At 37.0% G+C, this 72089-nt stretch overlaps 1 protein-coding gene across 1 annotated transcript; it reads left to right on the top strand.

Annotated features, from left to right (window-relative positions):
• The first annotated feature begins 17919 nt into the window (after positions 1-17919).
• LOC122194495 (uncharacterized) lies at positions 17920-26405 on the top strand. The gene is made up of 3 exons (XM_052764335.1): positions 17920-18061; positions 24687-26111; positions 26258-26405. The coding sequence occupies exons 2-3, from the start codon at positions 24702-24704 to the stop codon at positions 26273-26275; spliced, it is 1428 nt and encodes a 475-aa protein (XP_052620295.1). The 5' UTR covers positions 17920-18061; positions 24687-24701; the 3' UTR covers positions 26276-26405.
• The last annotated feature ends 45684 nt before the right edge of the window (positions 26406-72089 follow it).

The raw sequence follows: 72089 nt of genomic DNA on the forward strand, positions 1-72089 counted from the left end.
GAGTTTGTAAGCTACGGGGCCGATTCTGGCGAGAATCTCGAAAGGCCCTATGTACCTTGGATTCAGCTTTCCACGCTTTCCAAAGCGTATCGTGCCTTTCCAGGGTGAGACTTTCAAAAGGACTCGATCTCCCACCTGGAACTCCAAAGGTTTTCTTCGTTTGTCTGCGTAGCTTTTCTGTTGATCTCTAGCGGCTTTTTATCGTTCGTGAATTTGTACGATCTTCTCGGTCGTCTCTCGAATGATTTCCAGACCTGTGAGAGCGCTGTCAGGAACTCGCCCTTTAGCTAACTGTGTGTCACCCACCTTAGCCCAGCATAGAGGGGATCTGCACTTTCGCCCGTAGAGGTCTTCGAACGAAGCTGCCTTGATGCTCGTGTGATAACTGTTATTGTAGGAAAACTCGACAAGGGGTAAGTGGGTATCCCATGCCTTACCAAAGTCGATCACACAGTCTCGCAGCATATCCTCCAGGGTTTGGATAGTCCGCTCACTTTGTCCGTCGGTCTGCGAATGGTAGGTTGTACTCATGTCCAGCCTTGTCCCTAAGGCGCTTTGTAGTGATTGCCAAAATCTAGAAGTGAACCTACTATCTCTATTAGATATAGGGACACCATGCAGTCGTACGATCTCCTTAATGTATGTTCTTGTGAGTTTCTCCATCTTATCTGTCTCTTTGATGGGTAGGAAGTACGCGGACTTGGTCAATCTGTCGACGATGACCCATATGGTATCAAGCCTACCTGTTGTCTTGGGTAGCTTGGTTATGAAATCCATAGTGATCCGCTCCCACTTCCATTTAGGTATCTCCGGTTGCTATAATAACCGTGATGGCTTTTGGTATTCGACCTTGACCTTGGTGCAAGTAAGGCATTTACTCACGAAGGTAGCAATCTCTGCTTTCATCTTAGGTCGCCAGTATGACTTTTTAAGATCCAGATACATCTTATCTGAACCTGGGTGAATGGAATATTGAGTGTTATGGGCTTCCTTCATGACCAAGTCTCTGAAGCCACCGTGTCTCGGTGTCCAGATTCGGTCCATGAGATATAAGGCTCCGTCACCCTTGACCTCTAAGTTCTTATCCATTCCACGTAGGGATTCTCCCGCCACATTCTCAGGCTTCAAAGCTTCAAGCTAAGCCTCCTTAATCTGTGCGGATAGATGCGAATGGATAGTCATTGTTAATGACTTGACTCTTCGACCAGAATATTCTTTTCGACTTAGGGCGTCTGCTACTACATTGGCTTTTCCCGGGTGATAACGAATCTCGCAGTCGTAATCATTAAGTAGCTCGACCGATCGTCGTTGTCTCATATTGAGTTCCTTCTGGTTCAGTATGTGTTGGAGGCTTTTGTGGTCAGTGTATATCGTGCTCTTCGCACCATAGAGGTAATGTCCCCAGATCTTTAGAGCGAATACAACCTCTCCTAATTCGAGGTCGTGCGTTCATATATGTTCAATTATGTGTATTTATCTGTGTCTTTTTATGTTCGTTCATTTATGTTCATTTAGCATGTTCACGAACATAAACGAACGCACATGAACAAAATAATTTGTTAAACGAACGAACATGAAAAAGAAAACTCGTTTGTTTATCCATTCGTGTTCATTCATTTGTTCGGCTAACTTAAACGAACGAACATGAACACGCCTCCATTCATGTTCGTTCGGTTCGTTTACAACCCTATGTATATGTGGTGAATGGGTTATAATTGCGTTGGTTAGTGGTACGGGTTAATTACTTGTGAACGTAGCTGATGTAGGTTCGTGGATGTATGAATTAGTTGTAAACACTAATATTGGAAAGTATATGGGTGATTTGTGAATGTAATTGAGGTAGTCGTAGGGATTGGGGATCATAATAGGTGTATATGTGGTGAATAGGTTATAGTTATGTATGTCAGTGGTACAGGTTAATTACGTGTAAATGTAGCTAAGTTAGGGGTGTGGATGTATGAATTAGTTTTGAAAACAGATATTGGAAAGTATATGCGTGAGTTTTGAATGTAGTTGAGGTAGTGGTAAGGGTTTGGGACCATAATCGGTGTAATATGAGCTGTATGGGTAATATCTAGGTAGGTTAGTGGTACGGGTTAAATACTTGTGAATGTTACTAAGGTAGGGGTGTGAATGTATGGATTATCTATAAACAATGATATTAGAAAGTATATGGGTGAGTTGTGAATGTAGTTGAGGTAGTGGTAGGTGTTTGGGACCATAATGGGTGTATATCGGGTGTGTATGTGTTATAGTAGGGTAGGTTAGTGGTATAGGTGAATTACTTTTGAATGTAGTTGGGGTAGGGGTGTGGATGTATGAATTCTTTGTAAAAGCAGATATTGGAACGTATATGGGTGAGTTGTGAATGTAGTTGAGGTATTGGTAGGGGTTTTGGACCATAGTAGGTGTATATGGGGTGTTTTGGTTATAACTGGGTAGGTTGGTGGTACGAGTTAATTACTTGTGAATATACTTGAGGTAGAGGTGTGGATGTATGAATTAGTTTTAAACACTAATATTGGAAATTATATGGGTGAGTTGTGAATGTAGTTGAGGTACTAGTAGGGGTTTCAGATAACAATCGGTGTATATGGGGTCTATGGATTATAACTGGGTAGGTAAGTGGTATGGTTTAATTACTTGTGAATATACTGATGGGTTTTGAGCATTCTAACACAACTAAGGTGTACATGCAACCCTAGAAACCTTGGATCTATGTTTTACTAAGATACATGTAAATTTGATTTCCAAGGTTCTTAACCTATCTTGCATAGCATGGGGAACTTTTAAACATAAATTCTAGATGAAGAACATACCTTTTGTTGTTTGGATTCCTTGAGAACCTTGTGAGCCTAGCACCTCAAGTGTGATGCCTCAAATGTCTCACACAACACCACAATACTTGGAATAAACTTGAGAGAAGTTCACTAACACCTCAAAATCGACTTGCCCTCTTTACTTGTTTGTAGTAGTGCCAATTTTGCTAGACTAGGGGTCTTTATATAGTTGTGACACAAGTAGGGTTACACCATGTAAACCCTAATTGTCATGGCTTTCCATATTCCATGATCCATGGGTTTGTAACCTTCATGGACTATCCATGGAGAACCTGATGGGTTTAGCCCAATCCATACAGACCATGGATCATTAGCCCACTATACAAGAATAGATGATTTACACAATCAACCCCATATATTTAATTAGTCTGTTTTTGACCACTTAATTAATTCCAAATTAATTCTTTGATCAATAGTAATTAAATAATATTATTAATATATTAGAACTTATAATATATTAATAATCCATAAGTGTCCTTTCTCTCATTTAGTCTATCCAAGTGTTGTAATGCCATGCAACCCAAATGGACCATGCCAACCAGGTCAAGTACATACCAGAAATAGTTATGGACTTAGACACCTTATCCAACATATGCATGAGGTAGGGGTGTGGATGTATGAGTTATTTGTAACCAATGATATTTGAAAGTATATGGGTGAGTTGTGAATGTATTTGAGGTATTGGTATGGGTTTCAGACCATAATGACTGTATATGGGGTGTAACAGGTTATAGCCGGGTTGGTTAGTGGTACGAGTTAATATCTTGTGAATGCAGCTGACGTAGGCGTGTGAATGTATGAATTATTTGTAAGCACTAATATTGGAAATTATATGGATGAGTTGTGAATGTAGTTGAGGTAGTAGTGGGGGTTTAGGACCGGAATGGGTATATATGGGGTGCATGTGTTATAATTGGGTATGTTAGTGGTATGGGTTAATTACTTGTGAATGTAGCTAAGGTAGGGGCGTGGATGTATGAATTAGTTGTAAACACTGATATTGGAAAGTATTTGGGTGAGTTGTGAATATAGTTGAGGTAGTGGTAAGGTTTGGGAGCATAATTAGTGTATATGGGGTGTACATGTTGTAGTTGGGTACTTTGTATGTTTAAATCCTTTCAGGATGTGTCACATACCCCTTGAAAGTTTCCTGATAGGGAAAGTCATTTAAACATCCACTTTACCATATCTTATATTAAGAAGGTAACAATGGTAACAAATAACTAAATAGATCTTTCTTAGTTACTGGTGAGAATGTTTCCTCATAATCAATTTCTTGATTTTGAGCAAAACCCATTTTGATCATACTTTCTTTGAATATGTGTATATTCCTATCCATGTTAGTCTTCACAATGAAGATCTAATTACATCCCATTTTCACAAGACTAAGCATTGGATAAACCAATTCAAACTTGTTTATCGTTCATGGATTGAATTTCTCTATCTTGAGACGCTTCTAATGGTAGCCATGGGGCCTAATACTGCTTCTCGGTAGCTATTAGGCTTATCCAAATTTAATCAATTTTTTATCACTAATCATTGTATCTCCTTCCACAGTTAGATAAAACTCTTCAAACTTGGGAGGTGCTCCAACTTTACTATATCTTATGAAGAGGTAAGGAAATGTCATTTGGCTCAACTAGGTTATCAACCTCAAGTTGAGAGCTAGTGCCAATCTATAGTTTCATTGTCGGGCATCCCAAATTTCTTCAAGATCGATATGATCATGTACCGTAAGTATGATCATGACCTAATACTAATGTGTTACTGCATAATGACATAAAGATTAATATATATATATATATATATATATATATATATATATATATATATATATATATATATAATTATTATTAACATTGACATACTCTGAGATTAGGACCTTGTAACTCGGGGTATCGAAATAAACCAAAACCGAATGAATTATTTAATTTTTTTTTGTTAATTTAACCGAAAAAACAAAATGAATTATTTAATTAAATTTTATTTTTATATTTTATTTCTAAAAATCTATATTCTATATTTCACTATACTTCATTTTATCTAATTAAATAAACACTTCTTTTCATCACTAAATGTTATATATTAGTTGTCATTTATTAATCTACGAGGACCAAATATGTAATATTTCTATCAATATCGAATGAACTTAGGGGTCGTTTGGTTCGTTGAAATCTGTTGGAATCAGAAGGAAATGAAATTTAATTTCATCACTTTCCTATGTTTGGTTCAAGTTTTGAGAAGAAATTAGATTCCTAAATGTTTCCAACTTTCCTTCCATTGTGGGAAAATAAATTCCATCTAAAAGATGAGGAAATTCAAATTCCTTCAAATGGGAATGTTGAAGATTACCATATTACCGTTTTCATTTTTAACATTAAATATGAAAAACCTCTGTCACTACTCGCGACCACCTCCACCACAACCTTCGCCACCACTACCTACCACCTCCACTACCACCCACCATCACCTCCTCCGCCACCCACCCACCCACCCACCCACCACCACCACCACTAACCATCACTACTGATGTCATCGCTACTGCCACCACCTTTGCCACTACCATCCACCTCTACCATCGCTTCTGTTGCCATCCACCACCACCTCCATCACCATCACCGACACCACTACCACCACCAACATCACCACCACCACCACCCATAACCTCCATTACCACATAGACCACCACCCTACCACTACCATTGTTACTACTAACTCTATCATCATCACCACCACCTCTATTGCCACCACCACCACCGTCGCCGCCACCCGCACCTACTACCACCACCAAAATCCTCCATCACCACCACCTTCACCGCCACTAACACCCACCCCCACAACCAACACTGCCTCTACCAGCAACTACTAGTGATGCCACTACTACAACTACCTTCACCTTCGTCAACACTACATAGTGCCGCCATCACCACCACCATCGCTTCTGCCACCATCGACGCTGCCACCACCACCTTTTACTATTTTTATAATTTTATAATATATCTTTACATGTAAATATAAAACAAACTAAAAGTAAAAAAACCACGAAGGTAGTTCTGCATTTTACACTATTCCAATTCCATTTTCCGCCAACCAAACAAAATATAAAATTGGATTCAAATTCTATTTACTGCTAACCAAACAGAATATTGAATTCGATTCCAATTCAGGAAATATTTCAATTCCTTAACAAATTCCAATTCCTTCAAAAACATTCTGTGAACCAAACGCCGCCTTGTATAAGGTTTCAAATGCCAGAAATCAATGTTTCAAAACTCGTTTGATGCTTCTGATGGTATAGGATCAGATCAAAATTTGGAAAAGATTTGAATTTGTCAACGAAATTTGTAACATTCGGACTTTGAGGTATATTTTAATTAAGTAAATTATGATTTTTGGGGGTTCCATGACGTGGTGGAGGCATCACCATGATGTTTCCAAGTGACATTAAACGTGTGTCATGTTTTGGTTCCCACGATGTGGCAGTATTCTAGCCACGATGTGGCGATCGTATGGCGACTAAAACCCTAATTTTTTCGGGTTTGAGCCTTATTTAAAGGAAAGTGAGTGCTATGGTTTTCTCAACCCCAACATCCATCACTTTCTGAACTCATAAACCCTAACCCTAGCCTTTTTTTGGTGATTCCTGGTCCATTTTTGTGCTCTTGGTATCTTGGAGAAGAAGAAGAAAGTGATTTAATGTGTGGATTCAAAAAGAAAGCCTCGTCATCTTTCCTTTGTGCATTCTTTGGGCCTTTTTAAGTGTCCAAGATCCAATCTACTTGTTACTTGCTTCTAGAGCTAGGCCTTTTATCCCTTAATCTTCATGATTTTGAAGTTTGGAAGGTCAGATTCCATAAAGATGACAACTTTATGGATCCTTGTGGTCATTTTAGTGTTATATATTCTAGATTTGAGGATCCTTGGAGTTTTGGTCCCATGCACAAGCTTGAGTACATATTTGCCATATTTTTGACCAAAAATAGGAGGGACATGCATTGGACATGCATGTCTAAAACGCTTCGACTTTTTATGGTCCATTACGTGTAGGAAACCCTTCTGGAAACTTTAGAGGAGTAACTCTAACAATTAAGTGCTTAATGGGTGTTTGCATGGCTTGAGTTGCCTGTAAGGATTTAGGGTTTGAGATCTTGACTTATTGAGATGTATTAATGGATACATTTGGAAACTTTATCCATCAAGAGCGTGAGAAGGACCAAATCTGAGCTTTGGAGCTCTTGGAATTGTTGGAAAACAACTTAATATGTTAAGCTGTTTAGAAAAAGCCCACATCATAACCTTTAAGCTGCCACAACGTGATGACTAGCTAAGGGCCCGACCATTTTGTCCTTACGCTTCCACGATGTAGCGGATGGATGGCTACGACATGGCGACTCATTGATTAGGGTTTTTGGGGCTGTTGACTTGACTGTTGGCCATGGGGGTTGACTTGTTGACTCTCTAAATTAGTTGACTTTTATTGAACTTGTGAGTTTGGACTTTTGACTGAGGATGAGTTCCTACTATCTTATGGGTGATTCGTGGTGTCGGATTTGATCTCGGGAAAAAGCAACTGTGTTATCTGCTTGATTTTGAGGTGATTTTCTTATTATGCCTATGGATCTAAGGCACCAAGATCGGTCCACTTGATTATGTTATGTATCCTTGGGTATAGGATGTTGTTATGTTATAGAAATGTGATAGGCAGGTAGATTTGTTATGATTACCTGTGTTTGCTTGATATTGTTTATATATATATATATATATATATATATATATATATATATATATATATATATATCGACGTGTTGGGGTTGGGTTGAGGCGGTCCAGCTGTATGATGAAGGCCAAGAGGCCGGGGTGGTGTATCTTTATACTATAGGCCGAAGGTGAACGGTCCAGCTACTGTAGGCCTTGCGAGGTGGGCCAATAGACTGTAGACTCAATAGAGCGGTCCAGGCATACTATAGGCCTTGCGAGGTGGTCCAGGTAGACTGAAGGCTCATGCATGCATGCATTATAATTGTATTTGTTGTGTGTGATATTTTAGGGAACTTACTAAAAGTTAGCTTAAAGTTGTGGATTTCAATGTTTCACGTACTTCAGGGGATCGGGGGAAAAGCAAAGGCATGGTCATGCACATCTTTCCATGGAATTTTATGGTTTGCAAGATGTATTAATACTCTGATTTGACTTGATGTTTTGGAAAACAATTTCTGATTGACTCATGGTTTTATGAAGATGTTTTTGAAAAAGCAAAATTTTTAGTATGATTTTTGGGACATTACAAGTTGGTACCAGAGCCTTGGTTTAAGATAAATTGATGAACATTCGTGTGATTTCAGACTCAGACTAAGGATCTACAAAATATTTTCAAATAACCAAAAAGGGAGAATGTGATGTGTACGATCAGCTGGAGCTCTAGAGAAAGTTCCCCCATAATACCCACACCTGAGCTATATATATATATATATATATATATATATATATATATATATATATATATATATATGTGTGTGTGTGTGTGTGTGTGTGTGTGTGTGATCGGTTATATGATAGGATCGCATGCTAGTATGTAGGCTAAGGAGTCTTCAGAAATTATATGATTGCTTGATAGCCTAGGGGTTGCTTTGCGGGACAAACATTATAGCTATGATAACTGAGTGTATGCATTATAGTTGTACATGATTAGGGTTTTATTGCCTTATAATGTGTTATTTTGCCTTACTTCCTCTTCCTTTTTTGGTTGTGAGCTTAGGGTAAGATCATCTATTCGACTTTCTTTCAAATCCATCATTAAGTATGATTCGTATACACATGGCGATCATAGTTATAATGAAGGATTCGTGGGGATGAGTATGTTGATGGAGTCCTAGTAGGATCTAGGAGTTAGCGGTCACTCTTAGGAGTGGATAGGGGTGTGTGCATACCTAGTTATAGTGCCCCTAGTGGTCTGAGGATCTTGTGTCGCTCTTGAGGAAAATTCGGGTAGGTATGCAAGGTAGTATAGGTCCGTACTACTGAAAACATGGTTTTATGAAGATGTTTTTGAAAAAGCAAAATTTTTAGTATGATTTTTGGGACATTACAAGTTGGTACCAGAGCCTTGGTTTAAGATAAATTGATGAACATTCGTGTGATTTCAGACTCAGACTAAGGATCTACAAAATATTTTCAAATAACCAAAAAGGGAGAATGTGATGTGTACGATCAGCTGGAGCTCTAGAGAAAGTTCCCCCATAATACCCACACCTGAGCTATATATATATATATATATATATATATATATGTGTGTGTGTGTGTGTGTGTGTGTGTGTGTGTGATCGGTTATATGATAGGATCGCATGCTAGTATGTAGGCTAAGGAGTCTTCAGAAATTATATGATTGCTTGATAGCCTAGGGGTTGCTTTGCGGGACAAACATTATAGCTATGATAACTGAGTGTATGCATTATAGTTGTACATGATTAGGGTTTTATTGCCTTATAATGTGTTATTTTGCCTTACTTCCTCTTCCTTTTTTGGTTGTGAGCTTAGGGTAAGATCATCTATTCGACTTTCTTTCAAATCCATCATTAAGTATGATTCGTATACACATGGCGATCATAGTTATAATGAAGGATTCGTGGGGATGAGTATGTTGATGGAGTCCTAGTAGGATCTAGGAGTTAGCGGTCACTCTTAGGAGTGGATAGGGGTGTGTGCATACCTAGTTATAGTGCCCCTAGTGGTCTGAGGATCTTGTGTCGCTCTTGAGGAAAATTCGGGTAGGTATGCAAGGTAGTATAGGTCCGTACTACTGAAAACACAGGACCCGTACGTGTGTAAAGGAAGCCATGAGTTATGTATTGAGTATGGTTGACTTTTTTGAGTTGCTTTGTTTATGATTATGACTTGTCCCTTGTTTATTTTTAGTATGGTGATGACAAGAGGTTCTGGTTTAGTCGCTGGGGATCCTGAGAGATTTAAATTGAGCGATGATGAGATTCAGGGGTTGATCTCCACTTAAGTGACAATGGTAGTCAGGGAGGCGATTCCAAAGTTGTTCGGGTCTATCAAGACCACCATGATTGAGCTGTTTGATGCACACTATGCCACCGTCGCTAAGAGTGTTGCCGCTGCAATTGTTGTTGCAGTTGGACATTAAGAAAGAGGGTCGATGTAGTACCGGGAGTTAAGTAACACGAAGCCCCTAAATTTTGATGGGGTATAGGACCCGATTGTGGCTATGGGGTGGATCCTTGATGTTGAGGGTTGTTTCTTTTCTTGTTCATGCCCTGAGAATTTGAAGGTCAAGCTTTCATTGAACCTTCTTTGCATAGGAGCCAAGGATTGGTGGAAGTTAGAAACTCAGGCTTAGTCTCCTACAGAGAAAGTCGCTGTGACATGGGAACATTTTATGGAGATGTTTCGATCTGAGTATGTTCCTAATGGTAATATAAAAACTCATTTTATTCAATCATTTTCAAAACATGGTTCTAGATTTTCAAATCAGAGTATAAAATAAACATGTGAAATTCTCAAACATTATGTTGATGCGCATGTACAATCGGGCCTTTGTAACATACGCGTTCGGTTATCGTGTTTTGTAATTTTTTTAAAAGTGAATAATATAATGAAATATTATATGAATTTGAGCGTTAAGTTCTAACATATATTTTTTACTAGAAATGAAGTAAAACTATGTTTAGAATTGCTCGGAAAATATTGGAAGTCTTATGAGATTCCAATCAAAAGTCAAATATTGAAATTTAACGAAAATATAAACTTGAAAATAAGTAAAATTATATTATTGAAAGTTGTAAAGAATCTCATTAGAAACGTTTAGGCAAAAACATCATCGAAATCCGAGTTATAACGAAGAAGTTATGACCAATCGAAGATTCGCGACAGAACCGGCACGACGACGTATGATGTAAAAAGTGAGTTTTCGATAAACTACTTTTTGGATTTAGTGATCTAAATGAAAGTTGTAGTATTCGTTACACCAAGAATTTTCATAAAAAGAACGTCCAAATCTGACTTCGTATGAGGAAGTTATGATTTTTCTAAGTTTCGGAATAGCAATAGACAATTAAAAACTCGAAATAAAGATCAAGTGATTTTTAGCCAACGCAACCTAAACGAGAATCGAATGCCTCATTAATAGTAGTACAATGTTAAAAAGACAGACGAAGACGGACATTGGATGAAGAAGTTATGAGTTTTTAACGGACTTTTCCTATCCCTGGCCGTTAAAAATATAACTTTAAAAATAAAATCAAAATTAGCAGACGGAGTCTAAAAGAAAGTTGTAGATTATCATCTCGCCTACGCGTGGATATAAAGAACGTAAAAAACGGAGCTCGTATGCAAAAGATACGACTTTTTGAAGTTTAGAATTTCGGAGTACGCCCAACGTACAGGAGTACGTCCAACGTACTCGTGTTTACGGTCCAAGATTGGCCACGTCGCCCAAACTCTCGCATACGACATGTATCATGCAGGTTCAACACGTCTGATGCCACACATCAGGGTACGCCCAACGTATAGAGCCGCATTGCGTACGCCCCACGTATTGGAATTATGCCCAGCGTACGGAGTGTTTTTAGCCACTATAAATAGAAACCGAAGACTTCCGAATTTGGTTTACAATTTCACTCTCTCTCACCCTTTTACTCTCTCTCAAAATCTCCTAACACCCTATGAAGTCCCGGTATCATTCCCGACACCCGAAGCAAGTCCCGACGCCCCGAAGACCCGAGAAAATAATATTTTCAAGTTGAAACTCTGCCCGCACAAGGCCCGATTTTCAACTAAAATCCCCGGTTTCGTCACAGAAAGTCATATTTAAAGTCGAAGTGCTACCCAAATTAATACTTTAACCCCCGGTTATATCAAGGTGAGTTCAATATATAGGAACAATTGTATGTTATGTGTTATATGTGCTATGTGCTTTTCTGTGTTATTATTTCCGGTATTTTGATAGCAAAGTTGTACCTTTGGCCATGTGATTAGTGAAAGGACTTAGATTCACAATGGTATTGGTATGTAGCCTCTGTCCGTGTAGAGCATTTCTCGTAAGAGAATGACTTCTACCACTATGGCATTGGCAGAAGGTTAGATAGGGCTAAAAGCCTGAAATCTACCAAAATGTTTAAATCAGAAATTGTATGTCTTTTTTGTCATTTGGGCCGAAGCGTTATTGATGTATATCAAGTATTGAAATTGTTATGTCTCATTGATTGTTATGGAAAGCATGTCGTATGATTCACATATGCCTTTATTGTTCCTTGTTCCCTTTGTTTCTGCCATATAGAAGTATATATATGGCATAACATTATATTGTATCTATTATTGAACTCACTAAGCGTTACTGCTTACCCCTCTCAATGTTTAACAATTGCAGGTAATGAGAATCCAGTATAGTCATATACTATTGGAAGATTTAGAATATTTTATACTATTACTTTTGTATTGGGTTTACATATGTATAAAACTATAATATTGTAACATCCCAAGTTTAGAAGCAAGAGTTCGAGGGTGTAAAGTGTAAATGGGAGGATGAACTCGACGAGTTGGAGCTATAACTCGTCGAGTCAGAGCATGCGAGGAGCACGTGTGAAGTGGTGTTGATTATGATGGCATGTGCGGAATTAGGAAAGATCTAGTGATTCATCATACAAATTCAAGAACACATGGAGTAAATAAATCTTTGTAAGCTCTTATTAGATCTAGAAAGATTATACAAATGGGTCTTGTATACATATTCTCTCTCTAGTCTAACACTCAAAAATGGACTCTTACATAATGGGAGTCACTCACTTCCTATTTATAGGAAAGACTCAACCCATTTACCCATACAAAGAGGAAAGCCTAAAACACTACATCCAAGCATGACTTTGCACCCTAACAGCGTGTTAAGTGACCTGACTCGCCGAGTCGGCGGCGGGACTCGATGAGTCAGTGCTGTGAAGAGAAAACTCTAAATCTTAGTGTTTGCACCCTATTTAAAGGATCTATTGTCCACCCCTCGGCCTCCTTACTACCCTTTGAGATCCAGAAACCCTAAAATCATGAGCGAGAGCCTTGGGAGCATTTTGGAGCTTGGATAAGTGATTTTGTGAAGAGATCTTATGGGTCAAGAAGCTTGTATCAAAGGGAATTATGGAGATCCGGATTATTCATCAGTTGGAGGTCGTCTTGAGGTAATGAATCGCCTCCTTGGCCCTTCTCCTTTCTAGATCCATCTTTCATGGAGTTTTAGGGCTTGTTTGGGGATGATATGATGAGATTTTGGTGCATAAGTTATATCCGGAGTTGAAACTCCAGATCTGAGTTCTACTTGGATCCTAAATGCAGAAAGCCTTTAGTATTGTTATGAAAAAGCTATCCCTCATGAGTTAAGTTCCTTTCTAGCTTGGTTTTCGGATTTTGGGTCACGAAAGCACGTAAAGGTAGCAACTTTATGTTGCTAATGCGCTCTAAGGACCTAGATCTACTATTTGGATCAAAGGAGTAGCTCATTCGATTATGGGAATACCCGTATGAATTCGGCGAGTCTGGGAGATGACTCGGCGAGTCGAGTAGGGTTTTAGTTCGATGTAGTCCCAAGTGGACTCGGTGAGTCTGGGAGATGACTCGGCGAGTAGGTTTGAGGTTTCAGACACTAAGTCGCGTAGTGACTCGGCGAGTCTGTTAGGAACTCGGCGAGTCGGGTCGTGCATGGTGGGTTTCTAAGTTCATAAACTCGACGAGTTGATAGGTTGACTCGGCGAGTAGGATCAACCAGGAAGGTTGAGTTTGACTAGGAATGAGACTTTGACCAAGGGTTGATATGTTGATTTCCAGGGGTATGCTGGTAATTTGGGTTCTTATAGTTGTGGTTTCTTTGGAGTGATAGGTGGTGGTGTTCGTAGAGGTGATCGAGGGTTTTGATTTTATCTCTCCAGCTCAACAAGTGCAAGGTGAGTTATCCTCACTATATCAGCAGGGTCTAAGGTACCAAGGACGGCCCTTTATCGGATTAGAATCTGGGTAACTGTTTGATATGTTTTTGATTTGTTAGATCTGCATTCGGGAAATTAGGATGGTATTATGTTAGTGACCTGGTTTAGGTCGATATCTTGGTATATAGGTTGATGCTATGCTAGTGACCGGTTAGGTCGGTATCCGGGTTAAAATGTTGCTATGCTATATGATCTGCTGGATCGATTTGTGTGGTTGTGGATAGTTATTTGATTACCTGTTTATGTGCACATGGTTGTTTGATTAGGTTTGGGTTGAGGCAGGCCTTGGTTTGTGCTGTAGGCCAACATACCCAGGGCGGATCGGATAGACCGACGGCCCAGCGAGCGGTCCGGATAGGCTGAAGGCCCCAAGAGGGCGGTACAGATGTGCCGAGGCTTGGAGAGTGGACCAGACAGACTGAAGGCCCGGTACGGGCGGACCAATCATACTTTAGACTCAGAGGGTGGACAGGGTGGACTGAAGGCCCGTTATGGGCGGACCAGTCACATTGTAGACTCGATATGCATAGCTGCTCTGTATTGTGATATGATATGATTATGGTTGTATGTGGTTGGTATTTTTGGGGTAACTCACTAAGCTTTCGGGCTTACAGTTTCAGTTTATTATTTCAGGTACCTCAGGGGATCGTGGCAAGGCAAATGCGTGATCGTACTGCTCCTCATTTTTATGCTGATGTTTCTGGGATACTCTGATAATAAACTAATTGAAAACCTTTTTGTAATAATTAATGGATTTGGATTGTTTTCGAAAAGTTTAAATTGGTTGGAAATTTATGAGTGTTACAAATATCCTGGGTAGTTATGTAATAAATATAACACTCTGTAATATACTAAAACTTAGTCGGCTTGTATCCAGTCTTTTGTAATCACACTATCAGTGTAAAAACATATTTATAAATATACATATAGCATGTTTTGTAGTAACAATATTGTGAAGTATGAAAGTTTGGGTCTTTCAGAAATACGAAAGTTTAGAAAGAGGTTCTTTCAACCTTGCTCTTCTCTTGATCTGAAGAAGTTCATGTAATCGTTTGTAATCAACTGGGTAAGCACAAAGCTTAGTGAGTTCCTCAAAATACCATATACCACAATACATATTCATGCCTACAAATAATGGTTACGACCTTTTGCCATTCTACTAATAAAGTGTATATCTAGACTCACGGTCTGTCATCATTATATCGTCAACATGAGTTTATAGGCTCACGACCTGTCATCGTTCCACTGTTAATTCCATACATACTTGTGAACGAATCACTTAACCAAACAACCAATCATACATAGACTATATCCGTCCATACATATAAAGCTATTCTAGCAAATCTTATATCCTATCATACATGGATATATACTACTACAGTATATAAAGATAACTCACCCAATCAGTCTCGAAATAGATTACTAGATTGCTTCGCAGACAACATGACCAACATATCAACCTATAATAAACTATACTAGTTATTAACTATTTGAGTTTAATGACTAATATTCTTCACTAATCCCAAAGAATACCGAGTTCTATCAAATACGGAATGATTAGGTAAGATCATATTCGAGGTAGGATCCGTTTGGTATAAATATGTATTGTTTGGAAAATCCACTTTAAACACATCACAAATCTAGCCTAGACATCACTCCAGTAACTAGATCTATCGGAATTTCAGTTGAAATTACTGATAAATCTTATTTATTGGTTCGTAATAATGACTATAAATAGAAATATAAGTTACACTTAAAGTGTAGTAAGCATAACCCAACTTACATGTTCTCTAGTGAAAGTTCAAGAAGTCGCGGGCAACACTTCGACTCTGAATATATCTTTTTATCGATCTCACTGATACTGCAACACTTCGCTAAAGTGGTTGAAAACTCGGAAATCTCGGGCTCGAGGTCAGAGAAAGTTAGAAAGAGAGAGAGAGAGTTGGGGAGAAAAGTATGAAAAATAAGTATGAATCTGGACATATATATATATATATATATATATATATATATATATATATATATATATGCATTTGAAGGGGTCGCATCACGACTTTGTGTAGGCGGCAAGGGTCGTCTCCGGGCGTGACACATGGTGCAATATGGGTGGAGCTGCGCTACATAAACATCTAAATTTTTTCTTTCTTCGAAAAATCATATCTTTCGCATACGAGATCTGTTTTCAACGTTCTTTATATCCTTGGTATCATATCGACGAGTACTGCAACTTTCCTTTAGATTTCAATAGCTAATTCACATTTTTTTTTAATTTGCAGTGAATAAATGTTACATTGTAAAATACTTTGCGAAAATTTTAACTTATTCATAAGAACTCAATTCTTAACTTTATTTATATTGACGGATTCGTAATTACGTAGACATCAACTTTCATTTACATTGTTTTGGCTAACAAGTAACCGATTTTCATTTCATATTTTACAATGAATACCGATGCACTATGTCCAACATGAAACTTTGAAAAATCATAACTTCTTCATACGACTTCAGATTTTGGCTTTCTTTATAATCACGAATTGTAATCACGACTACTACAAACGTTTATACTAAATTATACTGTAACGTGAAAAATGGGGTTTTACAATTTGTTATGCTTGGTTTGTAACCGATTTGGCAAGACTGATCATCTTTTCACGTCTTGTGATGTTTTTATCCCAATATGGAGTTGAACTTCTATGTTGTGGGATTTCCCTTTGCCTACATGGTTTCAATTACTTCGCTCATTGGTTGTTTCGAGCTTATGGTGTTAGATGTGGAGGTTAAGAAAAAAGTTTGATGCATTCATTGATATAGATTTTTGAAATATTTGGAACTTTCAAAATAACTTCGTATTTAGAACGGTAAACCCCAAGACGGATGATATATTTCATGATATATGTTATCTTCATTGCTTTTGGATTAACAACAGGCGTAGGAACCTTAGTAATTCTTGTGATTATTGGTTGTCTTTTCCTAAATCTACAAACAAAACTATCTAATTTTTCTTTTTCTAGCTTATTGCTAGAGTGTTTTTTATATATTTATGTCGTTAAAAAATAGATGCATAAAATAGCAATGAACAAGTACCCAACACATAACTTATTCAGTAGTTATTGAACAAGTCTCTTTTGACAAACTATAGACCAACCCATAACTTTGCCTATTTTAAATTTTAAGTAGTGCTTCTTAAAATTATTTACTAACTTATTGGTTTTTCAAAAATTCAATAAGTTAAAAAATCTGTTTGGTAATGTTCACTTTTCAGGCAAAAAATGACTTTTCAAAAAGCCAAAACTTCCTAGTTTTTTTTCTAAAAAACCAATAAGTTGATTGAAAGAACACTCTCAAGTGAGACGACACAATGATGTGTTCAATGAAAGTGTTGAATTAAGTGACAAATCTATTTGTTATTTAATGGATTAAACTCTATCATAATGAGATGTCATATTGGGCTATTGACATTCAATAAGATTTGAAGTTCAATGAAAACATGAAAGTTTTTAATTCTTAAATATATACTATAGATTAGATTTTTTAATTTTTTATTGAACTTTGTAAAATTCAATGTATTGTAGGGGAAAAAAATTAATAGAATTGCATGAAATATAAAAAAAAAATGATATGACAATTCGTTGAACTCTATGAAATTCAATATATCGTAGATATTAATAAAATATGACACAAAAACACGCTCGATATAAAATTCACAATTTATTAAATTAAGAGAAATCAAATATCATCTTATGTTTTGTTTTTATCCATATTTTTATTCAATATATCAAAACAAATATCAATATGATTAAGAAAAAAAGTTTATATATTTCATAAGTTATTATTTTATAAACAAAAAAAAAAGAATAAGATTATAAATAAAATGATATTTAATTTCTCTAAAATTTATCATGAAAAAATCAAGCTTTTTAAATGATGTATGCCACTTGTACTACAAGAGATTAAAGGCTAACAAAGATATGTAACATATCGAGTTTTGTAACGTCATAAAAGGCGAAGTACGTTTTTGTGAAGCCGCGACTTGTACTACAAGAGACCGTGTGTACTAGCATTGGGGTTTCACTTAGTTGCACCCCACCCCCTCACCTTCTTCTTATTGACTATATCAGTCCCCTAACAGGCTAACACTGACTTCGTTAGGCTTGTGTTTAAAACTTGATGCTTGGCTGTTCAACAACTTTATTGTGAGAGTTGGCCAGTTGGCCTTGCAGCTTAAAGTGATATCAGGTAAGTCCTAACTATTTGTTTTTCTATTAAATTTATAAACTTATTTTAATTGTTTTCGGTTTGTTAATAGGTATAGAAACTCAATTTCAATCGAGTTTCATGGTAACAATACTATATCACTATGTAATTGTTCTTTTTTTAATAGCTATCTGCTAGTTGTTTTTTAAAATCCAGCCACCCAAAAAATAAGTGAATTATATATTCACAAATATATTAATTTCTTGTGTTAGGATAACCTATGAATGAATGCATAGTTATATAATGGCCTAGTGCACTAATTTGTATATAGAATTCTTTCACACTTCGATATAAAATGTGTATAGTTTAAAAAAGTTTTTTCTAGGCGAATTTCAAGCTAAATGGACACCAAAATTTACATGTTTCTATGCATCAATTCAAAAGTTTATATATAAGATTCACACGATTATGTATCAATTCTCGAATTTATACATTAAATTTTCAAACTTATACATGAAATTCATGTACTTATACACAAAATTTACATGTTTATACAAGTCATATAATCATTTATGAAATAGAGATATTCAATACGGTTGTAAAACGAAACAAATCTAATTTGTATACTAACGTAAATTACACCTAAACTGGTGGTTTCAGACATGCTTGCCTTCACAAACACTTGCATAATCCACTTTTTAAAAGAGAAAACTTGTTATATTATTTTAGCCAAAAATATGTTTAATGAAAAATCGATAAAAACTAATTATATGTAAAAAATAAATTAATAAGTTTTATTATATGTTTACTATGTGATATATGGACTAATTGGATAGGGTTCTATCTGATATATGATATATCATAGTTAGTGAGGCAACTAGTATAGTACAATGATGAAGACGTATGAACTTACTAGGAGTGCAGAGTTAAAGATAGGGTTATTTCGTGCATATTTTCCACATTTAGAGGGGGCAAAAAGAACATGTATGGAATCAATGCAAAACATTGTAAAGTACAAGTACAACTTACGTACTACAAATGAGTGCCGTGGTCTATTTATTAATAACAACTTTCATGTGTGATTTTATACAGTGCCAATTACCAAACAATACGTATTTTTGGAGGCCATTAATTGGTGTTAAGGTAAATATAATGTGTAGATGGAGATGTGAGGGTAGACAGGGACGAGACGGAGCCCGAAAAAGACTGATGGATACTTAATACAGTATTATAGTTTTTTTCGTGCACTGCCTCTTCCCTGGCTATCCTTTGTTCTCTCTACACATGTGTTCTTTAATTATATGCGGTTATTTTATTTGCTTTTATGTGATCATAGCTATTTCTTTATAAAGTATCAAGTTCTTATGTAAATCCTATCTTCCTTTTGGTTGAAAAACATTTTTATCATATTGATAAAGTAGTCCCCCTTTTAAACTCATTAAAGGGAGTATTCGGTTTTTAAACTTGTTCAAGGCTCAAATTTTGTTCCAGCATTTATTTATTGGGTTAGAATCATCATGTGTACATAATGATATTATATCTAATTATTAGTTCCGAATATCAAATAGACATAGGCTATGTTTGGGTTAGCTTTTTTATCTCAAAAATGATTTAAAAAACTGTTTGTATAATAAAAGCTACTTTTTCATGAGTAAAATGGTTAAAAAGCTAAAAAACTAAAATTTTTCAGTTTTTTGAAAGCTTCATTTTTTCCTATCCAAAAAGTTGTTTTAAAAAACGTTTTTCAAATACATAAACACTTTTTTAGCTTATTAGCTTTTTAAAAAACTAAAAATCTAATAAGTTTTTTTTTGAAAAGCTATCTCAAACACCCATACAATGTATTAGAGTATGGGGAGTGCATGCGGCTAGGCAACCCCCTTTTGCCACATAAGCACAGGAACCACCCCTATGCGGTTTCGGGTGCGGTTTGGCCGCATGCACCTCTCCCCCCATTACAATGCATTTTGATTGGCCATTGTATAATACCATTGGAGAACGGTCGAAATTCATATATATATATATATATATATATATATATATATATATATATATATATATATATATATATATATATATATATATATATAGGGCTACGTTATAATGTGGATGGACAAATATTGTGTGGACGTGTGGACAATGCTATTCTATGAGAATTATTAAGAAAATAAGTTGTTTAGTAATGTGAATACATTCAATCTCACACAATTATTGTTATTTTCATGCATTCTTACTAATTTTTATTCATTTTTGTTCTCACGTATCGTTTTTCACTTATTTTAATTCTTACAGAATACGACTTAATAAACATTCTAACGGAATGAGAATAATTAAAAAAATTTATAATAACCTTATAGACGATTTAATTAGTGAGAATGCAAAATAATGACGATAGTTATATAAGATTGAACGTATTCATATTAATAAACAACATTTTTTTTGTCATTCTCACAGAATAACATTATCCACACGTCCACACAATAGATGTTAATCCACATTTGAACCTAGCTCTCTCTCTCTCTCTCTATATATATATATATATATATATATATATATATATATATATATATATATATATATATATATATATATATCTTCTATTTTACCCATATATATCTTCTATTTTTTTTAACTAATCTCTATCAATTCTCTCCATCTTTTACAAAATTCATTTCAAAAAATTTGTAAAATGTCTTCTTCCAACAATCTAAACAACCAAAAAACACCCGTTAGAACCACCACACCCGCTAAACCTATGATGGATCAACCGGTTTATTTGCCCCCGTTTCATTATTATGGTGGTATGGTATCATATTTTCCAAAACAATTTTAACAATCATAACGATCAACACAACCACAAATACAAAGAGCACCACAACCCGATCCAAATTTTAATCTGTTTGAGTTTTTGTCTCAACCCGAGTTTGTTTAACAAACACAATCATAACATCAAACACCCATTTCTGATTCTGAACTAGAATTCGTTTAAGAAACTCAACTCACTCAAGCACCAAATAAAAGAAAAGAGAAGGCGTCGGCTAAAAATTGGAAAGACGACGAATGTTTAGTATTGGCACAAGCATGTATCAATATCTTGAATATGTGAAGACAGGCAAATACCAAAAACACAATTATTCTTGGATGCTAGTTAAACATAGGTTCTACAAAGGAATAAACCTTCATGAGTATCGTACAAAAGACCAAGTTTACTTAAAACAAGGTAAGATGAACAAGGAAGTCATGTTGTTTAGCAATTTGTATAACAACATGAAAAGACAATGGAGAAGTGGCAAAAGCGATGTCGTGATTTTGCAGAAAGCTTTAAAAGTCTACGAACAAGAAAACGAAAAGCCTTTCAAGTTTGTTGAAGTTCGGAATCTCGTCAAAAACAACAAAAAATGGAAGTTGAACAAAACATCCGACAACCATATCGAGAGTGGTTCAAAATGGTCAAGAACATCTTAATCTAAACGCACCACATTCAATGTTTGTGTTCGTTTCGACGTCAATGAAGATGAGCCAGTTCAAAATTCACCACATTCTCGACCAATGGGAATAGATAAAACAAAAAACAAAGGCAAAGACAAAACGTCAGATTCAGATGATTTGAAAGACACCGTGGACGATATGAAAGGTATAAAAGACAGACTGGACAAAATTTTACAAATTGCTTCGGAAAGAGAGGTTCGGAAACAAAGGGAAAACAACTTCAAATACTAACGATGAACACATCATAGCTGACCGGGGAGAACCTTGCAATTGCTTTGACAATGAAAGTCGGTGTCAAAAAACGTTATGCTAAGTTGGATTCTTTTTAATCGTATGGTGTGTTTTTTTTTGTGTGTGTAGGTATAAGTTTTGTATTTTTTTTTTTATGTTTTTAGGATTTTATTTAATTTAATAATATTTTTGTTTTAATTAATGAAATATTATATTTTTAAATAAAACTAAAGTTTTTATTTATTAAATAAAAAAAAAACAAGTGTGGCACCACTCCTTGGGTGTGGTAAGAAACCACACTTTTGAGGTAAATTTTGAGGTGACACTTAGGAGGCACTGTAGTAACATCATAGAGTGTGACACATCCAGCCTTTACATCTCAAACATATTTTGGTGCTCGCTCTCACTCACTCACTCACTCACTCTCTCTCTCTCTCTCTCTCTCTCTCTCTCTCTCTCTATATATATATATATATATATATATATATATATATATATATATATATATATATATATATATATATATATATATATATATATATATATAGTTAAACTAAATGTGTGCATCAAAGTGTATAAAATCGTCCGCACTGCATCAAACCGCATCGCATAATGCGGTTTAGAACTAATATGGTGCAGTTTGTGGTTTGAATTTTTGTTAAACCGCACTATGCGGTGAAATTTGTAGTTTCCAATGGTAAAATCACAATTCAAACTACATTGCACCATGTGTGTGTGTGTGTGTATATATATACACATACATGTATATATATATATATATATATATATATATATATATATATTAAATGTAAAACCCGTGTGTTACACGGGTTGATTAAAAAATAAAATATTAAAATATAAATAATAAGTATTTTTTAAAATAAAATTTTGAAATAAGAAATGAAGAAACATATTAATTAAATTTTATTATAATATTTGTTACATTGATACTTTACATATATAATTATAAGATTGTGTGGCTATTTAATTTTAGAAATTAAAAAAAAAAACATAAATTGACTTTTAGATATTATTTAATTAAAAATATCACAAAATGACAAGTGTCAAAACTCATTAGAGATTGATATGTGGTAAAAAAAACCTTTATTTATTAGAGATGACTAGTTGTAATACTTATGTATTACATGTGTTAATTTAAAAAAAAAAGTTAAATATAGAGGTCAAAATTTGAGAACTTTGAATTTATAAGAAAATAAAAAAATAATAATGAATTATTATAATGGAAATGTTTTATCTTTTCAATTTAAACAAATAAGTTAAATAAATAAAAGAAATTAATGACTTTTAATTTTTGGAATTTTATAATTAAAAGATAAGTTCATTGATGAAATTAATATTCATTTATTACTACATTTATTATAATTATTACATTAAAATATTATGTGAAATTCCATAAAATAGAAAATATCATAAAATGACATGTGGAAAAAGAATTAATTCAAAATAACTTTAAAATAACCTTTGACAAATTGAATGAGAGTGTGACATGTGGCAAAAAAAAAACTTTCGTTTATTAGAGAGTAGTTGTGAGACCCATGCATTATATATGCTAATTTTTTTAAAAAAAAGTTGAATATAAAAATCAAAATATTTGATAACTTTGAATTTATAAAAAAAATAAGAAAAATAATGAATTATTATAATGGAAATTTTTTTAACTTTAAAATTAAAACAAATAATTTAAATAAATAAAATAAACTAATAAACATTAGTTTTTGAAATTTAAAATTAATTTGTAAGTTCATTAATAAAATTGATATATATTTATTACAATTATTACATTAAAATATTATGTGGAATTTGAAAAAAATAGAAAAACTCATAAAATGACATATGGAAAAAATTTAATTCAATATAAGCATAAATGTCATTTGGCAAATTGAATAAGAGTGTAACAATTGACAAAAAAAAATCTTCATTTATTACAAAGGATGATATATATATATATATATATATATATATATATATAAACGACCCAAAATTTTTAAAATAAAATTTTCATTTTTAGATAGCCAAAGATTTCTATAAAATGTGAAGTAACATTAATCACTTTTTTTAAAATTCATAACATTAACATTTTATTCAAAACATCAGAGCGTCCCATCTTAACAAATGTCGGAGAGTGCACGTCGTGTCATCAAGCCTTGCCCTTACCCTTAGGCTCAGATATACCTTAAACAAATCAACAAATTGTAAGCTAATACTTAGTGAGTTCCCCAGAGCATACCCCACACATAATCCACATAACAAATATCATATTAGCTATAAAGCTACATATATCACATAAGTCATGCATATAAACATATACCGATGCCGTGGAAACCTTCCAAGGTCTTACACCAAGTGTCAATAGAAACCCCCATGTTGAGTTAAAGTTTTGTTGAAGATTGCGTCATTTGGGCTCGGCTATTTATTTACTTTATTTATATTCCGGTTTGGGCCTGTCCAACCGAGAGCCCATTATGTTTAGTATATTAGTATATGCTTGCATGCATATTAAAAAAACGATTGAAAAATATAGATCAGAGCATAACGATATAATTTACAGATTTCTTTAACCGTTCTTGTAACCTACCAATCCTCTACAGTTGATGTTCTTAATCGAGCTCTTCTGAGGATTTTGTTTAATCATTCGACACGTTTGATTCACCCTTGTCTCGTTCTTATTTTCGTGTTCTTACAGTTTTATATTTACTTACCTGTTTAAGATCTAATCGATCTTCATAGATTAAAGGTTTTAAATCTCATTAATTGGTATCAGAGCAGGAGGCTGTGTAATCGATACACATCTTTTCTGTGAAAAGGTTTAAATTAGGGTTTTTCCGCAATTACTGATATTTATTGAGCCGTCATCTCATTATTGACGTATCTTGATATTTATTGTTTTGCCCTAATCTGAGTAATTACAAGTCTGATCTTTTAACAGGTTTTTTCGATCATAATGGACGAGTCGCAATCAAATCCTATCAATATTTCCAACAGCATCGGTTCGACGACAAAGATTCCAATCCTATATACCCATGACTATGAAGTCTGGGCGCATCACTTCGAAGACTACGTGATAGGATCTGAGGATAATGGATACCTCATATGGGAAGCTATCATTAATGGACCTTTTTCTCATTCTGCAACGTCCAGGATTATCAAAACTCAAAAGGAGTACAATGATCTGCTGAAGGATGTTAAAGATATTGCACAAGATGAAAAGGATAAATTCCAGTGCAATATCAAGGCGTTAAGATTGATTAGATTTGCCCTTCAATCCAACACCTTCAGGTTGGTCAGATCTTGCACGACGGAAAAGGAAGTTTGGGATAGACTTCGTGAACTGTACTCTACAGACGAGGATCTTGAACATTCTATCCAAACCTTGCTCTTATCTGAGTTTGGAGAATTCAGGCAAGGAGCCGAAGAAACAGTGACCCAGACGTTCGATAGCTTCAATCATCTTCTCAGCAGGATGATCAAGCATGACATCGAAAGGAAGCTGATCGAGCAGAAGGTTACATTCTTAAATGGTCTAAGGTCTGAATGGAGAGCAGTGGTGTCCACAGTCAAAGCCCATGAGCAGTTTAAATCATATTCTCTGGCGAAACTGGTGGGTATTCTCAAGTCCCAAGAGAAGATTGTACTGCAGGAGAAAAACGTTGTTTCAAGCCTTGGTTCGTTGGCTCTCCTGTCAAAAAGTAAAGCTGTGATGGAGGATGAAGACCTTAACTTGGAGGAGTATGACCTCACGTCTGAGGATTATGCTATGATGGTTTCTAACCCCAAGAGGTTCATAAAGAAGAGATTCCCCATCAATAAAAACCGAAACTGGCAGGGGAGTTATAGTTCAGAAAAAGTTAACAATGAACCGAAGGTTGAAGAGCCCAAGAAGGAATCGAAGGCTGATGGTGATTCTGGAGTCAGCTGTTACTACTGTGGTGGGAAAAACCACTATGCTAAAGATTGTGTCCTTAAGAAGATGGCTGAAAAGGATGATGAAAAGGATGAGGAAGCTGTGCTGCAGAAAAGGCTCGATGAGATGAGAAAGAAGAAGTCTACCGCTAACCCTTTTATGAATGCTCTTATTGTGCAGGGTTCGGTTGCTGATGATGAGTTCGGTAGCACGGAAGTTTGGTCTACCGACTCAGAAGACGATGAAGTGAGGAAGCCTACTCATGGAAAGGCTTATGTGGCAAAGGAGGAGAGCAGTGGAGGAAGATGCTTCATGGTGTCTGATGTATCTCAGATGAGGGGATACAACACCGATAGTGGAAGCAAGGAACCGAAGGTGCAGGAGGACATGTGCTTTACGGCCAAGCCACTCAGCCAACAGTTCAATGAGCTTGATGAACTGATAAAGAAGGTACAATCGGTTTTTGTTTCATTTAAAGTACCACAATCCTCATATGAGAAAGAACTAAAAAATGTTAATACTAGAATTTCTCATCTAGATAGTAGCTTAACTCAAACTCGTGTCACCAATTCTAACCTAACTAATCAATTAATCAGGGTGTCGTCGAAGAGTGAGGAGCGGCGCATGTGGATCGAGTTGAAGGAGTTTGAATTAGTTAAAATTAAAGACGAAAACATTTATTTACAAAGAGACAATTTAAAGTTGTTAAAACAGCGGAATGTTTTTTGTTTAATTGCAAAACGTCTTTATTCTAATATTACTCAACTTCACTTAGACTGTGAAATAGGCCAAAAGATCCATCGCATGATTTTGCCCTTCCGGGAGTTTAAGGAGGATGAAATTGATGCCGAAGCTTATAACTGTGAGAGTGTGATATCATCTGATGATGTCAATCCGACCTACATGTATGGACTGGACAAAATTGAATCTTTCATTAAATCCAAGGACCACAAGGATATGCTTAAAAACCTTTTGGATGAAAATGATAGACTTAAACTGAGAACCGAAACTATACAAAAATTTGACTCTTTAAACGCCAACGTAAGCTCAGAAAACAAAATTGATGTTGAAAATGCATCTGAGCTTAACGAGGACGACAACATGAGTGAAATTTCTGTAGAGGACACGGTTGACTGCTCAGAATTTGTTAAAAGCGAACCTGAAAACCACAAGATTCTTATTTCTGAAAATTCAGTGGAGTTCGCTCGATTGTCCCAACAAAAGTCCCCGATCTTAGTTGAAAAAGCAGTTGTGTATCAAAAGGTCAGGACCACTCCGAATCAAGTATACAAGGTCACTGGAGTAACCGAACATCAGACAGCTGAACTCACAGCTATTGTAAACGAAGACAATGCTGATGGCTGTGATGAGTACTTCTGGTCAGCTCCAATAGATAATGCAAACGAAACGGTAGGCTTATCTGAAAGGACCTCCTGGATGAGTAAAGGTAGATACATACCTGAACCCTTAAATAAGCCAGATAATTTCGATGAGCCAAGCACCAACGATACAAAAGCCATTCCTCAGGAGGATGAAAGTTCGGCAAAAGAAGACGTTCCCTCTACTCCCTCAGCTCAAAGTGAAACTCCTTCAGTTCAAAAGGAACCAGCCAAGGAAAAACCGAAAATGAAGGCAAATATTCATCATCAACCAAAGCAGATGAGGAACAAGAAACGTGAGAGGAACCAAAGATACAAGAAGAATCTCTCTGAAAGGAGACAATTCTGGCAATCCCAGAATGCATACTTCTCACATCAAGACAAGAATCTGAAGTATGAAAACAATCCTGTAGGAAAACCTGAGAGTCATACCAACCGAAAGCCAAGGTTCGGTTCACAAGAAAATACCAACCGAAAGCCAAGGTTCGGTTCACAAGAAAATACCAACCGAAAGCATAGGTTCGGTTCAGAGAACGATTCCAACCGAAAGCAAAGGTTCGGTTCTGAAGTCAAAAGAGATCAAAACTCTAAGGTCAGTCCCTCCAATGATCAAAAGCAAAAGGGTCACCTAGAGTCTCCAGCCAAGAAGTCACCTCAATCTAAACCCACTTCTTCTAGTTCTTCTAATTCTTCTACTTCTTCTACTTCTACCAATTCATCTCCATCTTGCTCTAAAGCTCATTCTATTCGTTCTCAAAAATCTCATTCGTCATCTGAACAAAAGGGCAAACAGAAGGTTAATGAATCCACACCAGAGTCTAAACCGAACTCACCCAATCCTAATAAAATAAAAGTATTTACCATTAAAAAGAAAGATGAAACAACACTCATAAAATGAACATATCTTGTTGACATCTCTCTTACTGTTCCTGTTCCCATGAAAAGCTCACGTGGACCCAAGAAACTTTGGGTTCCTAAATCTGCTTAATTTTTGCAGGTTATAAGTGACGAGCAGTTCGACGAAGAATGGTACATCGATAGTGGTTGCTCACGTCACATGATAGGGAGGAAAGAGGAGCTCAGGGAATACAGGTCTCTTGCAAATGGTGGTAATGTCAAGTTTGGAAATAATTCTTTCGGCACCATAAAGGGATACGGGATGATAACAAATGGTGACTTTACTATAAGGAAGGTGGCTTATGTGGAAGGATTCCAACACAACCTCATCAGTGTATCTCAGCTTGTTGGAGGTACAGGTCTCAAAGTCTCGTTCGACGATGAAGGTTCTGAAATTATTGAGAAAAAGACAAAGAAAGTAATTCTCAAGTCGGAGCGAAAGGGTGAAATGTTCCCTTTAAACCTTAAACCCATCAAAGGGAACCCAACTATTTGTTTGCTATCAAAAGCTCAATCTGACGAAAGCTGGTTGTGGCACCGAAGACTCTCTCATCTCAACTTTAAAGATATCAACCGACTTGTCACTGGAGGTCATGTTAGGGGTCTTCCATTACTCAAGTTTGATAGAGATCACTTGTGTGCTGCATGCGAAATGGGGAAGCAGAGTCATCAAAGTCATCCATCTATAATTAACACAAAAGTTGTTGAACCACTCGAATTACTTCATATTGATTTGTGTGGTCCTTCATCTATCGAAAGCATCGGTGGTAGCAAGTATATTCTTGTTATTGTTGATGACTTTTCACGATTTACATGGGTGTTCTTTCTAAAGCTCAAATCTGAAGCGACTCATAAGCTGAAAGTGTTTATCAAGCAAATTGAAGTACAGCTCAAGAAGGTCGTTCGCAACATTAGAAGCGACAATGGTCTGGAATTCAAGAACAGAGAGTTTGAAGAACTTCTAGCAGAAAAGGGAATAAGTCACAACTTCTCAGCTCCCTACACACCACAACAGAACGGAATTGTTGAAAGACGAAACCGATCTTTGTGCGAAGCTGCCCGAACTATGCTAAGTTTCGCTTCCTTACCTCTTTATTTTTGGGCTGATGCTATTTCTGCTGCTTGTTTTACACAGAACAGGTCTTATCTCAACAAGCGATTCATGCTCACACCTTATGAGATACTGAACAACAGAAAGCCCAATGTGAAATTTTTCCATGTGTTCGGCTCACGGTGTTTCATCTTTAACTCTAAAGAACACCGCAACAAGTTCGATGTCAAAGCCGACGAGGGAATCTTTCTGGGCTACTCTCTCACATCCAAGGCATACAGGGTCCTCAACAAGCGTTCGAGAAAAATTGAAGAGACATACTATGTGACCTTTGACGATAGCTATGTCAAAAAGCTACAGGCCAAAGAAGACACCGCTGGGGAAATCTTTCCTCAAACTAGCCAAGTCACAGTCTCGATCGCTAATTTATACGATAAATTTCTTGAGCTCTTTGACGAACCAGAGAAAGCTTCTCTCTCAGAAGCAGGTGCAGCAGACAACAAGGTCGACCACATGAAGCAAATTGTCGATGAAGCTGCCAGGAGAATGAATGAAGGAGGAGCGACTGCTGATGACCCTCCATCCAACGATGCTTCAGTCGAAGGGGAGCCAAGCTCATATGTCGAGGGGGAGCCAAGCTCTACAACTCCAACCGAAAGTGCTTCTCCAACCGAAAGTGCTTCTCCTACCGAAGGTGCATCAACGCCTGCAAGTCCAGCATCACAAGAAACCCCTGAATCTCAAGTTTCTCAAAGCTCATCAATCGAGGGGGAGCATGATAATTTGACGCTTGACTACGATAGCCAATCTGAGCCAGAAGAAATGATCAATGCTGAACTAGACCCAACCTTTGATCCAAATTACCCTCCTCTTACCAAATGGACCAGAGATCATCCTATCTCTCAAGTGGTTGGTGATGTATCTGAAAAGGTTCTGACCCGATCACAACTGAAGGCAAAACAGACATCCTTATTTTCAAAAGTTGAGTTTTGTATGTTTAACTCATTCGTATCAAAAGTTGAACCGAAGACAGTTAACACTGCCCTCGATCACTCTGATTGGGTTCAAGCAATGCAAGACGAACTGAACGAATTTGAAAGGAACAAAGTCTGGCGCCTCATTCCAACTCCTCCAGATGCTTCGGTTGTTGGTCTCAAATGGGTTCTTAGGAACAAAATGGACAAGGAAAGGAATGTTATAAGGAACAAGGCTCGTCTGGTTGTAAAGGGATACTGTCAGGAGGAAGGGATTGATTATGAAGAAACTTTCGCTCCTGTAGCTAGGCTGGAATCCGTAAGAATATTTCTTGCTTATGCTGCCCACAAAAACTTTGAAGTTTTCCAAATGGACGTCAAGTGTGCATTTCTCAATGGAGAACTCGAAGAAACCATGTATGTGGAGCAACCTCCTAGGTTCGTGAACGAAAAGTATCCAAACCATTGCTATATTCTGGATAAAGCTGTGTACGGCCTTAAACAAGCTCCGAGAGCCTGGTATGAAACGCTAACTAAATTCTTAAAGATGTCTAAATTCAAACAAGGTTCGGTTGACCCAACCTTCTTTCGCAAAAAAGAAGGTAACCACCTTATGATAGTTCAAATTTATGTCGATGACATCATCTTTGGCTCAACGAATCCCAGCCTAACAGCTGAATTCAGAAAGCTGATGGAGACTAAGTTTGAAATGAGCTCAATGGGTCCAATTAACTTTTTCCTTGGTTTCAATATCAGACAAGGACCCGAAGGCATCTTTATCAATCAGGTAGCTTACACGAAGACTCTCCTAGCAAAGTTCAGTATGATGGGAGACTCAAAAGTCAAAGTCCCAATGGCATTCGACACCAAGCTAACTCCATCCCTAGACAAACCGGCTGTCGATATCACGCTCTATCGTCAAATGATAGGCTCACTAATGTATCTAACTGCTAGCAGGCCTGACATCATGTTTTTTGTGTGTTATTGTGCTCGATTTCAGGCAAACCCACGCGAACCTCACATGCTTGCAGTGAAGAACATCTTACGCTATCTCAAGCGAACCACCTCCTTAGGTCTATGGTATCCTTTCAACTCAGGCTTCTTCGTTCAAGCCTATTCTGATGCTGACCTTGGAGGATGTGGACTCGACAGAAAAAGCACAACTGGTGGCTGTCAATTCCTTGACGGGAAGTTGGTCAGCTGGCAATCCAAGAAACAAACGAGTGTGTCGTTGTCTACTGCCGAAGCGGAATACATTGCCGCTGCATCCTGCACATCCCAAGTGATTTGGATCCAGAGTCAACTTCGAGACTATGGACTCAATATGAAGAAGATCCCACTATATTGTGACTCTGAAAGTGCAATTAGGATCTGTCACAACCCAGTGCAACACTCTAAAACCAAACATATAGCACTGAGGTATCACTTCATCAAAGATCACGTGGAAGATGGAAACGTCGAAATTCACTTCGTAAGAACCACTGATCAACTGGCTGACGTCTTTACCAAAGCTCTTCCTGAAGCATCATTCAACAGAATACTGCAAGGGCTAGGTATGATGGAATTAGAGTCAGTACCTCATACTACCTCTCCACCTCAAACGTAAGAAGCGACTCTAACCGAACGTTAAGGTTCGCTCATCACTACAAAGGTAGTTTTTCTTTGTTGTATATTTCTTGTACAAAATTTGTTTTTCTTAATATTGAAAGTATTTTCCAATTGCATGTCTAAATCCCTTGGTTTCTCAAAATTTTCCAAAACCGAAACCTACCGAAGGTTCGGGTTCGGTTTTTCAAAATTTCGTTGAACTGAAACCAACCAAACGCCCGGGTTCGGTTTTTCAAAATTTTCTGAAACCGAAACCAACCGAACACTCGGATTCGGTTTTTCAAAATTTTCTGGAACCGAAACCAACCGAACGCTCGGGTTCGGTTTTAAAAGTTTTTTTTTTAATCTCATTTTTTTTAGTTATTTTATTTTTTTTATAAATCTCAAAACCTCCAAAAATATTTTTTTTATTTTTTTATTGTGTGTTTGTTTGTTTATGGGGATATAAATGTTGAATTAATTAAGTGTCCCTAGAAGCATGCTGCTGTATGTGTCTCAAGCCTCATAAGATTTTGAATAATAGCCTTCATGACCTGGTATAAACAAACCTTGTCTTCCCAATAAGGCTAACACATTTATTCTAATCGTGAGCTACCTCACTCTCTTCTCACATGAATTAAGAGCTTTTCTGCTTGGTCCTTATTTTCGCAGTAGAGGTACTTTATCTTCTTACACCATCTCCATTACACTTCTCCATTACATTCGTTTCATCAACGTAACCCTTGAGACTCTCAGAAATTACCACTGAGGTTTATGGTTACACAACATCTGTGTTTATGATCTTAGTTTCGTGCCACTACGAGCTGAGTGAAACCCAAAATTCAACACCAAATATGAATTGACGGTTAACAATTAATTTTCTCAAGTCTTCACCAATGAATTGATGAATGTACCTTCATGAAATCTCAAATTTTACTTTGTGTGATTCCTATGAAATTTTTAAACACCATAACATTTCTTCCCTTGGGATCCAATTTTTAATTTTTTTGAGATTTTATATTTTCCAAAGCCAATTTAAAGTCACATCCTACCTACTTGTTCAACAGACTACACCGGTCTCACAAGTACTTTGTTCACTTTCTTTCTTATTTCAAGATTAGAATTGCTGAATCAAAGCGAAAGCCACCTTTACTTAGCCTAATTAAAAGAAGCCTTTCAACATTTCTTAAAAAGTGTTTGATCGTAATTCAACGGGAATCCACATTAACACTTTAAGGTCTCTCTTGACCTTGAAGGAAGAGATTCGTGCCCGGGATCATCAGTTTCGTGTCATTATTGACATCACAGTAAATCCTAAAAAGAGTTGCTTTATTTCTTTTCTTTTTACACTCTTTGCACGAAAATCTTTGATTTTCCAAAATTCCGTTACTAATTTATTTCAGGCTGATTTATTACTTTTGGTGGTTAATTATGAAGCTGTGGTCAAAAATAATCCACGTGGGTCTTTTATTCAAAAGATGTCATTTAAAAAGATAAGACGAAAGGTTGCTGACTCGGTGGGAGTTAAACGGATTGAAATTCAAACGACGGTAAAAAAGGGGGCGCGTGTGAATTTGAAACGCCCATACTTTTACTGACATCAAGGACGCGTGTGCAAATTTCAAGCGCCATCTCTCTGGCACTTAAAGGCGCGTGAGGATTTGAAACGGTTTTCTTCTGAAACGACGCTTGTTGGGTGGCGTGATCCTAGGAATCTGACACTCTCTCTCCTACGTGATCATCGCCTAGAAGATATGAAACGATTTTTCTCTCTCCAATCCCTCACTATAAAAGGCAGTCTACACTCTCATTTACCTTTTTACTGCTTCCGGATTTTCTAGAGAGCAAAAATTCCTAAAAGCTTCACTGTTCATCTTCTTCTTCTACTACATTCAACAATGGCGGAATCATCCTCAGTCCATGCTACCTCACAAATCCTTCCTATTCGTCCGCAACAATGCCTGGTGATCGATCTCAACCCTCTGGCGTACGACTCCTACATGTCGCCGATCATCGAGTGCCTGAAATACTCCCAAATCGCTACGGCTCTCTCCAGGATCGAGTCCGTGCCCATGGCATCTCTCTCGCAGGTTTATGCGACTGCCTATTACGACAAAGCAGTCGAGCGGGTGTTCTTCGAGATTGCTGAACACAAGACCTCTATTTCTCGACAACGTTTCTGCACAATGCTAGGGTTGGCTGTTGACCCATCGAGAATAAATCCGGACACGATTCCGGTTGGGTATCTGTATAACATGTTTTACAATATGGGGTACACGGAGGTCCTCACCTCCGTTGCAAAGTTCAAGAAGTCCTGCTTGCCGCCACAGTGGAACGGCGTGTTCACAGTCCTCTTCAAGGGCTTGTCGGAACGGAGCTCAGGGTACGACGGTGCTAGTCGACTTTTCTTGTCGATCATGTATGCAGTCTACAACGGGGTCAACTTGGATTTTGGGTTGGTCCTTTGGCAACAGCTCATTCAGAGCCTTTCTTCATCATCACGACACTCTGAGGTGTCGTTGGCCCGGTTCTGGATTTTAATCACAAAGTGGGCGATGGACAAGTTCGACATTCCCACTCCTGCAGGTGCATCGATGTCTTCAATCGGTACGTTTCATACCAAGAAGATCATCGTCTCTGATGCATCGAAATTCTCGTTCATTGGCTCCATTCCAGAGACAATGTATGGCGCCGTTCCATCTGACAGCAGACTAATCCGGACGATCAAGGAATTCAGGGCAACTGGTCCTAGGGAACTTACACCGGATATGCTCAGGTCCATCCACGATGCAGACAAAACGGTGAACAGAGGCAAAAAGGCGGACAAAGGGAAGCAAGCGACCAAAGCTCCTACGGGTCCTTCTCCCAAGAAGAGGAAACAGCCTAAAGCTGCACAGTCCCCACAACCGAAGAGGAGGAAGACTCAACAGAAGCGAAAGCTTTTTATTCCCTTTTCTTCGAGTGAATCAGAAAACGAGCGTTCGGGTTCGGAAGGCTCTCAAGGAGGCGAAACCTCTCAACGAGGCAACACACCACCTCGATCACCTACCCCAGAGATGGAACCTCATAATTCACCAGTTCCTTCACCTCCTCCAACCATTCCTACTTCCATTCCGACCATAATCCCCACTACCACTATTCCTTCAACCTCTTTCCCTATACCATCACCCATTTTCACAACTGCAACCGAAACACCACCAGTAACCGAAACCCCACCCGTAACTCAACCACCTCAAACCGAAACCCAACATACAACCGAACCTACCTCCACTCAACCACCACCTGAAAGTAACCCCACACCCACTCAACCTGAACCAACCAAAACAACCACACCCCCAGCTTCAGCACCTCCACAATCTCCAGATAATACCTCTGATGGAGATAACCCGTTTCTTGGCAGTGATAACATGAACTTCGATTCGGTCTACTATAGTTCGTTTCAGGTTCAAAGTGATGAAGAGGATGATGCTCCAGTGACAAAGAAGCATCTTAAGGAGCTCCACGAGAAGGTTGACTTACTTCTCACCTCTTCTTCCAACCAACAGTCATCTCTATCTGAAGCTGCACTTCAGAAGATTGTTAATGCCTTCTCCAGGGCTCAGCATGATTCGGTAGCTTCAGCGACCGCCGCCATCGAAGCCTCTACCAAAGCCTATGAGGTTGCGACCGAAAAAGTCGATAAACTATTCTCCGACGCTTCTATCCTGTTGAAGTCCTTACAGGAAAGCGCCGACGCCACAAAGACAACTTTGGAACCGATTGTTCAGCAATTGGCAAAGTTTGTTTCTACGGAGTTGACCTTGTTCGCCAACCTTCGCCAATCACTAAGCGACGACAACTCGGCCCTTCGTGCCTCCATCAATGAGCGCCTTGCTAAGCTTCAGGAGGATCTCGCAGCTGAAAATTCATTGATGGACGTTCTAGCGAGCAAAACAACTGCCCTCAAGATCAAGAGCACGCAGCTTTCAAACTCGCAACAACAACTTGAAGCTCTTCGATCCGAAAGGGAGGTCATCAAGACATGTGTTTTGGATGTACACGCTGCCTTATCAAACATCCTAGAAGCACATGATCCCATTCTCAACCATTCAGTGAGGCGAACCCTTGCTGAAAAGCTTTCTCCTGTCATGGACCTTCTCAGCAAAATAGAAGGTTTACCGAGTTTCATGTCCATTCCGAAACAAGGGGGAGAAGAGAAGAAGAACGGATCGAAACCACCTCCTTCCTCCAAAGCTACTCACACAACCGAACCACCTCCGACTGGTCAAGCTTCGGGTTCGGGTGTGAAGGACAAAGGGAAAAACATAGCTGAGGAAGAAGATGAAGATGAAGATGATGAAACCATTGCTGGCATGTTGAAACGAAAGAACAGTCGCAATGTGGATGATGATGTTAATCGTGTGGCGCGAGAGGCTGAAGAAGCTGAACGCAAGCAGAAGGAAGCCCACGATCTCCTCGAGAGCAGGAAGACTCTCTTCCCTGCCTGGACTCGGGAGCGCTTGATCAAAGAGGCCATAGATACTCCCAGCATCTTATGGCTCGAGCCGGTGATCTCGATCGACTGCTACAACTCTGTCGACTCGCAGTTCGACATGCCGCTGACTCGAAAGGCGTTTATCTTCCATGCCTTCTCAAATATCTTTGAAGTCCCTCATCCAGATGCTGAACTTGATAGGGAGCTCATCGACTTCTATCTGAAGGCTGCTCGTCCTCAGTATCTAACTTGGAGCGCCCAGAAGATAGTAAACGTTCGGGTCTTAAAGCCTTACGCCGAAGGAAGGTTCACAAACGTTCGGTTCAAGGTGATTCGAGGATCTGCAAAAACTGCACATCATATCTCCCTGGCAGATCTACCAAACTTAAATCCGCATGATTGGATTGTCTTGCATAATATCCTTTTGACTAATGAAGCCGAATATGGTCCCATTATAGACCATATCAAAAGGATGTTAGTCTGTTACATCATGGAGGTTGCCCTTATGGATCAGGAGGTTGCCACAGTTTTCAAGAAGAAACCGAAGATAGCTCTTGTGGGATCGGCCAGTGATCTCAACCAAATGCAAATGGTCAAGATCGACCCGAGACGCAACTCGGTTATGTTCACTAGAGCAGAAGGACAGAAATGTCTCTTTTCTTTAGCTGACAAACACCTTTACACCACTGCTTGTCTGGAGCATGTGTTATCGATCATCAAAAGGTGTAAAGAGAATTCAGCGGATGATGTAAAGTACTTCAACGACATGATCCAATGGTACATCAGGTTTAGACAGACAATACTCTCGCTCACCAAATGTCTGTTTAACACCGTGAAGAAGAAGGTACCTGCATCCGCTGCTGGCCCAAGTAACAAATGAAGGTCTCGCTCCAATTGACGCAAAGGGGGAGATTGTTGAGTTAAAGTTTTGTTGAAGATTGCGTCATTTGGGCTCGGCTATTTATTTACTTTATTTATATTCCGGTTTGGGCCTGTCCAACCGAGAGCCCATTATGTTTAGTATATTAGTATATGCTTGCATGCATATTAAAAAAAACGATTGAAAAATATAGATCAGAGCATAACGATAGAATTTACAGATTTCTTTAATCGTTCTTGTAACCTACCAATCCTCTACAGTTGATGTTCTTAATCGAGCTCTTCTGAGGATTTTGTTTAATCATTCGACACGTTTGATTCACCCTTGTCTCGTTCTTATTTTCGTGTTCTTATAGTTTTATATTTACTTACCTGTTTAAGATCTAATCGATCTTCATAGATTAAAGGTTTTAAATCTCATTACCCCACGTGGTCTTTACTCGTTAAATGGAGAAATCTAAAACTATTTAATTATGGGAGCTCGCAACCTAATGTATTTTTCATGTAACTAATTAATATTAATATAGGTTCTAAGAAGCAAATAATAAGTAAATTCCTAGGCTATAAGGCATCTAATTTATCAAGCAATTCTAACTGGCAATTCCCCAAAAGATCCTTAGCCTACATACAAGCGTTTATTTCTAACATTTCATATATCAGGAAACATATCAAATATAGATATTTTGGGAATCACTTTCCTTTCTGATCTTTGGCTGAATGTACACATCACATACTTCTCCTTTGAATATAATTCTATTTATTAAAGAGATTTGTTAAGATATTAAGATCCACGGTTTGAGTCCGAAGTTAAACGAATGTTCATCTAATTCTCTCAACCCAGGGCTCTAATACCAACTTGTAACATCCCAATTTTTGAAGATTTTTTTTTCATTTTTAAAAAAACAAAATTTCATTCATTTGTGACAAGTACCAATGTTTTACATTCAAAAGTGATTTATCTTATTTTAGAGTATATGCGAAAATAGGTTGCTAATGTGAGTGTACAATCGAGCTTCGCCCTTCTTATTATTTGATGGAGTACCTGAAAACATTTAATATTAATTGCGTAAGCGCTAGGATTAGTGAGTTCCCCCACTATACCATATACCACAATACACCTACATGCGTAAAAATAATATGTGTATCATAGACATACGACCTACATGCCATTTCGTCTTCAGCACGGGTCTATGTGTACTTACGGCCTACATGCCATTTCATTAACACATGTCAATGTGTACTTACGAATTATCATTTCATTAACACGTGGGCCTATAGGCTTCCGACCACTTTGTCATTCCGCCATCATCCCTTAACTAGTGCACAATAACTTTTATGCATATCAATAATCACACACATAAATATTACATATCCGCCTCTACATGGAGATAGAAAACTATACCATAGGCTCTGCACTACTTGTTCCTATATCCTAACATATACGGATATATAACATACACGGATATATATATTGTAATACATAATATAGTGAGATGAACTCACCTGGACAGTTGCTTTGACAACTAACTACAATCTACTGACGATCCAACTGACGGTAATGTACCCGATGAGTATTAACCAATAATACTACCGCTTATTTGATACTCGGAAAATATTGCAATGTGAGTTAGAACTATCACTAATCCCAATGAATACTAATAGTTTTATCAAATAAGGATCAACTAGGCAGGACGATTAAGTGGCTGGATAATTTCGGCGTATAGCCTTTCTGGAATCCAACAACCAAGCCAACGTGACGCTTCTTAACACCTCTCCCGTAAGTAGATTCATCATTATTATGGCAGGAATTACTAATAAATCTTCTTTATAAGTTCATAATAACGATTTATGGCTATAAATATAAGTTACACTTAAAGTGAAATAGTGTAGCTTGACTTATAGAAGTTTTACTGAGAACTAGGAAATCATGTTGGCAGGATCCCGATAGATAGCTTCAAAATACCAAGCTCCTAGGGGTCACAGGGCTTCGCTGGAATTAAATCTAAAAGTATGGCTAAGGTGGAGAGTAACTCGAGAGAATGAGTTCTATGGGTGTGGAGGACGAATGAAGCATGAAAAGCTATTTATAGTAAGAAATTTGAGGGTACGCGCCGCACCCAGACAAGGTGCGCACCGCGCCTTGTCTTGGTCAGCACTCCTCCCCTCGCTGCTAAGAAGCAGCCACATGTTCGTTTCTTGACCACTCACGCCAGGTAAAATTGTACATCTTTAAGAATTCATATCTCTCTCATACGATCTATGTTTTTTTTGTCATTCTTTATATCCACACGTAGGTATCGACGAGTACTGCAACTTTCATTTAGACCTTGTTGGCTTATTATCAGCTGATCTAAAATTTAACAGTCTACGAAGATTACATTATTAACGGTTATGTAAAATTTATTACTTTTACATATGGACTCTATTTCCGTCTGTCTTTATATTGTTGAACTCCTATTAACAAGATCTTCAACTCTCGTTTAGATTGTTTCAGCTAACAATCAACCGATTGGATTTCGATTCCTGTGACCACACTGTTGTGCTGAAACTTCAAAAAAATCATAACTTCCTTATATGAAATCAGATTTGGACGTTCTCTGTGTACACGCTCTTAGTTTTATGACTACTAAAATTATTGTTTAGATTGCTTAGGCTAATAAGCAACCTATCTATAATCCACTTTTTACGATACGTTGAGTCGTGTCGGTTAAATCGCGAAACTTGAAAATAACATAACTTTTTTTATACGAAGTCGGATTAAAGTGTTCTATACATCTACATAAACTGTATTGATGTTTCCTATATGTCCATGATTATTATTTTGGCTATGAATTAGTGTGTTTATACTTCGATTTTTATAAAGAATGGTTTGTATTGAAAATCATAGAACCGTAAAAATGGGGTGTTACAAAACTTATCGCTCAAATTAGCGTGATACTTTCTGGCATTGACTAACACTTCCTCCCAGCCCAAATCCATCCCTTCGGCTTCCTGTAAATTAACCTTGAAAGACAGATAGCAATCACGAAAGCTCAATAACCCATCATATAGTTTGGATTTCTTGCTGTTCACAATAGCAACAATATCTTTGTTACAAACGATCGATTGACAAGCTTCATCCAACTCATCATGCAAAAAAGCAACAGGAGGGGCAAGAACAAACAATATACAATAAAAACGTTAGGCCATAGCATAATGGAAGCAAAGTAATAAACATGACCAAAATGATAACAACAACATTAGCAACCAAACCATTCAGATGATTAACCATCAAACTTGATGAAGACATGGATGAAGTAGTTGATGGGTTTTCTAGGTTACCATAAAAAGATATGCACAATAGATTTTACACATAGACTCTTATGGGCACATGCAACCTAGAACTTCTATGACATTTTCACTCTTATAGTAACATACTTTATGTAACAACTTCTAATCTATTATAATTACAATTACTAGGGTTAGAATCATATCTTTAGCAATGAACAATTGATTCTAGAAACCTTCTTGTAGATATCCTTGGAAAGTTTTCGCTCTAATAATGTGGTAGCCTCTAATGTGTCAAACCTAAAACCATAGGAAACCCTAGGATTGTTATTTAAGAGAGAGGGAGAGTATAAAATATGATTTTGCTTATGAGAGGGTAAGGTATCAGTTTTCACAATGGTTATGACCATTCATATACGTCTCAAATAACCCTAAAACCCTATATTTGAATATTAATACAATAGTATTTAAATCTGAATCAAGTACATTTTCCTTAACCAATTCAGGGGGATTCCATAACACTTCCTAACCTCTACCAAAACCGTCCATATGTAGGTGGGTTCTAGAATTTTCTTCTTTGTTCAACTATTAAACAATTGCAATTTAACCCTTGCACCTTTTAAATAATTCTAATTAACCCAAGATTAATTCCAATTAATTATGATTAATTCTAATTAATTATTGATTATTTTAAATTAAGATATTAATCATATAATATATTAATAAACCATTTATCTATCTCTCTCTCTCTCTCTCACAATATCAATCCAATCCATTTCCTGGTTACAAGAGCAACCCAAAAGGACGTACTTTTCTTCACTAAGAAAATACCAATTTAGTTAAGACACTTAATCCAAAAGTAGTCACCTCACAAAAGTAAAGATTGTGACAATAAACAAATGAAAGGCAGTATAAGTCAGATACGTTTCTCTACCCAGACCATGCAAGAAACTGGTTAGAACCTTGCGCTAACTCATATTTGGATACCTATAAAAAGCCAATGCTCCTAGAGGGAAAAGGGGCAGAGTCTTGAAAACCTAATCACTTTTACCATCTTTCCTAATCAATGTATAACTTAGGCATCAGAGAGCAATACTAGGGTCTATCCCTTAGGATTGATTTCTAACCTAGTGTTGTCTATCTTTGCAAACGTATCTTCTAGATTGCACATTAGAGGAAGATTGTTTCATCTAGGTACCAAGCATCCAATAAGCGACATAGCAACATTTGTGTGAACATAGGCTCAAGGATTGATCTTTGAAATAGTTCTACCAAATATGTACACATGCTAATGTGATTAAAATCAAAAAAATATTTTTTGTTAGTTGCGATTATTAAGTCACTTTTGGGTTTAATAATTTTCTAAATTGTATTGAAAAAACCTAGGTAATAAGCCAACATGAACACAAACATGAGACGATGTATCTTAACAATAGGAACATATTTTCAGACACATAACATATTTTCATATCATATTACATATTTTCATACCAATAAATATATTTTATATCACAAAACAAATTTTCAAGCCATCAGACATATATATGTACACTAAACACGTTGTTTGAAGAATATAATAATTTCGTCATAAAACTACAAAAGACTTTTCATTTTTTTTCATTGTAGACTACACGATCAGAGCATTACTAGCTTATAAGATAAATGATTTTTCGACTTCTGAAACGTTTCAGACTTCCCATTGAAGTTGGTCCACAAATACTTTTTCAGAGCGTCAAACATATTTTTTTTGTACATCCGAGAACCTGTGACAAAAATGTTATAACTTCCTCTAGAAAACTCCAAAATACTTGACTTTTTTTCATTATAAACTACACATATAGAGTTTTCTATGTATATAAGATATGCAATATGTGGACTTTTGGATTGTTCCGAACAACCCATTGAATTTGGTCAAAAACTAGTTTTTCAGACCACTGAACATTTTTCATACATTGGATAGCCTATGGAAAAAACGTCATAAGTTCTTCCACAAAACTCCAAAAGACTTATCATTTTTTCTACTTGAAACTACACATCCATACCGTTCCAAATATACAATACACATGACTTGTGGTATTTTCGATCATTCCAAACATCATATTGAAGTTCGACGATTTTTTTTTCCAGAACCTCTTCCCCAAAACTCTAAAACACTTGTCGATTTTTCATTGGTAACTAAGAATCCAGAGATTTCATGGTATGTAAAATATATTATTTTTTTACTTTTGCATCATTCCATAGACTTCAAGTTGAAGTTGGTCGACAATTTCTTTTTTTCACACAAACAAACATTTTTTTTGTACAGTGGACGGCTTGTAGAAAACCATCAGTACTTCGTTTACAAAACTTGAAAAGTTATTTTGTTTTTTTCATTGGAATCTACACATCCAAAAATTTCTAGACATATATAATGCATGATTTTTTTGAATTATGGATCATTCCTGACTTCACATTGAAGTTGGTTCAATTTCTATTCAGAAATCCATTTTTTTTTATAGTGGACAACCTATGGGAAAAAGATCATAACTTCCTCTACAAAACTCTAAAAACGTCAAAACACCGAACATTTTTGTGTACAACATACATCCTATGGTAAAAACATTATAACTATCTCCATAAAACTCCAAAAGATTTTTTGCATTTTCACTGGAATCTAAGCATATAGAGCTTTCCAGACATATATGTATTAAATCATGTTTTAATTTCTAGATTGTTGTAGATTTCATGTTGAAGTCGGTCAAAAAATAGTTTTGTATACCAGCGAACATATTTTTGTACAATGGATATCCTATGACAAAAACATCATAGCTTCCTCCACAAAACTTCAAAAGACTTGTCATTTTTCTCATTGGAATCTATCAATCTTGAGATGTTCATATATATATATATATATATATATATATATATATATATATATATATATATATATATATATATATATATATAGAGAGAGAGAGAGAGAGAGAGAGAGACTTTTGGATTCTTCCAGACTATGTCCATAAATATTTTTTTTTGACTTTTGGATCCTTCCAAACTTCATGTTGTAGTTGGTCCAATTTTTTTTCAAACCTCTAACATTTTTTATGGTTGGGAGCCTATGAAAAAAACATCATAACTTTCTCCAAAATATTTGCAATTTTTTCATTTGAATCAACACATCCAAAGCTTTCTATGTATATATAATACATGATTTTTAGACTAGTAGATCGTTTCAAACTTCACGTTGAAGTTGCTCCAAAAATATTTTTTCCAGACCGCTTAACATATTTTTGTATACTGGACTACCTATGGCAAAAACTTCATAACTTTCTCCATAAAACTGTAAAAGACTTTTCGGTTTTCTTTAGATTTTACATATCTAGAGCTTTCCAGAAATAATGCGTGATTTTTGGACTTATGGATTGTTTCAGACTTCCTATTGAAGTTGGTTCAATAAAACACACAAAATCTAGAGAGGAATATGAACTTTATTAAAAGTGAGGATTCTAAAAAAAATATCAATTATTTATCAAACTTAAAACACTAAAAGACTTCATGAATAACTTCAAAAGATCAAATATTTTAATACATGTATGGGAGATATCAAGAGACTTGGGAAATGAAAAAGCTTCGTCAAATTTTGTTGTTTTTTATCTCGTGGACAACATGTGGAAAAACATCATAAGTCCCTAAAACTTTACAAAAGTGTTTCCATTTTTCATTGATAAATAAATACCTATAGATTCCCTACGAATATAAGATACAAGATTTTGTGAGTTAGTGGATCATGCTAAAATTGTTGTAGAAGTTGCTCAAAAAATACACATAAAATTTAAAGAGTAAAATGAACTTTATTAAAATTGAAGATTCTAAACAAAACCTAAACAATTTATTGGACTTTAAATATTAAAATATTTCACAAAATAACTTATAAACATCAAATACATTAATACATGCATAGAAGATCTCGAGTGACTAAGGAACCTACAAATATTTGTCAAATTAGGTCATTTTCATTCCATTCAACAACCTATATACTTGTCAAGTTCAGTCGTTTTCATTCCTTTCAACAGCATGTGGCGAAATGTCACAACTTCCTCTACAAGGTTGTAATCCTTTTGCCATTTTTTCACTAGAAACTACACATCCAAATCTTTCCAATCATATAAGATACACGGTTTTTAAACTTTTACTTTAGTATACACTTTTTGTTCAATTTTGTCTAAAAATATGTTTTTTATGATATCTTCATCAACACCTCATGTGTCAGGAACATCTCTAGATATATGGTCTCCAAATGACCTTCTTTGTAAAAATCTATTTAGCCTTCATCTTCTTCGTTGCCCTTCAACAACATCAAACAACAAATGATATGCTCAAAATGGTGTGGATCACAACAAAAATAGAAATATACTCTTAATGTTATAAATAATTCATATTGAACTCAGTAAGAGAAACCAAGATAAATATAACAAATACTCAAATGTTAAACAAAAAACTATTGATACATCATTTATACACACGACAATCTGTTAGGGTCGAAGTCTTGTTGTAAAGAGTCGAAGTCTATTTACTATGTTTCATATGTAATGTATTTACTTAGTCATTTCATGTTCGAAGTGTAACTCTTAGACTTAGTATTTTTTGTACTCTCAGTTTCCTATAAATAGGATCTGAACATAAAGTTAGATAACAAGTTTTCCCTATATGTTGTCTACTTTTGTACTCTTGTTCATTTGAGAGTAATAAGAGCTAAAATTAGATTCTATTTATATTCAGTATTCTTGATTGATCTTTGGGTTGTTTAAATCTGATTTTATTTGATTTCTAGTTACAATTCTTCTTCATTTGGTATCAGAGCAGGAATCAAATTGCAATGATCTGATTTTCATTTTGAATTATCTTTTTTTGAGTCATTTCTTGTTCTAAAAGGTTTCCCCGTTTTGGTTCTGAAAATCTCGTCTGATCTACAGATTTGATTAGATTCTGCATTTGAATTGTACAATCAAGTGATCGATTACAAGCTTCTGATCAATTCATCTGATCAAATTTCAAATTCATTTGATCAATTCAAGTTTTCTGAATTTTCTCGTTTGTTCATCAATAGCGAACTTCAACTTGAATACAATGACTTCTTATTCTCATCTACTTGGATCATCAACAAAAATTTCGATGTTGATTCCAGAGTACTACAATCAATAGGTAGATCGTATGGAAGACTATATGAATGGACCGGATGAGGAATTATGGAATTGCATCAAAGGAACAGTTCAACCTCCAACGTATGTTCAGAACATTGGTTCATCTAGAAAAACTTCTGCTGTTGAAGAACAATCCACAAGGCTGGAAAACAATGACAAACATTGTATGGGAGAGCTGAGAGGTGCTTTGCCACCTGTTGTTTACAACTACATCCGTGGTTGTAAAACTGCTAAGGAGATCTGGATCACTCTCTAGGAGAAGTATCAGGGGAGTGAGAAGACAAAGATCAATTTAGCTAAGGAATGTTTGGTAGAGCTGGGAGAGTTCAGACAAAAGGAAAATAAAACAATTGAAGTTTATTATGATCGTCTGAATGAGCTTATTTACCGATGCAATAGGTATTGAATCACAAGGTCCTTAATGGAGTTTAATAGTACTTTTGTCATGGGACTTTGTAAGGAATGCAGGAGTGTGACTATGATGATCAAAAATCAACAAAGTTTCGACTGATCATCTGTAAATGATGTGTACGATCAGCTGAAAACACACGAAAGTGAAGTTTCAGAAATGATGGAAGAGGCGAAACAGAGCATATGAGGACCTCTAGCTCTGGTTTCTAAAGTGTCTGAGGTTGAGACTATTGAAAAAAAGGGTTCGGATGAAGAAGGTTTTCTCATGAACTCTGATGATGAAGCTGTAGCCTTTTACTCGAACAATCGAGTTAAAAAAAAATTTCAAGAAGCATTTTAATTCCAAAGGGAAGCAAAATGGTGGAAAAGGAAGCTTCGTGAAGTCTGGTGTGGATGAGAAGAACAAATTCAAAAAGACTAAGAAGAATGATGGCAAAGGGAAAGCGTCCAAGATAGAGAAGAAATTGAAAGGTGATTAAGGAATAGATTGTCATTATTGCAATGGAGCAATCCATCTTGCGAACGACTGCTTGCTTCGTTAGAAAGATGAGAAGAAGAATAGAGTGAAGGACGAAGCGTACTACTCTGAAAATCTTGAAGAGGTTCGTACGAAGGCTAATGGAATGTCCCTTGTGGCAAGAAGATGATGACACTTATCAGATCTGGTCTTCTGGATCTGATGATGAAGAGATCAGGCATCCCACTCATGGTGCCATGTTTGCAAAGTTTGACGATGGAGAAGAAGAAGAAGTGATTGGTCGATGCTTCATGACGAAGTCAAGCGACAAATCTCCAATGACAACAAAGGTACGTTCTATTCTTGAGTCATTTAACATTCCTTTACAAGCATATGATTCTGAACTAATTGCTTTTGATGATATTGTTGCTTACTTTGATGCTATTGTTGTGTCTGCTAGTACTGAAGCAAAGAAACATAATAATCAACTACTGGAGACACAAAAGTTACTTGACACGAAACGAAGCAGAGTAGAGTATCTAGAATTACAATTAACGAATGTTAATACTAATAGGGAAAATCTAGATAAGGAAGTTAGGATGTTACTTGCTCAACGAAACATCTATTGTAATTCAGCTAAGCGTTGTATGCAAAATTAACTGCTTTACATCATTCATCTGAGATTAGAAAAGAACAACATCGTAAGTTGTTACCTTTTATTGTCTTTGAGAGAGAAAAAGTTGATATCATCTCATATGATTGTGAAAATACCATAGTTGATTTTAACAAAGTGCCAGATGATAGATTTGCTTATGGTATTGTTAAAATAGATGAATTTTTAAATACTGATGAACTTGAAATTGTAAATGAAAGTTTGACAAAAGATGAACTAGTGAAAATTTTGAAAAGAACTGAACTTTTGAAACTTGACTCTCAATTCAATTTTGCTAATATTGATGACAACTCGGATAATGTTAGTGAAATCAGTGAAATTGAAGAAGAGGAAAGTATTGATTGTTCTCAGTTATCTATCATTAATGTCACATCTAAGATCAAAGGTAAAGAAATTGTTAATGATTTGATGGTTGAGGATGATATTGGAAAACCCTCTACTTCGAATGTTTGTGACTTTGATGATGTGGAGATACGAAACAGTCAAACGGATAGTAGTGATGATGAGGAGGACTAAGTCAAAGTTTCGTGTAATAATAAGTCAGAAAAGAATGTTTCAAATGAAACATCCATTCCAAGAGTTGTTGTTGAACAAGTTTATGGAGGAACATAAAAGTTTGACAAAGTGATGAATGAAAAAGGTGCTCACTATTTGGAAACTAATACTGTCGTGTATCCAAATTTTACATGCACAGATGAAGTAGTTTTTCCAAATCAAGTATTTGTCACTTCTAAGAATGATGAGAACATCAAGCCAAAGTTTAATAAATTGATTGAAGAAGACAACAAAAGAACTTCAGACGAAGGATTCTTTTCGAATCAAAAGATTGTTGAAAACAACCTAACCAAGAATTCGTATGTTTTTCAAAGACAAAAATCAAAACGAAAATGGGTTGTAAAATCGGAAAAAGAAAAAGTATTCAAACAAGAAATTGTTGAGACATTTCAAGTTGTAAAACTTAATTCACAAGAATATAAAAACCTTGTTGAAAAATTTTCAAAAGAAAAAGGAGTAACAAAAAGAAAGGCATGAAAAACATTTTTTTGGCAAGTAGTGTTAAATGAAAATCAAACAACTGAGCCAACAACGAAAAAGAAAAATCATGCTTTGTCAAAATCCAAAGTTTCGTCTGATTCACGAAAACGAAAAATCAACAATTTTTCAAATTTAAACTCATCAAAGATTTTTCAAAAGACGTTTTACAAAAGAAAACCAACAAATTCTTCTCTTCATAAGCCAACAAATGTAATAGATAAATTTCCTTCAACTAAAAGTGATACAAATCCAAAGGTTGAAAATATTCGAAAGGATGTCAACTTTCAAAATTTTAAGACAACTCACAACCTTGTGAATGTCAGAAAATCTGACCATGTTCGAAAATCAACACATTCTCAAACAAATGTCAAATTTTCTCCACAAAAACCAAATTTTCCAAATCCATCAGTTCATAAAGAAACAAAGGTTTCATACTCAAAAGGTACTTCAGATGTGAAATCAATCAATCATTGGCTTGAAGGACAAGGGAAAAAGTTTCAATTAGGAAAGTTTTCTCAACAACAGATTAAAAATGCTTATGAAGAGTATTTGAATGAATCTTCAACTGGAAGTTCATCTTCTCAAGATTCAAATATTTCGGTTCAGAGATGGGAACTAATCAAAAAAGTTACACGAATTGAGAAGCTTGAGGTGAAATCAAATGAAAGTCCAAAACTATCGAAAAATTATGTTTCAATATCTTTAATTGATGATGTTGACTTAATTGATAGTGTAAAAACAAAAGTTCGAACTTGGTTTTTGAGTTCTAAATTTCATTCATTGTTTCAAGCTAATAACCAAGGACCCAAAAAGCCTTGGGTACCTAAATTCTTTAACTGAATGTAGGTATTGTGTAACGAGCAATATGATGAGAAATGGTACATTGATAGTGGTTGCTCTTGTCACATGACAAGAAAAAAGGAGAATTTAAGAGGTTTTCGAAGTCTTGAAAATGCTGGAGTAGTGAAGTTTGGAAATAATAATAAATGTCAAGTCAAAGGTAATGGCAAAGTAACAAATGGCCAATTCACAGTAAATCGAGTTGCTTATGTGGAAGGTCTTCAACATAATTTGATAAGTGTTTCGCAACTTGTTGTGGGCACTGGGAATCAAGTTGTGTTTAACGAAGAAGGAAGCATAATATCAAAAGTTGAAACGAATGAAGTGTTGTTAAAGTCGAAATGATATGGAGATATGTTCACGCTTGATATCAAACCAATTGTGGGAAAACCATCTGTGTGTCTACTTTCGAAAGCCTCAAATGATGTCAGCTGGTTATGGCATAGGCGTTTATCACATCTTAATTTTCAAAACTTGAATAAGCTGGTTACAGAAGACTTAGTTTGCGGTTTACCTGTGCTGAAATTTGACAATGATACTCTTTGTGCAGCTTGCGAACATGGAAAACAACATCGTAAAGGACATCCAATCGTCATAGATTCGAAAATTGTTGAACTGTTGGAACTTCTTAACATTGATGTCTGTGGACCATAAACTGTTGAAACACTCAACAATAAACGATACATTTTGGTTATAGTTGATGTTTTCACGATTCACTTGGGTATATTTTCTCAGGTTAGATTCTGAAGTTGCTCAAACAATGATTGAATTTATCAAGAAAATAGAAATGAGTCTGAAAGAGAATGTTTGAAGAATCAAAAGTGATAATGGGTCTGAGTTCAAGAATAATGTGTTGTATTCATTTCTAACGGAAAAAGGGATTTCGCATAACAAAATGGTGTCATCGAAAGGAGAAATAGGTCATTGTGCGAAGCAGCAAGAACAATGTTGACATATGCAAATCTTCCTCAATACCTATGGGCCGAAGTTGTATCAACAACATGCTTTACTCAGAATCGATCATTTATTCATAGACGATTTAATATCACTCCATATGAAATAATAAACAATCGAAAACCTAATGTCAAATTCTTTCATGTTGTTGGTTGCAGGTGCTTCGTTATGAACCTCAAAGATAATCTTTCAAAATTCAAGCTAAAGCTGTTGAAGGAATATTTTTCGGATATTCAAACAATTCAGTTGCATATAGAGTGTTAAACAAACGAACATGAAAAATTGAAGAAACGTTCAATCTTACTTTTGATGACTATTATGTCAAACAAGTAGAAAGACAGTTTGAACAAAAACCAATTCTTAATGAATCAAATAATCAAACTGAAGATGATAATTCAATTGATTTTGATTATGATTTAATTTTTGTTGTCCTAAATAGGGCTGTTGATGCTGAAGTTAATGCTGCTGATAATCAAACACCCGAATCCTCGAAACATATTGATGATTCAACACTAACTTCAGATACTATTATAAATGGTGAAAGTATGCTAGATGCTGGTTTGGAGAGGGATCATACGAATATACATTCAAGTGTTAAGGGGGAGCATCCTTTCGAGGGGGAGAAGAGTAGTATAAATGATAATTTCGAGGGGTGCATCAAAATGACAATTATGTTGAGGGGGAGCATAATGAAACAGAAACAATAATTAAATCTTGATCAAAATGATAATTTCATGAATTTAATGATAATATTTCTATTGCGGGATCTGAAAATGAAGATATGTATGAAGATGCACCATTGGAAATTGATCTAGCATATCCGCCACTTGAGAAATGGACGAAAAATCATCTGAAAGAGCAAGTTATAGGAAATCCACAAGATGGAGTTTTAACGAGAGATCAAATTCGTCCAAAAATGAGGTACTCAATACGAATAAAGAATTATGCATGTTTAATGTTTTTATTTCGAAAATTGAGCCAAAGACAGTTAAGGTTGCTATGGAACACTCAGATCGAGTTGTTGCAATGCAATCTGAACTTGCTGAATTCGAACGAAATAAGGTTTGGAGATTGATTCCAAAACCAAATGATGTTTCGATTGTCGGGGAAAAATGGATTTTCAAAAACAAAGCCGACAAAGAAGGGAATATCATTCGAAATAAAGCCAGGCTTGTAGTTAAAGGTTATTCGCAACAAGAAGGTATCGACTATGAAGAAACCTTTTCCCTTGTCGCAAGACTCGAAGCTGTTCGAATATTTTTAGCCTATGCAGCTCATAAGGACTTCGATGTTTATCAAATGGATGTTAAATGTACATTCTTGAATGGAGAGCTTGAAGAAATTGTGTATGTTGAACAACAACCAGGTTTTATTAATGAAGAATTTCCTAATCATGTATACATCTTAGATAAGGTTGTTTATGGGTTAAAACAAGCACCAATTGACCCCACATTATTTCTTAAAACAGTCGAAATTTAAACAAGGATCAGTTGACCCCACATTATTTCGTAAGAAAGTTGGGAATCATCTAATGCTTGTTCAAATTTATGTTGACAATATTATTTTTGGCTCTACTGACCCAAACTTGTCTAGTGAATTTGAAAATTTGATGAAGAGTCAATTCGAAATGAGTATGATGGATAAAATCAACAATTTTCTTGGGTTAAATATTCGTCAAAGTAGAGAAGGAATTTTCATTAACCTATTAAATACGTGAAGTACTTGCTTGAGAAGTTTGGAATGAAAAATAGCACAAAGCTAAGAGTGTCAATGGCAGTTGGAACGAAATTAACACCTTCGTTAGATACACCTTCTGTTGATCTTACTTTGTTTAGAAGCATGATAGGTTCTCTACTTTATTTAACTGCAAGTAGACCTGATATCATGTTTTATGTATGTAATTGTGCAAGGTATCAAGAAAATCCAAGAGAACCACATTTAACAGTTTTGAAAAATATCTTTCGTAATCTCAAAGGAACAATTTCGTTAGGATTGTGGTATCCTTCGAAATCTGGATTTTTCATTCAAGCCTTTTCGGATTCAGATCTTGATGGATGTACTCTTGATAGAAAAAGTACAAGTGGAGGATGTCAATTACTGGATGGAAGCTTGTTAGTTGGCAATCAAAAAGGCAAACTTGTGTTGCAATTTCCACTGCTGAAGCTGAATACATTTCTGATGTTGCTTGCACTTCTCAAATCATCTGGATTCAAAGCCAATTGCGTGATTATGCAATTAATATGAAAAAGATTCTATTATACTATGATTCACAAAGTGCTATATGCATTTGTCATAATCCAGTACAACAATCGAAAACAAAAGATATTGTTCTTCGTTATCATTTCATAAAAGATCACGTTGAAGATGAAAATATTAAAGTTCATTTTGTGAGGACAATTGATCAACTTGCTGATATTTTCACAAAACCTCATGATGAAAAATCTTTTATGAGAATTTTTTCAGGTTTGGGAATGTTAGATGCGAATTCTGTACCAGGATCAATCATATAAAATTAACAAAGTTCCTATTGCTAAAAAGGTGTTGATTCATAGGCAAAATGATTCATTTATAGGCTGATCGTATTAACCATTTAGAGGTTACTAATCACATTTAGCGCTTCGACACACTTCGTTTTCATTTATTGGAGTTGAAAATTTTTGTGTGTTTGGTATCATCTTTAAATTTCGTTAGTTTTTCTTTTATTCGTTGAAAAACTGAAAAACGAAAAATATTTTCATTTCTTTGTAATCATTTTTGAAAATTCAAAAATTCCAAAAAGATTTTCTTTTGTTGCATGTTTTATTTTTCGAAAAATTCAAAATCACAAAAATATTTTTCTTTCTTTTCAAAAATATAAAATCCAAAAAGATTTTTGTTACTTTGTTATTTTTTCAGGTATCAAGGATGTTTACACACAGAAATTTTCAAGGGCCATGCTTATGTTTCTTAGGGAAGGTATTTTTATTCAAACTATGGACTAGTTAAGATGTCCCTAGAAGCATGCTGCTGCATGTCGACCCAAGCCTCCAAAGACTCAATGTGTGTTTACGAAAGCCTTAATGAAAATTTTCATACTAAAGTTTCTTCTCAATCAGGCTTACATTCGCATTAGTCACTGAGCTACCTTACTCTTCTCAAATGACTTAAGAGTTTACTCTTTGGTCCATGTCTAACAGAGGTACATTTGAATCTTTAACCATCTTTTTCATCACAAAATTCTTAACACTTTTCACACAAAAAGACACATGTTCAAGAGGTCATTGATCAAACCAATCATGACTTAAAAATGTCAAAAATCTATGTTAATGATCTTAATTCATGAGACCGTGATGCAAGTGAAACCCAAATATATGAAATTATCTAGGGAATTGATGGGGAAATTTGTTCCAGATTCTTATGAAACACTTGTTTCTATACCAAAATTTTGTCTACTCCAAATCGCATTCTTTTGTATGAGTGGTCTTGATCAAATGTTTGAAGCCCACAAAATTTGTTTCCCAACAACATCCAGCTTAAATATTTTTCTTTGGATCTGATTTCAGTGTGAGTATCAATTCTTTTCTTTAGTCACTTTTACATAATTTTCCAAAGCAAGTTGTCACTGACTACATTGGTCAAACAAGAAATTTTGGTTACCATTACTCACCTTATGTTTAGGATGATATGTAACCAAATTCGTAAGCCACCCTTTGAAGCCTTGAAAAAGAAGCGCTTTGATACTTCTCTAAAAGTATTCGATTGTAATTCACGGGAACATGCACAAGCTATTGATTATCTCTCTTGATAATTAACAAAACAACCTTTCCCGGGGTTCAACTGACTTCGTGTCTAAATTTTAGACATCATAGAACCCAAATTTTATTAATTTGCTTCTTATATTTTTCCTTGGCACACTGCACTCACGAAATCCTTGAGGTTCTAAGTAATACCAAGTTAGGCTGAAGATTTCACAAGACTGGCAAATGACTTCGTTTCGAATCCGAAAAATGAAAGAGCCTAGCCTCCAATCTGAAGGGTTCGATCTTATCCACTTTGTATTCACGAACAATCTAAAGTTACCGTTTGGCAACATGGCCCTAGTTTCAAGGTACTTTATGAGACGTGATGGGATAAACGGCTACTGGTGCGAGTTTCAAGGAATGACATGGCCTACTCTTTAATGATATACGATTGAAATTATTTTGGGCTTACCTATAAAAGGAAAATCCTTTTCCTTTGATCTTTACACGATCAAAAATTCACAGACGACCAAAAAGCCCTAATTTTTCCAAAAGATTTCAAGAACTCACAAATGGCTGTTATTCAGAACTCCAACACTGAAGTGTTTGAATATCAACCATTGATGAAAATTCAAAGCACCAATTACCAAGTTGAGGCCAATGTTTCATTGTATCCTGAAGAATTAAAGATGCGAATCGTTGCCGTGAAACGATCTAGATTAGCAACTGCAATGTTCAACTCATTTGCAGTCCCGATGACATAGTTGTCAATGACTGCCTCAACTGCTTCTTATAACAAGGCAACATATGTCATTATGTTCAATATGATCAATGAGAAGAGAGTTCGCTTGACGATGAAGATGTTCACTCGGTATCTGGAAATTCCTAACTCTCCACCAATCTTTAAGCCTATGAATCCACAAATCATGCACATGTTCAACGAGATGGGTCACTAGCCCCTACTCGAGAAGATTAGTGATTTCAAGAAATCAGGACATCCTTGTATGTGGAACTGCTTCTTTGGAATTTACCTTAGATGCTTGATGGGAAGAAGTGTAGGACTTGACATGGACAGACTAGAAGTTTATGCAATGGTAATGGGTCTTTACTATGATTTGAGTGTTAATTATGCCACTCAGTTATGGAAGGAGTTCGTTAAAAGTCTGGAGAACATGAATCTGATAAAGGGGATTTCTTGTGCAAGGTATTGGAGCCTTGTTCTCCATAAGGTCTATGAAAAAGAGGGAATCCAAGTCCCTGTTAATGAAACTATTGTTGAATTTGCAAAGTATCAGTTTCCGAAAGTTGTGGAGGATGATGTGAATATTTTTCCAAGTGTAGCACGAATTCCCGATGCTATGCTAAAGAAGGTGAATCCTACTCACAAGGCTCTGTGAAGTGTTTGAAGACTATTAATCCCGATATGGAAATAGGGGTTGTGCTTACAGTCGAAGCTGGAACTTCTAAACAATCCAAGAAGTCTAAGGATGATGAAGCAGAGCTACCAGTTACAAGTATGAAAAAGTCTACATCCAAGTCTCCTAAGAACAAGCCTGAAAGTGATACGAAGAGAGTAGAAAAGGTTTTTGTTGTGAAGCATTCGAAGCAAGTGATGCCATCAAAGTCGGGAGTATTGAAAAGGTTAAGAAGACTGTCACACAAACGAACTTTGCCTGATGACTCACAGACAGTTCATAAAGTTCAAGGCAGTAGCAAAGGGGTCATTGTTCGTGAGATCCCTGCTCCTGCTTCTCCATCATCTAAAAAACGAAGGGCTCAAGAAGTAATCAATCATATATCAAAGAAGCAGAACAAACGAAAAATTGCTCTTCATGACGATTCATCTGAAAACAAAGTGGTCCCTGATACACCACCAGTTTGGTCTACTCCCATGGTAACTTCAGTTCCTATCATTTCATCAGTTACTCCTGTTATTCCTATTAAACCTTCAACAACTATTCCACTCGAAATAGTGGTGACCAAGTCAATTTTTGAGGAGGTTCCTATTTCAAACATCCCTGCTAACGTATCTGATACGGGAGTAAATGTTTCAGTGAGTGTCGACGTTTCGCAACCTATTTCTCTTTCTACTTCATTACCAATCATTTCACCATCATCCTTAGTTTCGTTACCACCATTTGTTCTTCCTATATCAAATGTCACCACATCACCAATCTTTGACAATATCCTTAAACAACCTATCACAACTTCATTTTCATCACAATCCACTGAACCACAAAAGCTTCATTCTGATGATGAAACAGAAGGAGGAGGTTTCGGAGGAACATTTGAAGATTTGCACTTCGATTGAGATGAAGAAGATATTCCTGATAATATGCATATGTCAGGAAAACAATTTAAAGTGCTAAATCGAAATCTTAATTCTATTCATAAATTTCAAGCAGACTCAGGTTCAAAGCATTAGGTATTAGGCATAGAAGTTGATGTGATGCTAAAAGCTGTAGAGCATCGTCTGTAACATTAACTTGATGTAAATGATAAAAATAACGAACTTCAGATCAAAGCTTAGGTTGATATGTATAACTCTTTGTTAAAGGAGCTTCAAAATGTTGCAAAAGAGAGGCATGTTCTCTTCGTACAATATGTGAAGAAGGTACGAGAGGATGTGAATTTCAAACTCGAAGAATTGAAGAAGGAATTTTTGAGTGAAATTCATCAAGTAAATAATTGTTACAACTCGATTCAGGAGAAAGTTGATATTATAGCGGGGGCTGTAACTAATTTCATTCAATCATTTCAAGCAACTATACCAACATTCGAAGCCAAGGCAATTGAAGATAAAAATACGTTTGCGAAACTGAATGCCCTACTTACAGAATTGAAAGAAGTTGTCTCTAAGCCTACTCCAACAACATTCTTAACTCCTGAGTTTCTTACTCAGAAGTTAAACATTCTTGATGATGTCATACAAAAGGTTGTTGCTCCAATCACAAAGTTTGCTCAGATGTTACCATAGAATGTGCCACACACTAAAACCTGAATGGCAAAAATGTACTTGGGCGGAGGACGTCATGTACAGTATCACAACAAATCATAATAGTAAACAAGCAACAACATCATCCATTGCATTAATAATATAATTTAATACAAGTGTGTTCTGTGTCTAGTTTATAAGACACCAAAAATGAATGATCAAAATAAATACGAGTCTTGAAAACTCCGTCTTCTCAAAACCTGGCATCGGTACTTGTCTACTGATGACCTGAGAATACAAGTTATTTTGAAAGAGTTTATCAGCATTAAAGATGGTGAGTTCATAGGCAATTTAGTGTCATTGTTTGTATGAAAATGTTTGTACCCCCTCGAAAATCCTATATTTTCGACTAAAAAGTAGCCTTCTACCAAGGCATCAAATGTTCTGTATGTTTGTTTCTTGTAAAAGTGTGTATTTTTTGCAAGCGTGACTATCATTAACAAAATATAGTTTTTACAATACCGTTTATGTGAGAAGATCACAATGTGAATGCAATGGGAAATAATAAAGTACTATAGTGTTGTATATACTAACTACTGCTGTACTAACTACCTTAAACCAATTGTTAATTAAGGTATAATGTGATATGATTGTAACCATACTTGATCGACTTAGTAAAACACGATGCTAAAAGACGTCGAAATGGTATGACATTCGTCACCCGTAGACCTGCAGGTCCCACTGTAGCTAGCAACAAGGTGTAGGACGGTCAGTCCCATATAGATCTATACACAAATTCACCCTCTCCATCCAGGAGACTCTTGTTACAAAACGAGCCATGGCAGTGATGCCATGCCCCGAAGTGGTGGCTCACATTTATGTTATAGTATTCTTGTATATGTATTGTATGTACTAGTGTAGTGTATGTTCTCTCTGCCTAGTATGTAGTATGTTCTCTTTGTTTCTCATCATAGTATGTTCTCTTGTATAGTGTAGTGTATTGTATGTTCTCTTACTTTCTCATTATAGTGTATTCGTTCTGTTTCTCTTAATAGTATATTCTCTTAGTTTCTCATCATAGTAAGTTTGTATTGACTCATGAATGAACTAACTCTTGTATGTTTCGTGCTACTAGAAATAGTCAATAGTGACTTCCTAAACTATACCTATTATAGTTTACTAGTAGAGTTGTTTGTATGAATGAGTGTGTAGAACTGAGATAAATGCTTTTACGTCCATACATATATACATAATATATAACTAAGGATCAAACGATACTCGGACAAACAACAGAGTACTCTAAGTCCACAACCAAACAAGGAACATGAAATAAAGTGGGTTATCAGTCCTAAGTCCTTCCAACCTTACTCATATAACTATATATGCTTTAGACATGGTTTTGACAATATATAAGTTTGAAAGAGTTAAAAGAAAAGGTTTGAAATTTAAGAACATGTTTGATAAAGAGCTTAGTATGTAGAAGAGTTTGATAAACATTTTGAAGTAGTTTGTTTGATAAAACAGTTAAAAGTATAGTAAATCCATTTGTTTGATAGTTATTAATCACATGTGATTGAGATAATAACTATAATGTTTCAACTTGTATTCCCTTCCCCCCCATAAAAGCATTTAAAATCATTTAAAAGGTAGATTAAGGTTGTATGAATCACACTAAGGAGTTTACGGTCCAAATGACATGACCAAGGGAGTTCACGACCATGAGTTTACGGCCACATGAGTTTATGGTCGTAAACTCATGATGAAAAGTGCCAAATTGTGTTTTAAAGGGCTTTAAAGCATTCAGGAAAGTTTCTAGGTTCATGTCCAAGCCTTAGGAAGAGTTTAAGCTCCAAATGCACTTTAAACTGCGGTTTATGGCGAAAGGGAGATGCTCTTAGCCGTAAACACCTCATGTTCTTGGGAAATCTTGTTTTCAAGGTGTAATTCAATGGTTCTAACAAGATAGTAAGTATATAAGAGGATACTTACTATGTAGAACCTAGAGAGAGTAGTTTTCGGCCCAAAGAACAAGAGTTTTCTTGAAGAAATGAAGAACACTTGAAGATCTAACCAAAAGAAGGGATTTCATGGATGAAATCTTGTATATTCACTAGATATTGAAGGATATCAACTTGAAAATGGAAAGATTACTTACTAGATTGAAGATTAAGATGAATTTTCTTGATGATAGTTGAGAGAGAAATCAGTTTCTAGGATTGGAAAGATGAAGAATGATGAAGTAATGGAAGAATATCATGTTTATAACATGAGTTTATGACCACCATGTGTTTACGGTCGTAAACTCACATGGTGTGGCCGTATACTCCACATGATAATGTTTAGGGCTTGCTTGATAGGTTACAACTTCAATTGACATTTCCTTTCACTCATTCCTTTGGTGTACTAGGCTCAGAATGCTCAAAAAGACTCTAAACAGTGCTAATAGTTAGCAGAAATAAGCCTGACTTTGATTGAGCTGAATAGTCGTACAAGGTAGAAATTTCGGATTGTCACATCATCCCCCCGTTAGAGAGAATTTCATCCCACAATTAGAGTTTAAGCAAGTAAGTAGTTATAAATAACTAATCGAAAATATGAGGATATTTCAATTTCATTTGATCCTCGCGCTCCCAAGTGAATTCAGGTCCTCACTTGGCATTCTAGCGAAACTTCACTATCGGGATACGACTTTGTTTTGTTTGCTTGACCTCTCGATCCATGATCTCTATAGGTTATTTCACGAAGTTGAGGCTCTCGTTGATCTCGATCTCATCGAGTGGGATTACAAGAGTCTCGTCGGATAGGCACTTTTCAAGTTCGAGACGTGGAAAGTAGAATGTATGTTACTAAGTTCGCGGGGTAGGTTGAGATTGTAAGCTACAGGGCCGATTCTTGTGAGAATCTCAAAAGGCCCTATGTATCTTGGATTTAGCTTTCCATGCTTTCCGAAGCGTATCAAGCCCTTCCAGCATGAGACCTTCAATAGAACACGGTCGCCCACCTGGAATTCAAACGGTTTCATTCTCTTGTATGCGTAGATTTTCTGTCGGTCTCTAGAGGCTTTCAATCGTTCACGAATCTGAACGATCGTCTCTGTCATTTCCTGAATGATCTTCAGACCTGTGAGAGTGCTGTCAGGAACTCGTCCTTAAACTAACTGAGTGTCGCCCACCTCAGCCTAGCACAAAGGGGATTTGCACTTTCGGCCATATAGGGCCTAAAATGGAGCAGCCTTTATACCCGTTTGATAACTATTATTATAGGAGAACTCGATAAGGTGTAAATGAGTATCACATGCCTTCCCAAAGTCGATCACACAGGCTCGCAACATATCTTCCATGTTTTGGATAGTTCTGTTACTTTGTCCGTCGGTCTGTGGATGGTAGGCTGCACTCATGTCCAACCTCGTTCCAAGGGAACTTTGTAGCGACCGCTAGAACCTCGAAGTGAATATACTATCTCTATCAGAGATAATGGATATGGGAACACCATGTAGTCATACAATCTCCCTAATGTAAGTTCTTGTTAGTTTCTCCATCTTGTCAATTTCCTTGATTGGCAAGAAGCGTGCGGACTTTGTTAACCTGTCTACGATCACCCATATGGTATCTAGACCACCCGTTGTCTTGGGCAACTTGGTTATGAAGTCCATCATGATCCGCTCCCACTTCCATTCAGGTATCTCCTGCTGTTGAAGTAAACCTGATGGTTTCTGGTATTCGACCTTAACCTTTACGCAAGTAAGGCATATACTCACGACGGTAGCAATCTCTGCTTTCATGTTAGGCCACCAGTATAACTTTTTAAGATCCAGATACATCTTATCTGAACCTGGGTGGACGGAATATCGAGTGTTGTGTGCTTTGATCATGACCAAGTCTCTGAAACCACCGTGTTTCGGTGTCCAGATCCAATCCATAAGATATAAAGCTCTGCCACCCTTAACCACCAAGTTCTTATCCATCCCTTTCAGGGATTCACCTGTCACATTTTCAAGTTTCAAAGCTTCGAGCTGAACCTCCTTAATTTGTGTGGAGAAGTGTGAATGGATAGTCATAGTCAATGATTTGACTCTACGACCAAGAGAATTCTTTCCGACTTAGGGCGTCAGCTACTACGTTGGCCTTGCCGGGATGATAACGAATTTCGCATTCGTATTCACTGAGTAGCTCGACCGACCGTCGTTGTCTCATGTTGATCTCCTTCTGGTCGAATATATGTTGTAGGCTCTTGTGGTCTATAAAGATAGTGCTTTTCGTACCATACGGGTAGTGTCTCCAGATCTTCAAAGCAAACACAATTGCTCCTAAAGCATGATCGTGTGTGGTGTAGTTGATCTCGTGTGTCTGCAGCTGTCTTGAGGCATAGGCGATGACCTTACCTTGTTGCATCAGAACACAGCCGAGCCCTTAATTGGATACATCGCAATAGACCACAAAGTCTTTTATATTGGATAAGGTGTCTAAGTCCATAACTTATTTGGTATATACTTGACCCGACCCGGCATGGTCCATTTGGGTTGCACTTCACCCGAACTATTTATGGATAATTTTATGAGAGTTATACACATATGTTTATTAATATATTATAAGTTATAATATATTAATATGAAGTCATGTTAATTAATTAGTCTTAGTCTTGAATTAATTATGAATTAATTTAGAGATTAAAAGGAGGACTAATTAGATTGTGGGCTATTGGTTTTATATGGTGTGGGCTAATACTCATTTGTTAATGAGCTAGGCTTATATGGAAGTCCATGGATGATCCATGGAGCTTTTAACCCATGGATCTTTGGAAAGGAAAGGTCATGGGTTATTAGGGTTTCACCCAAACCATGCAGACTATATAAGCATGCTTATGTTGCATGAAATAGCCACTAGTGTATGTGTGTGGCCAAAATTGTAGTGTGTATACACTCTCTCAAAGTTTTCTAAGTGTTTTTAGTGATTTTTGATTTCCATTTGAGGCATTCACACTATTGGTGCTTGGCTCTCAAACTCCAAGGAATCAAACTCATCAAAAGGTATGTAATCTTATCTAATTCTTTTATGTTTAAAAGTACCCCATGCTATTTTAGATAGGTTATGAACCTTGGAAAATTATTATTTTGCATGTATTTAGACAAACATAGATCCAAGGTTTATTAGGGTTGCATGCACACTTAGGAAGTGTTAGATTGCTCAAAACCCAACAGTGGCCTTAGAGCCTAGGCTTGCTTGTTTGATACTTGATGCAAAATAGTGAAAAAGTTGAAATTGTTGCTGTCTGGCTGATGGACTCGCCGAGTCCATGGGGGGACTCACCGAGTTCAAGGCAAAATTCATCCTACTCGTCGAGTAGGTTCGTGCACTCGGCGAGTAGAAGGTTCAAAATGCAGAATTTCGACTTTTGCTGTTGGAAATGGAGTAGAAACATTACCCTAAACTGTTTTGGTGTTTTAAAACTTGTTTTAGTTGGTGTAATGGTCGTTCTAATCCATTTGCAATAGCATATATCAAAATTCCATGATTTTATGTGTTCATATAATTCTTGAAATTTTGATGATCATGTTCATGTTCTTATGAATTTAGAAGATGAAAGGAATTATTTGCTGAATTGTTTAGAATTAATTCTTGATCATTTATGTGTTTTAATGGAGTCCATAATTTGTCCTCAAGTTATGGATTTCCAAAGGTCACTTTTCTTTAACACACACTTAAAACACATAAGTTACATGAAAATGAAGAGTCTTCATTTTTATGAACCTTTAATTCATAAGTTATGAAATGAAAAGTTTTGCATAGTTACAAAACTTGCCCTCAAGTTTTGGAATTTGTAAAGTTTCACACACTTTAATAAACTTTAATTCCAACCCTTAGAGTTTTAATAGTTAAAATTCAACCCTTATACTATTTATAACATTAATGGTTAATTATTATATATATGTATAAGAATAAGTCGTTCTACCGTTAGTAGGCCTCATTCACGAAGCTGGTCTATAAGGGGGGTATAAGGTTGTTGCCTATAAAATCGCAGCTTAATGGGTGTCCACTCTCACCCACCGCTTCCTTGATCGGTGGAGGGTCATTAGCCGAACGGGTAGGGCAATGACTTTAAATCCTCATTAAAAGTATAATGATTATTATAAAGTAACTAAACTCTTTTTAATTCCCAATCCTAGTTACTTTACGAAAAACGTGAACATGGTGCTAGTCCATGGAATTCACACTTTGTACCTTACCAAGTCGTTGGTGGAGCGTGTGTGGTTAACCGGCACACTAACTTAGACTAGTAAGGATCACGAAGGGTGACTTAATGTTTGTCATAGATCAATGGAGCGAGTGTGGTTAACCGGCACATTGATTAGGTGATAATATTTAGGGTACCAAGTGAATTAGCATGGTTATTCACACCTTGTTTTGTGATCCTCGGCATCCCAATCACAAAACTTGAAGGGCACAATCGAGATTGAAACATGCCATTGAAAAGTTCAATGAATCTCAAAAGAATCTAGGAATTTCAAATCCAATTAAAACCTAATAATTCATTTTTTTTCATGGTGGAAATTGGTGAATCGTCATTCACCTACCTTTAAAATATATTATTACTTAGATTACGACATCCCTCTTCTAAGTATAATATATTGTGATTGGATCCTAGCCTTAATATTACATTTGGGTGTCTGATTAAGGATTCTATATATCTAATCTAAACTTGCTTTCTTCTTTCAAATGTCTTCCAACACTAATGCTTTGGGCTCTAACCCAACTGGTTGTTTCTCTCTCATGAATCTTTGTGGGAGAGTTATCTTTGATGGTTCCAACTTCATGGATTGGATTAGGAACATCAGGATGGTTACTCGTTATGAGGACAAGGAATATGTCCTCAATAAGGAGTTAAAAGAGCTTGATGAGTCTACTGCTACTCCTGAGGAGATCGCTGAATTCAGGACACATGAGAGAGATGCTACTAAGGTGGCATGCATCATGTTGGCCACGATAACAGCCGAGCTCCAAAAGTCATATGAAGACTTCTACCCTTTTGAGATGCACCAAGACCTGATGGAAAGGTACCATCAGAGTGCTCGTCAGGAGCGGTATGAAATAATCTCCTCCATAATAACTACCCGCATGAAGGACGGTGAATCCGTCACGGCCCACATGCAAAAGATGCAAAGGTATGTGGACCGTTTGCTGAAGCTGAATGTAAACTTCCCTGAGGAGTTGGCAATTGACATCATTTTGCACTCCTTACCTTCTTGATATGACCATTTTCGTATGACATATCATATGAAGAAGGAGGAAGTTACCCTCAGCAAGCTTCAAGGACTCTTGAAGACCGCTGAATCCGTTCTTAAGGGCAATGCGGTTGTTACCTCTACTACTCCTACTCTAACATCTACCCCTGTTTTGGCAATCAGGCAAGGCAAAGGGAAGAAGAGGAAGCACCCTTCGAAGGGTACCAAGGGAAAGTCTCTTGAAGGCTCCTCATCGAAGACCAAGAGCGGTTCTGTCACTCCTTCTGCCATTCCCAAGGATGCTGATTGCTATTATTGCCTGGACAAGGGGCACTAGAAGCGAAACTGTCCTAAGTACTTGCAGGATCTAAAGGATGGGAAAGTGAAACCCAGCCACGCAGGTATTTACAATATATTGTCTAATTACTCATCACATTCTAACTCTTGGGTGCTTGATACAGGATGTGGTATTCACATATGTTATGATTTGCAAGGCCTAAGAAGAAGTGAGGATGTGGAGCACGGGAAGATAAACTTGATCATGGGGAATAGGAAGGCTTCACCTGTTTCCAAGATTGGAGTTTATACTTTGTTGCTTAATAATGGGTTGAAATTAGATTTGAATAAATGTGTGTACTCGTCTGAAATGGCGAGGAATATTATTTCTTTTCATGCTTTGTACAAACAAGGTTTTACCTTTTCGTTTGATAATGAATGTGGTGGTATTAATGCTTTCTTTAAAAAATGTGTTTTATTTTAAAGCATTACCTTGTGATGGTGTGTATGAAACTGTGTCGATTATAGACAACTTAGGAAATAATGTGTTGTATATTGATTCTTCTACTAGCCTAAATAAAGCATCATTGTGGCATTGTCATCTTGGACATGTAAACAAGAAACGCATAGGCCAACTCCAAAAGAGTGGAGTCTTGGAGTCATTCGACCTTAAATCGGATGATAGTTGTGAATCTTGTCTACTTGGAAAGAATGACAAAATCACCCTTCACTGGAACTTGTGAAAGGGGTGAGGGTTTGTTGGACCTAATACATATTGATGTATGTGGACCATTCAAAACCACCACAAGGGATGCTAATCGGTATTATGTGACTTTTATTGATGATTTTAGTAGATATGGGTATGTCTACTTAATCAAACATAAGTCAAAAACCTTTGAAAGGTTTAAGGAATTCAAACAGGAAGTAGAAAATCAATTGAGCAGGAACATTAAGATGCTTCGATCCGATCGAGGTGGTGAGTATCTTTGTACCAAGTTCCTTGACTATCTTAAGGAGTGTGGGATTGTCTCACAATTGACTCCTCCCAGGACACCACAGTTAAATGGTGTAGCTGAGAGGCGTAATCGAACCTTGTTAGACATGGTTCGCTCTATGATGAGTCGAGCTTCGCTACCAATCTCTTTTTGGGGGTATGCCTTAGAGACTGCCGCCCATACCCTTAATCTAGTCCCTACAAAGAAGGTTACCAAAACACCTCATGAGATGTGGACTGGGAAGGTTCCCAATTTAGACCACATCAATATTTGGGGTTGCGAAGCTTTCGTGAGGCGTGAGACTCATGATAAGCTCGAACCCCGAAGCGAAAGGTGTATTTTCATCGGCTACCCACATAAATCCTTCGGTTACCTCTTCTACAGACCCAGTGAGAATGTGGTCTTTGTAGCAAGAAGAGGGGTCTTTCGTGAAAGAGAATTTATAAGCCAAGGAGACAGTGGGAGGCAAATTGATCTTGAAGAAATTCAAGAAGCAATTGGTGAAGGAACCTCAAACACTAGCAATCAACCTGAGGAGGAAACTCCTGTTGAGCAAGCTGACAAGTCTGTACCTCCGAGGCATTCCACACGGGTTAGGAACACACCTTCGTTTTATTATGGCTTTCATATTACTACGGAAGGTGATACGTTTATCAGCGATAGTACACTGGTAAATTTGGATGAACCTAGCAGTGTTAAGGAAGCCATGGCAAGCCCGGAGTCTGCTAAATGGAAGGAGGCTATGGACAGCGAGATACAGTCCATATATGACAATCAAGTTTGGAACTTGGTTGACAATGTACCAGGCCGTAAAACAGTCGGGTGCAAATGGATCTTAAAGAAGAAGACCGACATGGAAGGAAAAGTGCATACTTATAAAGCTCGACTGGTTGCGAAGGGTTTTACTCAAACCCAAGGTATTGATTATGATGAAACCTTCTCGCCGGTAGCAAAGATTAAGTCTATTAGGGTTATGCTAGCCATTGCTGCATTTCATGATTATGAAATATGGCAAATGGATGTCAAAACCACTTTTCTTAATGGAAAGTTGGCTGAGGATGTGTACATGAATCAGCCAGAGGTTTTTGTCAGTGCAGAGTACCCTAATAGAGTATGCAAGCTTGAGAAATCCATTTATGGATTAAAACAAGCATCTCGTAGCTGGAATCTTTGTTTCGATGAGAAGGTCAAAGAGTTTAGCTTCTCGAGAAGTGAAGATGAGTCTTGCGTGTATGTCAGAGCTAGTGGAAGTATAGTTAGCTTCTTGGTACTGTATGTGGATGACATACTACTTATAGGAAATGACATCCCAACCTTGCTGTGACAACCCGATATTTCAACTCTTAGTAACGACCAAAATGGGTCAAATATTGTAACCACTTCTGAATAATAAAAAGTTACTTTCATAATAAATGCACAAATAAGTTCTACTTAAATTCCTTCTATGATTAAATGTCTTTGAACCATGATCGTACGTGAAAAGAACGCCCAAATCCGACTTCATATAGCGAAGTTATGATTTTTCCAAGTTCGGCTTAGCAACAGACAGCTGAAAACTCGAATCGGAAATCGAGCGACTTTTGGCCGGAATGACCTAAACGAGAATCGAAGGTCTCGACAATGGTATTCCAGCGGTAAAAAGTCTGGCAAAAACCGACATCAGATAAAGAAGTTATGAATATTCAAAGAAATTCCTTAAACACGATGGGTTTTTAATAAATAATAAAAAAATAATTTTGGAATTTGCCGACGAAGTCTAAATGAAAGTTGTAGAGCGTAGTCTCACCTACGCGAGGATATAAAGACCATCGAAAACGGAGTTCGTATGAAGAAGATATGGATTTTTGAAGTTTATTAAATAAATTCATTATTTATTTAATTCAAAATTCGGATATTATCCGAAGGGGAGTCAGCATCCTCCTCCGAAGTACGCGCTGCGTACCCCTGTACGCCCCGCGTAACTGAGAGGATTGGCCTCTGATCGTCCACGTCGCGCTATCCGAAGAAACCGACCCATCCGACCCGTCCGAAGCCCCGACCCGTCCGACCCGACGTCCCATCCGACCCGCGTACCCAGCAACCCGTCCCATCCGAACCGAGGCAGTCGAGGCTTCGGTCATGCATGACGTACGCGTACGCGCTGCGTACGAGCGTACGCCCCGCGTACCGAGGCAGACCAGCCTTTCTATAAATAGGATGCGAGGGTTTCCAAAGAAAGGGCTCATTTCTCTTCTCTCTCTCTTAACTTTGCCTCGTTTTCCGTGTCCGTTCAAACCCGAAGCTCTGGTCTTTTTGACTCAAGTCCCGAAGGTCGATTTTACTCCCGAGATTCCCGAGAATCCCGAGGAAAAATCCGTTTCCCGAGACAAAACTCTGCCCGGTTTTCCATCTCGCTATCTCCAAAACTTTCAAGTGAGTTTCATACCCCTTAATCAACCGTTTTAATTATTCTAAATACTTTTATATGCTTTCAAGGGGGGGGGGGGGGGGATTACAAGTAAAACACACGAGTATTATCGTGTGTTACATAAAGAAGCTCTTTTATATACTGTTATATATTCAAATCACATGCGATTTATAAACCTTTAAAGGAACTTTTATATATATATAACATATGTTACAATAGCATTTTATCTCTTTAAATATAAAGTTGTTGTAATGCAGGTATAAACTAAACTGTTCTTAGATTTTTCTTGTCTATCTTAGACCCTACACCAAAAATCTATGCTTTCATAAACAAGTGATTCTTTTCCTAAGTACTTCTAAACAAACAAGGCATACTTTATGAAAACTATAATAGGTATAGTTTTACGAACAGATTTCTAACTCTTATGTACTAGAAACATATATTTCAAGAAGTTTACTTTCGTATACAAGAACAAACGTAACATTTTAACAAGTAGATCTGTTTTTATACCACGGATTTGTGAGACACTAACTTCATGTACGTTCGAGTACACATTTCAAGTCCTGTATTATATACCAGAATCCCTTGGAGGGGGAGCATGGTGTTTGTGTATAGATCTATACGGGCTTGACAACCCGCGCCCTGACTGTTAGCTGTAGTCCACCGTTTGGGGTGACAAACGTCATAACATTCCAACGCCTGAAGAACGTTGTGTATAGGCATTCAGAGTCAATAGTATGGTTATAAAACTCACAAGGGGTATTAAAAATGCATTGATTTACAAGGTTTTCAAACTCATTGGTTATTTTACATATACATACATTTTGGAAACAAACATTGGTCTTGAGTGAAGACTACTTTTATACTAGTAGAAAATATAGGATTTTCTAAACACAAACAAACAAAGATAAAACATTTCATCTCATTCAAACATTGTCACTTAAATACTTATGAAATTCACCAGCTTAAATGCTGATCTACTCTTTCAAAATTACTTGTATGTCCCAGGGATTCAGTAATTTCAGGTACTAATATGCTTTTGAAGAAGAGATGCTGCGGCGCCAGTTTAATCTCGTATTTTTGATATCATATTGTAATTGAGTTTTGAACATGTAACTTTTGACAAATGTAAACTTTCAATTATATATATGATGGTTGTATTGCTTTCTTTACTATGTATTCATTTGTTACGTTACCACATGAAGTCATCCGCCCCCGAACGTTTCCGCCGTTCAGGTTTGGGGGTGTGACAGATTGGTATCAGAGCAATGTTTATAGTGAACTAAGTATATCGAACCACATAAGATATACAAACTATAAATGCTTAAGGGACTAATACTCTCTGACAAAACAAATTTTCTTTTACACTTAAGCAGCATTTCGTTCAACTTAATTTGATAATTCATTTAAGTACAATTAAATACATACCACAAACTATTTTCATGTTATACAACTATACAAGTATTTAGACAAGTTGACACTACGATTGAGACTCGACATATGTAATCAGATTTTGGACAAATATAGCGTGATCAACTATATTTGCCCAAGATTGGACCAACGTATATCGAGGAATGATCGTGGTAAGCAACAAGTCAAAACCTTACCAAACCATTACAAGAATCAAACACAAGAGCTTAAATACTATAGGAGTATTTGCTATCTAAACTAGTTTAACTTACATGTTTTACATGTTCCGACTTTACTCAATTCTTATAACCCTTTTTCTCGTACAGTCAAATGGATGGATTTCACCACCCTGGCGACCCCTACTTTCCCAACCAAGGCAACGGAGGATGGATCGAAGATGATCCCGAAGAGGACGAGGAACCCATAGAAGTGGGTGATGACTCCAGTACCGACTCAGAGCCGGAAGTTATCGATCCACCACCCATTCAACCTCCCATCTTCGTAAGGAACTTTAAAGGACCGACTCCCGTCTGGGGAAGTCACCTCCACCATTGGAGCCAACAGCAAAACCTACGCCCTCCCTACGGCATGTGCCGGGACTTCTATGATGTCCGCGGCGGAGGTTCGGCTGATCGAGCACTCCCGGTAATGGTGGGTAAGTTAGCCAATCAGTCCTATCAGTCTGGAGTACAAGCTAGCCGACTCCGGGATATCAACGTGGAAGTGCAGGTTCACACTTCTGACATCCGTAGGCTGGACAAAATGCAAGACAACGCTCAATTCCAAACCGAAGCGTTTCAAGCGCAAATGATTGCAGCCCTCGCCGAACTAAGGGAACAACAAGCCGCTTTCGATAGGCGTCTAATGGAGTCAAAGCAATCAGATGCGGAGTCAAGCTCCAAGCGCAACCTTCGACGCAAGTAGTGCTTGTCAAGGACTCAAATTTTGTTATAGCTTAGGACCTCGGCTAAAAGTCTTTAAATTTCTCGAACTTTGTAATTAGAGAGCCTTATAGGGGTCAAATTTTCATGATCGTTGTAACAACTTTTATATTAATATAAGTGGCACTATTACTACTATGTTGAGTATTTCGTTCGAACCTTGAATGGTCTTTGTGAACCCAAATACTTGTTTCATACCTTCAGTCTTACAAATAACTTTCATTCTTCTATTTGAAGACTCATACTATCATCTGTTGTTGAACTATAGCGATTTAGTTCATGAGACACATACATTTTCCATTCTATGAAATTCTTATCCTTGTCTTTTCAATCTATAGTTGAAGGATGCCTCCGCGTAGGAATCTGAGGCGAAACAACGGTGAGGAAGCACCTATACCACCACCTCCACCACCCCAATTTGATGCTGTAATGTTTCAAGCAGCAGTCACCGCAGCGGTGGCAGCTGCCATGTCACAGATCAATAACTCGAGTACTAATGGCTCGGGATCTGGCACACACCCATCCAACCATGGCGAGAGTCATGGACCACCTCGAGAATGCACCTATAAGGACTTCACTAATGCCAAGCCCCGAATGTTTTATGGTACTGGTGGTGTGATGGCCCTGAGGCAGTGGATCGAAAGGACAGAGGCAGTCTTTGAAATCTGCTCCTGCCCCGAGCACAGCAAGGTCAAATTTGCAACTTTCACCCTTCTCGATAAAGCGTTAACTTGGTGGAATGGCCACGTTAAAGTACTCACCCTAATCGTGGCAAACTCCATAAGCTGGGAGAACTTGAAGGCCATGATGATGAGAGAATACTGCCCACGGGGAGAGATTCAAAAGCTTGAACGCGAGCTATGGACTCTCGGAATGGTGGGTACCGACATCGCTACTTATACCAACAGATTCTGCGAACTGGCAATCCTTTGTCCAGATATGATTGCTCCCGAGAACAAGAAGATAGAAAGGTACATCTGGGGACTGACGCCCCAAATGCGATCAAGCGTGTTAGCTTCTAAACCTGACACCTTTGAAAGTGCTAAGGAACTAGCACAATCTCTGATCGACTACGGAGGTCATCAGAACTCAACCACTTCTGCACCAGCACCACAGAAAGGAAACAACAACAACAACAACAATGGCAGGAAGAGAGCGTGGATTAAAGGGAAGGGTGGGTCTTCCCAAGAATCCGCAAAGAAACAGCTGGTGTCAGTAAATGCTGCCACTGTACCTGCTACAGCCCCTACAAATACCTACCCAACAAAGCCCTATATAGGCAACCTCCCAAATTGCACCAAATGCAATTACCACCACCATGGACCTTGTCGAGATATGCAGTGCGCCAACTGCAGCAGGAAAGGACACACAACCCGTTTCTGCAAGGAACCCGCGAAGCCGATCACTCAAGTTCCCGGTGCGGGTGTAGGGCAGGCTTGCTACGGTTGTGGCGAGGTGGGCCACTACAAGAGAAACTGTCCTAAGGCAGCAGGCACCGGAGGTGTGGGACGAGTTTTGGCAATAGGCCACGACGAAGCTGTAGCTGACCCAACCATAGTAGCTGGTACGTTCCTTCTCGATAATTCATACGCATGCATATTATTCGATAGTGGAGCGGAGAGAAGCTTCGTGAGTCAAAACTTTATTCATTTACTTAAACCTAAACCTAGCAAGTTAGAAAATTCATTCACTGTAGAGATGGCCAATGGAAAAACCGAACACACAAATTGAATATACATGGGTTGTACGTTAACAATAGACGACCATTCTTTCCCAATCAATCTCATGCCGGTTCAAATTAAAAGTTTCGACGTCATAGTCGGCATGGATTGGTTGAGTCTTCTTCGCGCTGACATCATGTGCTTTGAGAAAGCAGTCCGTCTTAACCTCCCTAACAACGAAACATTAGTTATCTACGGCGACAAATCTAGTGCAAACCTTCGCAGCATTTCGTGCATCCAAGCTCGAAAGTGCTTGCGGAAGGATTGTCGAGCATTCCTAGCGCACATCGTCGATACAAGTCAAGAACTGAAGGACATCAAGAGCATCTCGGTAGTACGCGACTTTCCCGATATCTTTCCAGAAGAACTACCAGGATTACCACCACAACGCCAAGTCGAGTTTAGAATCGACTTAATTCCAGGAGCTACCCCAGTAGCGAAGTCGCCTTATCGTCTTGCACCAGCAGAGATGCAGGAACTTTCCAGTCAACTTAATGAACTCCTTCACAAGGGATTCATAAGACCAAGTTTCTCACCTTGGGGAGCACCGGTCTTGTTTGTAAAGAAGAAAGACGGATCGTTCCGTATGTGCATCGACTACAGAGAGCTGAACAAACTTACTGTCAAGAACCGCTATCCTCTACCCCGTATCGACGACCTATTCGATCAACTTCAAGGGGCGAACTACTTCTCCAAAATAGACCTGCGATCCGGATATCACCAATTGCGAGCTCTAGAGGGGGACAT

The sequence above is a fragment of the Lactuca sativa genome, chromosome 1 (assembly GCF_002870075.4).
Source record: "Lactuca sativa cultivar Salinas chromosome 1, Lsat_Salinas_v11, whole genome shotgun sequence".
Classification (NCBI taxonomy): Eukaryota; Viridiplantae; Streptophyta; class Magnoliopsida; order Asterales; family Asteraceae; genus Lactuca; species Lactuca sativa.

Excerpts from the sequence above, each read along its gene's own strand:
- LOC122194495 (XM_052764335.1), top strand. The coding sequence starts at position 24,702 with ATGGACGAGTCGCAATCAAATCCTATCAATATTTCCAACAGCATCGGT.